A 72,089-nucleotide genomic window follows, 5' to 3' on the forward strand; every position below is an offset into this window, starting at 1 on the left:
AACCCTTATTAAGATCTAGGTCAAAAGATGAGCCTTGATGCTTATAGAAGTGAAGTACATGGTGGAAGTATCATCATAATTCATTCATCATTGTCCTATGTAATCTCTCTCCCTCTCTCTCTAATTCATTCATGGTTGTCTTATGTAATCTCTCTCCCTCTCTCTCTAATTCATTCATCGTTGTCTTATGTAATCTCTCTCCCTCTCTCTCTCTAATTCATTCATGGTGGAAGTATCTCAAGGGAGAGAAGATTTATCTGGATGAGGATCTAACACCAACACAAGTAGCACATAGAAAAGAGCATATGCCTCGGGTATATGAAGCACGGAAGGAAGGGAAGTGGGCAGTGTACAGGGACGGTAGGGTGATTATTATAGAGCATTGATCCATGTGACGATGCACAGCCTATGGGACCCTAAAGATGACAGTATGGAATTGTAATGGATCTCTACATCTAGATGCAGGATACTTTGAAGACACATTCAGAGATAGAGACATTGTCCTCTATACAGAGACCCATCAGTGTGCAGGGAGTCACCTCCCGAAATTGCACGGATATACATGGGAGTCGGTTTATCACCCCCCACCTACGTACACCAGGTTGTACTAGGGGATCAGGCGGAGTAGCTATGTTATTTAGAGAGGAGCTTTGGGATACAGTTCATGTAGTACATATAGACGTAGATGCATGATATATGTGGATTAGAGTTCGCACAGAGGCTACATGACATATACATTGCCGTATGCTATTTTCCTCTTGCCTACTTGAGATATGCACAGCATGGTGAGTCACCTTATTTGCCATTGTATGAAGACATCATACGCTTTGCTAACTTGGGAGACATTCTTTTGGTGGGGGACTTCAATGCTCGTACGAGCAATGAGCAATCAACACTTTATGACACAGAGGAGCCTTTATATAGAGAGCTTGAAGCGGATGAAGTGGGCATACAGAGGATATCACAGGATATGGGTGAGATCACAGAATAAGGGACATACCTCTTGGCTTTGGGGAGTGCTCATGGGTTGCTTATTTACAATGGTTTGTCACGATGACCTGGTTCGGGTGCTTTTACATGCTGGAATAACAAGAAGGGCGCTAGTACAGTGGACTACTTAATGGGATCCCCTACTTTGATGCAAGATATCCAAAGTTTCTATATTTCTGATAGGCCGATTGGGATGGCGGTAGATCATGCATACTTATGCTTCATAGTGGTAGCAAGAACCAAAGACATCACCATTACCTCTCTCTCACCACCCTAGATACCATTTTACACAAGAGACTGTTGGAGTTTATTGCAGTGCAGTCTACAATGGCCTTTTCACTCTTGACCCCCAGATAGCCCTTTAGAGGAGCTTACGAAAGGCTTTACAGAGGTACTACATACCTCGGCAGCATATGCTTTCCCATATACTATAGCTGCCTCTAAGCCCTTGAGCAGTATTATTCCGCAAAATAGATGGTATGATGACGAATGCTAAGAGACCCGAGCTCAACTACAGAGAGATGTCGCCCTTGGGGCATGTACACACAGACATGCCAAGACGCTCTTTTGACACTTTGTGCGAAAGAAGAAGCGGGATTACCTGGCAAAGCTTGAGGCAGAGTTGTACCAATTATTCTTGACTCGGGATAGTAAGAGGGCTTGGAAAATGTTCCAGAAGAGGTAGCCACCTACCTGATCACGGCACCTAAGACTTGGCATGAGTATGCGATGTCCCTATATGATGTACCTGGACAACCTCCCATTCCACACCTACCGTCACCTCGACCGGATCATTGCGTTTTCTTCACTTTGTGGATGGTGCTAGATGCAATTGATAGACTACACATAGGGAGGGCGCAAAATCATGAAGGTCTAGCAGCTAAACATTTGGATGGTGCTAGATGCAATTGATAGACTACACATAGGGAGGGCGCAAGATCATGAAGGTCTAGCAACTAAACATTTCTCATATGCACGAGATACTTTGGCACCGATCCTTGTACACATGTTTAATAGAGCTACTTGTGAAGGTTTCCCAGCTAGTTGGATAGATAACACTATTGTGCTGTTGCTTAAGAGCGGGGATCCCATGATGCCCAGTAACTATCGTATGATCATGATTGGCCATTATTTGGCTAGGATATATGGATCCATCTTGGAGCATGAGATGAGCCAGTGGGCAGAGAGGCAAGGACATAGAGCAACTGGACAGGCTAGTTTTAGGAGGGGATACACCACACTAGATCATATACTCACCCTCAAAGCTCTTATTGAGGAGGGACGAGCACGAGGACGGAGGATAATTGTTGTTTTGTGGACTTCCGCAAAGCATTTGATACGGTACCATGTGCCAAGCTTATGAGAGGAGACTACAGGATATTGGTGTCCCTGAGGAGATGCAATGGGGAGTATACACTTTGTATGACTCAATGATAGGTAGAGTACGTGACCCAGGGGGGCTTGTCGGATGATGCAATGAACAATACTATTACAGTGAAGCAGGGCTGCCTGCTTTCACCCACACTCTTTGGGCTATACATTGATGAGGTCTCAGACTATGTGGATAGATTGGGCGACGAGCCTAGCTGGGGTGTTGATACCCATCCTACTATATGCAGATGACATTGTGCTTATCTCAAACACTCTTGAGGGACTACAGAGACACTTGGATGCATTGCAGTATTTTTGTGTGGACAAAGATCTGACAATGAACCTTGGTAAAACCAAGGTTATGATATTTAATACCACACAAGCATGGGTGACTAGAACACAGACGCAGTTTACATTTAGAAGAGAGCCAGTTGAGTATGTCAGATCCTATGTGTACCTGGGGGTGACCTTCAGAGGGCCGCGGTTTTCTATGAGAGGGAGGCAGCAGAGGCCAAACTAGCATGAGGATTTGCAGCTTTGGGGGCACTTGAGAGACAGTGCGCAGACATACAGTTTTAGGAGCCACGTTCGAAACTGTCTATTTGACACTCTGGTTACATCGACACTTCTCTATGGAGCGGAGATATGGGGGCCTAGTCTTTTCCATAATAGGAGGGAGCCATTGGCAGCACAGGACGGACCAGAGAGAGACTATTACGATGGATGGCAACATATGGAGAGGACATTAGTGATGATGATTGCACGCATGATTCAAAGCAAGTCATCTGTACCACATGAGATCATTAGGGCAGAGATAGGGGCTGCCCTAGTGGTGGTTACTGAGGCTTTGTTCCATGCAGTTACTTTTCTCCATAGAATATGGGAGCTCCCTCAGCAGAAATACCCTCGCCTAGCACTCACTTCCTCCAAACAGCTTGCAGATGAGGGAGACACCCAGTGTTGGTATGCCCAGTTGCGCACATGGCTGGTGGCCTTGCATGGCATGAGTAGTGATGCACTCCCGCCTTTTGCTTACAGCCTCGACTGCCCATTCTTAGATCTCAGCCATTCAAAGTTGAATCGGGTGATCAGGATGGACATTGTGAGACTAGATACAGAGAGGACATGGGTCAGGCCCCCGCAACTGTTGGGCACGAAATGGCACACTTAGCATAGTCATTTTCTACACCTCTCTTCGGACGGGTTTATTATACACCATGCTTACATGGACACACACCTCTCACATGGTATTCGGAGTGCTATTGGACAGATTCACACCTCTTCACACACCGGATAAGGCTAGAGACAGGTCGATATGAGGATATATCACTAGAGGACCGCATATGTCTACTTTGCCATCAGGAGGTGGAGTCAGAGGAACACTATATATGTCATTGTACTGTCTACTATGAGATCTGAGGGAGGTACCACTGCCTGTTCCGTGAAGGCTTTGGACCTTTGCATCAGATCATGGACTTTGAGGACCAAAGGTGCTTAGGGCTCTTCATACTTGAGCTTAGATGCCACAGAGAGAGCCTATTGAGGGACAGGAGGGCAGTGGGACCAGAGTCGCCTAGACAGAGAGCCCTCACAGATTTTTTTAGAGCCAGCACTATAACCCCACCAGCCTCTACTCCCCCATTGAGGGACAGGAGGGCAGTGGGACCAGAGCCGCCTAAACAGAGAGCCCTCACAGATTTTTTCAGAGCCAACACTATAACCCCACCAACCTCTACTCCCCCATCTACAGGCCTACCTGGTAGACCACCCTCCAGAGGAGTCACCCTAGACAAAGCATTGCCATCTGTAGAACGAGACGCCCATAACCACGAGGATCGCGTCCACGACTCCCTCACCATCGGCAGATTCGAGCCATCATGCCCGCCCCACCGAAGGAGTTTACCCCGCGATACATTTCAGCACTTAGCTCTCTTAGGATGTTACTATTTTCATTCTTTCTTTCAGATTTGTTATGATGAGACATCATCATCATCAGTTGTACCTTGTTTTGGTCTCATGGGCCATTTTGGCCTTAAGGAGATGTTAATATATCTATCTTTCTTTCTCTCTCTTTCCCTCTCTCACTCTCCTCTCCATTCCTCCCACTGTTTGAAGCACCATGTAATCTCAACATGGTATCAAAGCCACCCCATCCACCTCTCATCTGTGTTTTCTATCCCACCATACTCATACTTGGTTAACCCTTTTCTCCATGCCATCATTCTTATCTAATTTTTTTATATTTTTAGGGTTTTGCATTTCTAGGGCTTCTGTAAAATTTTTTAGAATTTTTAGGGTTTTTGCATTTTTTATGCCCCTACTCTATAGCACTAGTAGCCTTACTATGTGTTTTTTATGCCTCTTTTACCTACCATGTAGCACCATGCTTGGCTGCATTTTCACATGTCCATCTACCCACCACTACTACTATTGCCTTTAGCCGCCATACATTTTTGATGCCCCTAGTCTATAGCACCAATAGCCCTACTGTGTGTTTTTTATGCCTCTTTTGCCCACCATGTAGCACCACACTTGGCTACACTTTCACATGTCCATCTGCCCACCAAAATTGTTGCTGCCTCTACTTGCCATACATAGCTACGTTTTTTGCTACATAAGTTGCATATTCTGTTGTGCTGCCTCCATGCATAAGCCACCACAAGATCATATATAAGCTACACTTTTTCTTTGATACATGAGCAGTGATTTTCCATTCATCTTGTTGGAAATATGGTGCCGACTATGTTTGGGCACATGTATGTATGGGCATGTGGAGTAGGTGAGAAACGTAGGGTGTGTGGATGATGAGTTAAGTTTATCCCATATGTGATGTTATGGCAAATGTAATGCAATCAACTCAAGCTTTGTGTAGGCATGTAGGCATTTCTCTCTTGTGCTCTCCTTGCTTTAAGTGCATCTAATCTAAACTAATCAGCGCTGCACTGACTATACCATGGGCCCCTCGCACTTTGAACCACCATAGCATTCACCTTTTTCACCATAGCCACGGTGAGCTTGATCCATGAATGTTAACATGGTATCAGAGCTTGGGGTTAGCTCTCCATTGCTCTCATTGCAGGCCTAGTTCATTATCTTTACTCTCTAATCATCGTCATGAAGCCTGTTAATTACATCTTATCTTCTTTTACAATTTGTGGCTCTCATTTACAGCGCTCAGTTCTCCTTGTAGTCTTCAACATTGCTCTTCAAACCTTGGGAGATTCTTTGGTACACCAAGGCGGACTCCTTCACCATAGCATTCTTCTAGAATAGCTCTGTATAGCCTGAATCGTGTGCATTTTCCTCGACTGCAAAGAACGTTGGTTCTCCCATTGTACTTCAAATTAGCTAAATTCCTCTCAGAGGAGCATTCTATACCTCATGAGAAGCTTGCTCCCCGATTCTTAACTCATTTGAAGCTTCAGGCAAGCTACTGCAGACCAGTTCATGATTTTTTTTTGCTCAAATCTGCAATTGTTGGTCACGATAAGGTACGCTTTTGGAGTTTGGGCCATGCTATTTACGAAGGAAAACTTCCTTCAGGTAAAACCCCCCATCAATTCGCTCCTCTTCAAGCTCAATCTAGGCCACTGAAGTTTCTGCCTGCTAATCGTTGATTAAGCCATCATTAAGCAATAAATTAGCTCGTCATAGCCAATCTAAAGCTTGGGGTTTCCTTGTTTGGGATTTAAACAATAGGAATTTGTTAGCTATCGATCGGGTCTATTGTTTGAGTCTCCCGCATGAGTGGTTGGGCACATAAGCATTTATGGTCTGCTATACAAAAGTATCTATACATTGCTTTCTTAAAGTTCAATTATGGATTCTTTGGCTATGATGTATGTGCCAATGCACTCGATGTTTTTGATACACTCTGCTATGATGCTATGAAGTATGCAATAATGCTAGTGTCCATGCAATGATGAAGTTACGTGAAATGCCATGTTATGATGATGCTAGTGTCCATGCAATAATGCTAGTGTCCATGCAATGATGAAGTTACGTGAAATGCCATGTTATGATGATGCTATGGTAATGTTGTGTACGCAATATGCCATGATGTATGCTCTGCTCAGCTTTACTATGTTTGTCGTGATGTATGTGACAATGATGCCGTATGAACCCATGAATGTTATGATACATGTATGCCATCTAAAGCCATGCCCAAATGATGCCTCTACATGCAATAATGATGCAATGCAATGCTATGTCGGTGCCTATGTCTACACCATGGAAGTCAAAGTCATGAGGATGTTAAGGAGCTATGTGATGGTGATGTTATGCTACATGTCAATGATAATAATGTTGCTATTTGATGATGCATGGTCATGACTAAAAATGTCAAGCCTCATGATAAAGAAGGTGTTATAATGTATGATGTTTCTGTGGAAATGTATGCCCCAATGATGATGTGATGGTGGCACCCTTTTATCCTACTCCCATGCTATGATGTTGTCCATGTCTATGCCCATGTTAATGCTATGTGCCATATGTTATATCATGTAATGGGACCATGTATTCTCATGTATGTCTATGTCTATATGTTGACCATTGCCACCGATGATGTAGGCCAGGCAACAAGGTCTATGTTTATGTCCATGTCTATGTAAGTCATCCCTAGCCACCGATGATGTAGGCTACGTGACCATGTAACCATGTCTATGTACTCTTACCCTTAGGATAAAACCCATGTGGGCAATAAGGGGGGTTAACCATGTATGTCTCTATGTTATGTGCACTACTCACTTGGGATGAGACCCGATTTGGGCACCAAGGGGGGTGTTGGAAATATGGTGCCAACCATGTTTGGGCACATGTATGTATGGGCATGTGGAGTAGATGAGAAACCTAGGGTGTGTGGATGATGAGTCAAGTTTATCCCATATGTGATGTTATGGCAAATAGGTGTATGGTTATGTGTATAAAAAGGACATTCCCTAATGTAATGCAATCAACTAAAGCTTTGTGCAAAAATTTCTCTCTTATGCTCTCCTTGCTTTAAGTTCATATAATCTATCCTAATGAGCTCAAACTTTGTGTAGGTATTTCTCTCTTACAAGCATGAGAAGTCTATTAATGCGCAAGCAAGCAGCAGGCAAGAGGAGTTGTAGAATCAACAAAATGCAAGTATTTGCATCTACATAGGCCGATCAACAAGCACAACCATCTACATTATCATCATGTGTGATGATTCTTTGTTTGGTAAGAACTTCAATGGATCAAAAGCTCTTTTAGCATTTTGCTTCCTTCAAAGAGGAGGCACGAGCAACACAAACAGGTGCTTTAAAATATGTTGCTAGGACAACCTCATGGGCTATATCTTATGCTTCTTCTAGGAAGTAATACACATGGTCTTCATTGAACACCTTCACGAGGATGGTCACCGAGGGAGCTCGGTGGAGGGAGCTTTTCTTGGCTATCCTCTCTCTCTACATGAACATGATCTCTCTAACTATTCCCACCACCATCTCCACCTACCACCTCCTAGCCCACCAGCCTAGCCCCCTCCACCACCAACCTTGCTCCTCCCTGTCTTCCCTTTCTCTCCTCTCCTCTCTCCAACCATCTCACATCTTTTTATTGCTCTTCTCTCTCTCTCTTGTCTCACTCTCTCCTCTCTCTCTCTCTCTCTTTTTGTCTCTCTATATCTGTCTCTTTGCTCACTCTCTCTATCCTCCCTCTCTCTCTCTCTCTCTCTATCCTTCTCTTTTCTCTTATCCTCTTTCTCTCTCTATATATATCCTCTCTCTCTCTCTCTCTCTCTCTCTCTCTCTCTCTCTCTCTCTCTCTCTCTCTCTCTCTCTCTCTATATATATATATATATATACTTATTTATTTATTTATTTATTTATTTATTTACTCTCTATTTCCTCTCTCTCTCTCTCTCTATTCTTCTCTTTGCTTACTCTCTCTATCCTCCCTCTCTCTCTCTTTATCCTTTTATTTGCTCTCACTTTCTCTCTCTCTCTATCCATCTTTTCGCTCACTCTCTATATTCTCCTCTATCTCTTTCTGTCCTCCTCTTTGCTCACTCTCTTTCCTCCCCCCCTCTCTCTCTATCCTGCTCTTTGCTCACTCTCTTTATCCTCACTCTCTCTCTCTATCCACCTCTTCGCTCACTCTCCTTATCCTCCCTCTCTTTCTATTCATCTCTTTGCTCACTCTCTATAGCTTCCTCTTTCTCTTTCTGTCCTTCTCTTTGCTCACTCTCTCTCTCTCTCTCTCTCTCTCTCTCTCTCTCTCTCTCTATTTGTCTCTTCGCTCACTCTCTATAGCTGCCTCTCTCTCTATACTTCTCTTTGATCACTCTCTCTATCCTCCCTTTGTCTCTCTATTTCCTTCTCATTTATCAACACAGTACACTTAACTCATGTTTTGCATATAAATCCTCAAGTCTACAAACTTAACACTACCTTATTCATCCATACAATACACAAAATGTCAATTCTTTATTACTTTATATGACATGTTACGCATAAACATCGTTGAAACTATCGATGATATTTTATTACAAAACCCCAACATACATTGCTCTTACCCTCTTTATCTCTTTTTTCATATGAAAATTAAGATCATGACATAATCATAAACAATTGCTAAATCCAGTCACTTGAATTTTCACAAACAAATATGTTTATTGCACTACAATGGAATCTTCATCAAGACACCCTCCACAACGTGCTCTTCGGGATAAATACAAACAATGTTCATACCTAATTTGACCATAGCACAATCTCCACATCCTACATAAAGCTCTACTATCACTTGCCCTTCTTTTGCATGACACTTCAATAGGCTATGCCAATAGTCATATCCACGCTGACATCCACCTACAAAGAAAACATCTCTCTGAATTCCACAAAAAATATAACACCCTTAATTTGAAGCACTTATATGTTTGTGTACCATACCTCGCCATGCTATCCCATCTTAGCGTCTTCCCCAGTGTATCATGGTACAAGGATCGAGGATATAATCAGGCAATTAAGGCTATGGATGGTTTACTCCAACTATACTCGTGAAGGCAGTGACAAGGGTATATGTCTATACAAGAGTATGAGATGATTTATTGTAACAAAAAGTGATGTTCAATGGGCAACCTCTATGGTTAGTGTTACTTACCTCGTGTCCAAATGCCTTTCCAATCTCTGTTGTACACCGCACATCCACCAGGGTGTCTAAGGAGAAGCGAGATTACTTAGCCTCCTACGCTGTAATTGTTGCCACTTGATGCATGGTACCAATGACAATAATAGAGCCATTGTCGTCTAGGATGGTCTCGCAAATCTGGAACAATAAAAGCTCCTCTCCATCTATGTGGCATAAACATAAAATGTGAGAATTTGCACCCAACATATACACATCAACACTTAAGTTCTTAATGATGAAAAAGTCATCTCATCACTCACATGTATAGAGATTCCATGGTGGGACAATCTCATCGGGGTAGCCATGAACGGAACGTCCTGTGGTGGTGGGCAACCTCACTACAATACAATCACACGATGTCCTTGTATTGACACCTTTAACATTAAACCGGTTTTCCTCTTTCACCATCTGCAACATATCAAAAAGACGTACTAGCTCCTTTGAATACTCCTGGTTTCAAAATGCATGGCCTATCTTCAAAGGATCCCCAACAAATGCCCTCATCTTTGGAGAATCATGTCATGCTACACCATGTTAAGAAGAGTTATGTATTACTTGTCATTACATGATATAAAAGACACACCTTCACAATCCTTACAGATGTCCTGCTACACCATGTTGAGAAGAGTTACACATTAATTATCATTACAGGATATAAAAGACACACCTTCACAATCCTTACACATGTGTTCACAATTGATTATTACACCTGTCTAAACACTGAAGCTTCTATAACAGTAGAGGAACTACCACTTTGATATTCGCTCGATACATCGAGAACTACTGTCGAGGCATACCATGAGACACTCCTACAAAGGGTACATTTTGTAAGTGCATGCACCACACATATATACATTACATTATCATTACCAATCAGTAAAATCATACCTGGAAAATTCATTTGGATTGGGGTCATAACACCTAGGCTTGATAGATTCAATAGTACATTTAGCACTTCACCTCTTGCCAAGCTTATCTAGATCCATAACTTATTCATCTATGCTAGTATACAAAATATGTAACAATAAAACTAATGAATCATGAGTAAAAGAGTGCCCTGCCTGTGTTGCTGCATGCCCCACTTCTTCAACTTTTGGGGTTGCCTCGATCTTGCGTGTTATCCTCAGAATCGTTAGTCTCCACACCCATTTGGATTCATCATCAAGGGTGCATTTATGGGATTTTGGGAGCACGAGCCTCTTGTATTTGGGAATTTAAATGTGGGGTTCCCTTCATAGAGTCCTTGTGTTTCTACCAATTTTATCGGGTTCCAATGAAGCATCGAGTATTGGGCCGGGTACTAAGGCCACCATCACATGGATATTTTTGGCTTCAGGAGTTATGCAAACGGTGAGGTTTTTGGAACCCAAACAGAGGGGTTCCCTTCATAAAAGCCTTGGGCTTCTATAGCATATTGATGGGGATTGAACTAGGCTCGGGGTTTGGGTCCCTCTTGGCAAATCTCTGCTCATGGTTGGACTTTGGGCCAAAAGGTGACTGCCAAGTCTTTGCTTGGGCATTGAACTGCCTTGGCTAGTCATGGGATTCTTAGGTACCCACTCCTTCTTAGTGACCTCCCCTAGAATCTGTTGAAGTTGATGTTTGGGGGTTGGTCTTTGTCTCTATTCCACCTCGACTCATCACCCATTTTAGGGAAGTTGAAGGAGTCCATGGATGCCAAGCAACAAGAGACAGTACGTTGCCCATGTGCATTGGCCTTGTCCATTCGTGTTCCCATCAAAGAAGAGCCACCCATGGTGCCAAATCCTAAAGATTGTCATGCATAAACTTCTGTGGCAAAGCCGAACAACCAAAAAGATCTCCACAACCCCACAACACCCATATGCGTGCCACCTCGCAACACCAACTTGCAAGCTAGAACTAGAAAGACAAAGCTCAATCAAGTACGAGAGCAAAGCTCATGGCAGCAGTGACATCAAGGCTTTCATCGTGGATGGACAAGTGACTCTCCACCTTTGCTCAATGAGGCCACACAGTAAGCCGAACCTTAAAACCCTATTGTACATATGTAACGTAGCACTTCCTATTAATTGTACATACGCATATATCCCAGAATGATTAAAAATCTAAAACCCAAAACAAAATTAAAAACAACAAAAATTAATAAACACATGCATACACCTATATGCACATAGCACATACACATGTGCATGTGCACGTGCACGTGCACATAGCACATAAACATCCATGCTTACACATGTACACTCTCTACACATGATAACATACGCACATATATTATGCATGTACGCACACATAGCTCTCCTCTAAAAACTACCCCCCTCTGAAAACTTATCCCCATAGATCCTTTGAATTTCCTCCCCCTAAGTTTTTGAAATACACTCTCCCTTGGAGGTAATTTCCACACATTTAAAACTTTTTTAAAAAAAATTAAGGTTGAATGTGCCATGTGGCATTGGTGCCATGTCCTTTCCCCAAAAAAAAGGGTTGTGTGTGCCACATGGCAATGAAAGCCCACAAATGTGGCACTGAGTGCCATATCATCACCAAAAAAGAACACTTCAAAAAAAATGTTAGTCTTGCATCTGCCACGTGTGTTAAAAAAAATTTCTGAGAGTTACGTGTGCCACATGATGGCAACGTAGGCCCATGGTACTATAGCATTGAATGTCACGTCATCAAAAAAGGGTTGTGTATGCCATGGAAACACAGGCCCACGTTGCCACCTAGCAGTAAGTGCCATGTCATTAAAAAAATTTATCAAAAAATTTAAAAAAAAGGGTTGTGTGTGCTATATGATGGCAACTTAGGCATCAGGTGTGCCACATCATCAAAAAAATTTATAAGAGATAAGGGAGGGGGGAGAGAGAGAGAGAGAGAGAGAGAAAGAGAGAGAGAGAGAGAGAGAGCAGTGAAAATCTCTCCTCGAGAAGAGAACTAGAAAGAGAACCTAATCGGGAAGAAGAGCCAGAAATGCAAATGAAGCGGACAAAAGCCAAAAATCAATCGGGCTCCGCATCTCTCTTCAGGGCGTAAACCATTCCTACAACCATGCTAAAATCAAGCAAGGTATAAACGCCCCCCACAGGTCAATGTAAAGCCACGTGCCGCCACGATCGACATTGTTCGTGTGGTGCAAGATCTATAATGCTTTCACTTCTTTTCGCCGTGCCCATTGCCATGCTTCAAGCAAGCGGACTGCCACAAACTTTTCAAAAAGAGGCCCAAGTACTACCCGATTCCATTCTGCTATCTCCAAAAAGCCCGCCATAGCTTGCAACTTATCAACATATATGGCATAGTGGGTTTTCCTCAATTCTTCCATTCTCATGGATACTTGCCTTATCGAGCAACCTCATTACACATCAACACTCAATTCTCTATCTCAAACCATGTGTAAGAGTCGAAGAAGTGGATAAGTGTCAAAGAAAGCAGTGTGTTGAAGTTTTCACTGTAAGGAACTTCTACACCTTTCGCCCCATGCCGATGCACGACACCTACAATATCCACACACGCTTTATATTTTAATAGACACATAGGCTCCACTCTTTCAAGAACATGCATTAAGCCTCGTCACCTAAAATAATCCAGGTATATTTCTTGATTGAGGGACTATGCTAACCCATGTCGACCCTTGCCTACACCTTTCTCAAAGTAGCAAGAACCTTCTGTAGCCTCTTCTTCGACCCCGCCACTGATTGATCAACACTGTCTACATCCCTAGTGCTCAATAATGCCAAATCCCTTAAGCCACAAGGACCGCCCAACTCCATGGTAGCTATGGGCAAAGCTCGCTACCATGCCTCAAACAATGTAATAATCTTGACTCCCCAAGAAAAGGAATGTCGAGTAATTGTCAAATAAACTAGCAAAGAGAGTCAAAGAAAGCACTTGTGTTGGAGAAATCTTTGAGTTTATAGGAGTACACAAACAAGACACACCTTCCTCCCATTGCCCATGCACGTCACCTATATATATCACTATGGGCATCACAATTTTTTTTCACATCTCATACCTCATGGTATACATGCACATGCATCTGCAACTAACCTCGTCAACCCTCCATGTATATCTATGGGGAGAGACCATGGCGGACCCATGGTACAACCCATCACCCTAAAAAACCCTAGACCTTGCAGGTACCTCCAAAGAGCTTCAATGCATGCAACCTCTACTTCAACTCTAATTCAACACCACCACAACCTCGCCGTAAGTGATGCATTCACACGAACAAGCCTAATCTAAGCATCATGTTGTTAGATCCAAGCATGATATCCATAATATTCTATCACATCAAGACGTCTCGGATGGCAATCTACCTATGCAAAGCATTCCAAGGTGATCCTAGCGTTCATTCTGTCACTCACAAGGTGTGGATCACTTTTGCCAACTACCTAATTTTGAAGGATTCCTCCATTTCCACTACAAAAGGTGACCTCACATAAAAAACTTCTACATCGCCTATGCCTTACATGTAACCTCGACAAGCTGTCCAACACCAAGGCTATCCAACGCTTATCTCCTTACATCCGCAACTGCATCCATTTCAATTACCCTTGCATGCTAACTTCATGGAATGTCCACACCTTTCCATCCAAAAAGTAACTTCAACACCAACTTAGATAACATGAGGACGCCATCACCATTAGAAAGGAGAGTATGTCTAACCACTCCGTAGGTTAACATGGTTTCACTGGTCTGACCTACCGTAGGGAGCGTTGCCATCTTACCTACACGAACAGACACTTGTCTTTTGTAAGACGATGCTCAAATATATAAAGCATCATTGTCTTGTGCTTAATGTCAAATAGGAAAGTCTAAGGGCTTCATGTATATACTTGCTTTAGGCTAGTAATAGAGGCTAGCCTATTTTTACATTTGATTGACCTAGTGTGAAAACTAATCACTTATACAATAAGCAATACACAATCATTCCCTTGCAATCGAATACTTGTGAACTTCCATTCTTCTCTACTCTTGCTTGTGTGTGCTCTATTAAATCTTGCATGCTTGACAGATGCTTGCCTAGAAGCTCACAATCATTTGCTAACGCCACCGAACTTCCTATGTACTTGGAGCAATGGCCCATTCCTTCACAACATGGAAAAGGCATAATCTCCCTCCAAGAGCAACCAAACCACGAAGGGATTCTTTTTTTAGCATTTTATCATCTACAGAGGATTATAGTCCCCCCATGGGCAAATATTTTTATTAACTAAAGGAAGGACCTTTTTCTTTTTTGTGTTTAAGAGGGGGGGCGGGGGGGCCTTAATTGAAGCAATTGTTCTTAATCGGAACTTTACTAGAAGTGTGGTTCTGATTGGCCTTTGTTTTAAAAAATATTGTCATCATACTTAAAGGTCCATCATTGTTACTTGAAGACAGGAGGAGATATAATTTGACTAATATATGGAAGGCTGCGAGTCCTTAATACTCTAAACCCTCCATTAACTCTTCCTAGCATTCGAAGAGCTTCTACAACTTCAATAACCATCCAATTATTGTTTAAGGTGGCAAGTTGCCATGACCATCCAATCCTTATTTAAAGTTGCAGAAATAGTTTGTACAAATATAAAGAAAAGAAAAAGGTCACGCGTGGTAACCTTGTAGATCAGATGACTGAATACAATAAAATACAAACACTGGTCCTATGTTGTTACTAAGAGGGCTTGCCAATTTGTTTGTATGAGATCAGTGAAGGGTCGGCCCAAATGTTAGTAGAGGGTAGAGAGATGGAACCCATAGAGATACTCAAGGCATGTTTTAAAGAAACGTAGATTTGTAAAATAACACTTAACAGCCTATGGTATGCTGGTTGTCTCAGCAAGTATTTAACAGGCTTGGGACCAAATACTTCAACACTTCTCATCAATGACAGAAATCCGATGTGGAAATCTTAGCTTATGTTTGGCAGAACGCAGCAAGAGTCTCGTCGAGTGCTTTGGGATCAAAGTCTGCTGTGAAGAGACAGTTTCCAAGAGGCCCTTTCAATAGAATCATCTTCAGCTTACCGTCTGCTACCTTTTTGTCCAGCTGCAAAATCAAGGAGAACCTACAACTTTGAAAAGACTGTAGGAGACAACATAAATTGTACAGATCAAAGGCATTGCAAGGAAGATTTCAGCTGGTTCCACATAATTCCTTGCATGGGCACAGGTCTTAGTGAAGCCTCTGGTGCAAGCCTATGGGGCATGTCCTTTGTTAAGAGAAAAAGACTTACAGACATAGTTGACTTGAACATGGCCACAGTAAGATGCTTGGGTGGAGCAGTGGGCAGCTTTGCTTTTTCCAGCAAGCTCAATATGCGACTCTGAAGAGTCTTGTCTATCCATCCCAGCCTGACAGACATATCAGCTGCCATTGCCTGCATGAGAAAGATAAATAGAACCAAGACCTTGTGAGTCAAGCCAGCAAGATTTTCCTGGAAACTAAATCTGGACAATTTCAATGCCATACCATCCCAGCAGCGACTGCTTCTCCATGCAGCCATTCTCCATAGCCAAGGCCCGTCTCTATAGCCTACATTAGAATTCAGAAACCAACATTAACGTCAAAACCAGAATAATTAACAATCAAAAGAGCAGTGTTTTTACTGCATCTATCACAGATATGAAGATTCTTCTGTGAACAAAAGTGTAGCATATAAGAGGAGTAATGGAACACGGTACTGGAGGCTGCCATAAATAGAATGTTAGAAAGCAAGCGGATTGATGCTACATGCTTTTGAATCGAAAACAAACTGCAGGGTGCACTTACAGAGGGCCAAACTCATGATACAATTGCTGAGTATTGAACTGTCGGTTGCATGAGGGCTGACACAGTTGCTGGTTGGGTGGCCAAAAGGCATGGGGAGAGCTTTCAGCATTTTTTTGAAATAATCTGTGGAGAGCATTTGGCAGGCCTTTGGCTTTGGTGGAAACATTTCTAAGAAGCTACACAAATATTCCCTCTAGGTAGATTACCCAAAAGTGGGCATTTGGCGGGGGGGGGGGGGGGGGGGAGTGGGTCTAGGAAGAAGCACGTTGCCAAGAAAGGGTGGTTTAAGGGGGGTTGTAGTGAAATATAAATGTTTGGGAGGGGGGGGGGGAGGGAGGGAGGGAGGGGGTGTTGTTGAGGAGAGGAAAGTCAAACACAGCCATTACTAAAAAGAAAAAGAATCACTCCAGAGAGCCAATTAATGATTTTCTGGCTAAAATCTGCCGCTTTTTAATATTGTTGCATAAGCATATAGGCCTGTCTGCTTGATCAGACGAACTGATCTTCGTTCTGATCATGTGCAATGTCTAAACAGGTAGGAGTCCAATGCATCCCACTCCACAAAAATGTGAAAGCAGGAAGAAATTAGAAAGTGTCAAGGGCTAGGTGCCTCATTCTTTACATTAGAAGCCTCAATCCTGACAAATCCGGCCCCTATGAAATCTTACCTGAGTGGTAGTTGGGGAAAAAAATGCATTATGCTGATGAAAGACTTTGCAGCCTCTCCTATCTTGGGTCCAGATTGTAACTTCAGTTTGGTTGCCTCAAAATGGACTTAAACAAAAGATATCCCCGGGCACGTCCAAGAAGTTACTATGTGCCTCACCTCTTAAATCAACAAAATAAATGGAGCATCATGCCAACAACATTACTCGGCTAAAATAGCACTTACGTGTCCAAATGTGTGACCAAGGTTCAAAGTGGCTCTTAAACCTCCTTCCTTCTCATCTAGTGACACAACCTCTGCCTTATTCTCGCATGACCTCTTTACTGCATAGGCTACAGCGTCTGGATCTCTGCAAAGAACCAACACATCCATAAGGTAAGAAAAACAATCTCTTCATCAGCTACAGAAAGAACCTAAATGCTAACTTTTTTGGCCAAGGTCCCTACTCTAAAGCATAAATATGTTGACTGCACAAAACCCTGGTAGCATCCAAGCATCTAAAAACCGCAAGGAGCTGTTGTGTTAATATTGACGCTTGAATAAACCAAGGAGTGGATCTCAATCATATCAAGCATATGACACTGGCCAGAGGTATATGGCAGCATTTGGCTTCTCTCTATAACAGGGTATCGCCCATGAAGAGGATTTCCTTGGAAGTACAGATGCGGGTTATGAATCCTGCAAAGTCATCGACCATGCGGGAGCACATCAACAAGCTGCAAGCTCTTCAGCAAGAAATTCTCCAGGCTGGGAAAGAGATAACGTCGAAGGATATGGCCATAACGTTGCTGTCACATTTGCCCTCTCAATACTCAGCTTTCTACTCTTCTTTGATTACCAGTGGCAGGCTCAGCATCATCACATGGGAGGAGCTTGTGCCCATGGTCTTGGACCAAGAGGAAAGATTCTCGAACCCTCCACAAGGTGGAGGTTCGAAGGCCTTAACTGGCCAACGGTTGAAAGGCCGTAATAAGGGCAAAGGGAAGCCTTCATCGGAGAAGTCTTCTGAGAAGATGTCCGACTCAAACCGCGAGAAACTAAAGACAGAGAGGACCTGTAATGATTGTGACGAGAAAGGCCACTATTGGCGGCAGTGTCCCAAGCGGAGCCCCGAGAAGGGTGCAGAATCCTCAGCAATAACCGTAAAGACTCCAGCTTTTGTGCACCTGGAGGTGGTGGACACCGATGTTTCATTTTCTTCAGGCAAGGAGAAGGTTGGAGGACTCTCCGCTCTACGGATACTCGGGAGTGGATTCTAGATAGTGGTGCTTCCAGGCACATGACTCCTTCGCGTTCGGCTTTACAAGATCTCTGCAGGTATTCTGGTCACATTCTTATTGGGGATACATCCACTATCCCAGTTCACAGTGAGGGCAAATTGGAGATAGTTCTTGAGGGCAGGTTGGAGATAGTTCGTGATGGCATTCCTCCCAGGTGTTGTATGTTCCATCACTTGGTGTTGTATGTTCCATCACTTGGTTTTCATCTGTTGTCAATGCATCAAGTTTGCAAGACTGGCGTACGGGTGGAGTTTGATGAGCATTTTGTTGCTCTCCGGGACAAGGCAATAAGCCATGTAGTTTGGGAAGACGGAGTGGAGAATGGAGTTTATAAACTTTCAGCACTCTCTCTCCCAGGTCCTCAGTTTTGTGATGAGTGGCAGTCTAGTATTGGCCACGTAAGTGTGGATACGCTGCAGGTGCAGGCTTTCCCGGACCAGATGGTGGATAGCTTGCTAGTTGATGGCAGCAGTTGACAGGAACTTTGCAATACAGATGTTGGTAGTTCTTATGTTCATCAATCAGAGGAAACTTTATAGGTAACCTATGCTCTGATGTCTCGTAGTATTCGGGACAAAGAAACTCCTGTAGATGAGGAAGTTCTTTCCACAAGAACCTCTTGGAAAGTCAGGCAAGTGGCAGTTGATTACTTGGCAGAAGGAGGTGGATGTTGCACATTCTCCAGGCTTTGTGGTTCCGGACTCAAAGGGGGTGGTTTACAGGTTTCCGAAGGCCTTGAGTGGTCTTTAGCAGGTTTCCAAGACTTGGCATCCCACCATAACAGTTGTTGATCCTTGTGAGTAGTATGATGCCTCCTTGACTCGGATGCAGAATGGTTCATTGATTTGGTTGCTGATTACCAGATTAGACAGGAGCTTCTTGATGAGGCTGTTGAGCTCATGTTTGCAGAGGACTCTTTGGGAGGCAGGACTGCGTATCTTGTGGTTTCTGCAGCATGCGAAGGATCTTGGACTCTTTTACACAGGAGGGGGATTGATGGATGGAGTCCGACTCCAAGGTTGGAGTGGCTCAGATTGGGGAGGATATCCAGACACAAGGAGATCTACTTCAGGTTACAGTTTTACCCTCAGCTCAGGAGCGGTTTTATGGAGCAATAAGAGGCAGCCATCTATTGCCTTCTCGTCGACAAAGGCAGTGTACCGGGCTGCTTGTGGTGCTACTTGCGAGGTGGTGAGGTTGCAGAGGTTACTTGGCAAGATTGGGTTTCCACTGATGGAACCCACGGTCATCCAGAGGCATTTTGTTCGTGAAAAGATCGTTGATGATGATATCTTGCTAGAGTTCTGTTCAACGGAGGACAGTGCGGTGGACCTCTTCACGAAGTCTCTATCTCAGGCTATGCTGCGGCGGCACTCCAGCTCCCTGGGGTTGGTTTCACATCCAGGAGCTGAGAGGGGGTGTTAGAAGTCATCTTATACACTAGGGCCTCTATTGTGGGTGTGCCTGCCCGGATTAGGTGTTTTCTCATTTTTCCCCACTCTCCATATTTTTCCCTAATTTTCTGCTGTGGGAGGCTGCCCTCTGCATGTCAGCTACCTCTGTATGCTGGCCGACTGTGCTCAGACACTGGCCAACTGCTCTTTGGGTCTCTCGAGTCTCTACTGCTGGCCAACTTCATTGATGCTAGCCGACTAGAGATCTTTCAGTCGGGTGTCTACACAGGCTGTCGGCTGCCCCTTCTACAGGCCGACTCCACATATGGGGCCATATAAAATGGCCCCATGGGCGCCCATTCATTGTATCATAGATTTGGGATTTTCTTGTGTATATAGAGCAGAGTTACACGCCTCTCTCTCTCTCCTTCTCCATTGCTGTATTTTTCTGCAGTGCACTTGCTCTCGTGTTCTCAGATTTTGTCATCATCTCCGCTGCATATTCTGACAGATCCTAGCTGCCGAAGTCACCTCCCAGAAGGTGAAGATGTTATCCAAGGTGCTCCTATCGTGGATGAAACCTGTCTGTGTCCAATGGATGAGATCTGGGAGGTAATTCTGGAGGCGTCCCGCTGATGGCTTTGGTGAGGATTTTGTAGGCCTAGTAGAGTGATGGGCTTCCACTGACGCACCTGTGCACCTCTAGTCTACCCCCCCCTCCTTTTTGAGATGAGGTGGATCAGCCCCTTTGAGTGCCGCTCAAGCATGTCTCCAAACACTCCGCAAGCCAGCTTTCATGAGATCCCAATGGTACAGCAAGAGGGAAACCGTTAGGCCATCCTCACGCAGACACTTCCCGCGGGAAACAGCCTGCAATGCTTCCTGTCAGAATACGCAGCACAGATGATGACCAAATCTGGGAACACGAGCAAAAACGCAGGCAGAAAAACAGCACAAGAGAGAGAGAGATGTAGGCGTGTAACTCTGCTCTATATACACAAGAAGATCCCGAGAAATGATACAAATAGTGGTATGGGGCTGGGGGCCTATATATATGCCCCCACATCAGCAGTCGGCCTGCTGTAGGGCAGCCGACTGGACACAGGAACCTCACGACTGGATAAAACACAGTCGGCCAGCATCAAGATAAGTCGGCCAGCAGCAGGAGAGTCCCACGACTCATGAGGTGCAGTCGGCTATCACACAGATGCAGTCGGCCAGGCTCAGTGTCCACCTGCCACTACAGGGCTGCCTCCCAAGCCACAGAAAAATGGGAAAAAATAGGGGAAAAATGCGGGGAGTGAGGGAACACCTGATAAGGCGGGCACACCCACAATAAAGGCCCTGGTGTATAAATCTAGACAGGAGATGACTTCTAACACCCCCTCTCAGCTCCTGGCTGTGAAACCAACCACTGGGAGCTGGGGTGCCGCCTGAGCAAATCCTGAGAGAGCGACTTCGTGAAGAGGTTCACCGTATTGTCCTCCCTCGAACAGAACTCCAGCAAGATGTCATCAGCAACGATCTGTTCACAAACAAAGTGCCTCTGGATGACCATGGGTTCCTCCAGTGGAAGCCCAAACCTGCCATGCAACCTCTGCATCTTCACCACCTCACAAACAGCATCACAAACAGCCCAGTACTCTGCCTCTGTTCTCGACAAGGCAAAAGATGACTGTCTCCAACTGCTCCGGAAAACTGCTCCTGGGCCTGAAGTAGATCCCCTCGTGTCCGGATCTCCTCCCCAAACCGAGTCACTCCAACTGTGGAGTCGGCCTCCATCCAACAATCCCCCTCCTGTGTACAAGAGTCCATGATCCTTCGCATGCCGCAGAAACCACAGGAAACGCAATCCTGCCTCCCAAAGAGTCATCTGCAACCATGAGCTCAACTGCCTCATCAGGAAGCTCCCGTCCAATCTGGTGTCCATCAACCAGACCAATGAACCATACAGCTTCTGAGTCACAGAGACATCACACTGCTCACAAGGATCAACACCTGTTACGGTGCACAAACAAGTCCTGGAAACCTGATGAAACCTGTCAACCACCCCCTCTGAATCCGGAACCACAAAGCCTGGAGAAACCACCTCCTTCTGCAAGTAAGCACCTGCTACCTGCCTGGCTTTCCGAAAGGTCCCTGTGGAAAGAACATCCTCATCTACTGGAGGTTCTATGTCCCGAACACTACGAGACATCAGAGCATAAGTGACCTGTTCAGCGTCCTCCGACTCACGAACACAAGAACTACCAACATCAGTACTGGAAAGTTCCTGCCAACTGCTGCCATCTACTGGCAAGCTATCCACCACCTGGTCTCGGAAAGCCCGCACCTACAACGTATCCACACTTAAGTGGCCATTACCAGACTGCCACTCATCACAAACCTGAGGACCTGGGAGAGAGAGTGCTGAAAGCCTGTAAACTCCATTCTCCACTCCACCTTCCCAAACCACTTGGCCTGTTGCTTTGTCCCGGAGAGCAACAAAATGCTCATCAAACTCCACCCGTACGCCAGTCTTGCAAACCTGATGCACTGACAACAGATGAAAACCAAGTGCAGGAACATACAACACCTGGGAGGAATGCTTCCCCCCTCTGCCATCAGGAACTATCTCCATCCTGCCCTCACTGTGAACTGGGATAGTGGATGTATCACCAGTAAGAATATGACCAGAAAGCCTGCAGAGATCCTGTAAACCGGAACGGGAAGGAGTCATGTGCCTAGAAGCACCACTATCGAGAATCCACTCCCGAGCATCCGTTGCGGAGAGTCCTCCAATCTCCTCCCTGCCTGAAGAAAATGAAACATCGGTGTCCACCACCTCCAGGTGCACAAAAGCCGGAGTCTTCATGATTGCTGCTGAGGAGTCTTCACCCTTCTCGGTCTTCCGCTTGGGACACTGCCTCCAGTAGTGGCCTTTCTCGCGACAATCATTACAGGTCCTCTCTGCCTTCAATTTCTCTCGCGTCAGCGTCGGACTTCTTCTCAGAAGACTTCTCCGATGAAGCCTTCCCTTTGCCCGAGTTACGGCCTTTCGACCTTGGCCAGTTAAGGCCTCCGAACCTCCACCCTGAGGAGGGTTCGTGAATCGTTCCTCCTGGTCCAGGACCATGGGCACAAGCTCCTCCCACTAGTAATCAAAGACGAGTAAAATGCTAAGTACGAAGAGGGCAAATGTGACAGCAACGTGATGGCCATGTCCTCTGACGATATCTCCTTCCCAGCCTGAAGAACCTCCTGCTGACGAGCCTGTAGCTTGTTAATATGTTCCCGCATCGTCGACGACTTTGCAGGGCTCATAACCCGCATCTGTACTTCCAAGGAAATCCTCTTCATGGGCGATACCCTGTTGTAAAGTGAGGCCAAATGCTCATATACCTCTGGCCAGCGTCATATGCTTTACATGATTGATTACCTGCGGTGTGCAGTTGAGGAAAATAAACGAACGGACCCTAGCGTTGACACGATCCCACATCTTTGTCTGGGCCTCCCGGTCCTTTCGGGTTGACGGTAACTCCCCTTCCTCTACTTCCGGCCGTGGAACACCAACAACGACGAAATCGGCGAGGTCGTAAGACTCCAGAACAGATTCCATCATCACCTTCCATATGCCGTAGTTACTCCCGTCCAACTGACGGTCCACCGGGAACGTGGGGAGTGTCGGGATCTTCACATGTCTCTCGGCCATCTCAAACAGATCTGCCATAGCGGGGATGTACTCTGAAAAGGGTGGGTGGGTGGGAACAAAGAAGAACTAAAACCTGCAAGTGGCTGTCCAGCAAACCAGCCCGCCTTCCTCTTGCTTCTCCTCTTCCCGAATATCCAAACAGTCACCAATCAGCCACAAAACAGTCCCCCTCTTGCTCACACAAATCCCAAGACCTATCTAGAGCTTTAGGCTTTGATACCATGTCAGAATACGCAGCGGAGATGATGACCAAATCTGGGAACACAAGAGCAAAAACGCAGGCAGAAAACAGCACAAGAGAGAGAGAGATGTAGGCATGTAACTCTGCTCTATATACACAAGAAGATCCCGAGAAATGATACAAATAGTGGTATGGGGCTGGGGGCCTATATATATGCCCCCACATCAGCAGTCGGCCTGCTGTAGGGCAGCCGACTGGACACAGGAACCTCACGACTGGATAAAACACAGTCGGCCAGCATCAAGATAAGTTGGCCAGCAGACAGCAGGAGAGTCCCACGACTCATGAGGTGCAGTCGGCTATCACACAGATGCAGTCGGCCAGGCTCAGTGTCCACCTGCCACTACAGGGCTGCCTCCCAAGCCACAGAAAAATGGGAAAAAAATAGGGGGAAAAATGCGGGGAGTGAGGAAACACCTGATAAGGGCGGGCACACCCACAACAAAGGCCCTGGTGTATAAATCTAGACAGAGATGACTTCTAACACTTCCCCCAACTCATCAATGGAGAAGGCCACTGGAACGACCGCCCTCGTGTGCCGCCATACGCTCTAGCATGGTGGCGAGTAAAGGTTTGCAGTAAATGGCAATGGCCCGCAACCGGGGTGGGACAGTGCAAGTCCGACTGCACTGTCCCGTGAGGGCCCTGACGCTCGCTAGGCACACCATCCTACTAATAGTGTGCTCCAACGGTCGAAAAGAAATCACATGTGACTCTGTCCCCTACCTGGGTCCAAAAGGAGGCTCTAGCATGAAACCTGTACTCCAAAACTCCTATCCTCCAGGGCACTAAGCAACATGCGGTCAGCCACCATCTGTGTGCCAATCTAGGGGCCATCTAGGGTCTGATCCTCCATACGTTGAAGAGAGGCAAGGCTGCAGCGAAGTCCTCTCCTGCTCACAGAAAGCCCTGAAGTTTATCCTGGGTGGCTGATTGCAGAATCTGATTCCTGAAGAGCCCTGTCCAAGTCAAGGGCAGCAGCGCCTGGGTGAAAAGCACAAGCCTCCCATGCCTCCTCAAACCTCTGGGTCCTGGATGAGGCAATCTGGGATACGAGCGGTCTGCCAGCAATCCTGACTCCAAGATCGCCCAGGTAGAGGATGACGGGGTCCAACCTGTCCAGGTTGGGCCAAGGGTGCGTGGGGCGGTTGGATCTACACAGAAGTGCACATAGCTTTACACGAGTGTATGAAATTTAAAGCAACTGGAACTCTTGCCCAAAAAGACTAAGAGCATACGTGATGTACTGGTATGCATGTGCTGGCTTACATCACATACAAAAGCCACCTACCATTTCAGAAAAAATCTGAAGGGCATGTCTATTTCTTTTCTTGTAGGGGGGTACTAATCATAGTGGTGAGCATAACATATCAAAAAATGACTTAGATGTAAAAAGCAGACCACATTAACCATGTGAAGGACCAAAGCTGCACAACTGTGTGAAGCACCAAATCAAAAGCGGCTAGAACAAGCTGCGACTGATTTGGCCTCCCATCCAAAGATGAATGGTTCTGCATTAAACATTGCACCTTGCTAGTAATGCATCCATGTTCTTTTCCTGCCACTTCAAAAAATGGAGCATCTCTAATAAGTCCATATTTGATAACTTCAGCAATGCCCGAAGCAAGTTCCCTGTCAGGTAAAGTGTGAGGGTATCGGTATCCACAAGCACACATCGAGGTTGGTAGAAGGCACCAATCAGGTTCTTGCCAAGGGGATGATTCACCCAGTTTTGCCTCCAACTGACGAGTCAACCTGCACACTGACCCCAGTTAGCTGCTATAACTGCACATGAAAAGGAGCTTTCACTACTCTTGACCAAGAAACCAGTATTCCACAACCTGTGCCATCACCGTTGTAGGAATTTGGATGAAGTTCACACCACGCAGGAAGGATGCTGCAGCATAACCACACATGTCACCTATCACACCTCCTCCAAGAGCAACAAAGGTACACTTGCGGTCCATCCTTGTCTCTATGGCCTTATCATACACCTTCATCAAGGTGTCCTGGCATGATTTGAAGACATGCATAGTTAGCATATTCATTGTCCGTAACTACAGCAGAATTAAATCAAGATTCATAGAGGTATATTCAGCTAAGTCATACCATATCCTTGTATTTCTCTCCGTCGGGTAAAATGACGCTTTCGACAGTCACATTAGGATCTCCGTGCTTGATAGCTGCAATAACTTTGTCCACATACAGGGGTGCCACTGTTGTATTTGTAACCACCAAAACTTTTTTTCCTTTGATGTGCCTGCACAAAACAGAGTGTAAGACCAAGTCAATGGTTGCATTCAGGCATCATATCCAAATCACTTTTTTACTTATAGCAAGTTCAAAAAATAAAAAAACGTAAAGCAGAAATCAATGATAATACTGCACACCTCAGTTACTCAGCAACAAGTTTACAAGATGTCTCTATAGAGAAATCCTCTCTTCCCCACCCACCTCATTTCTTTGCTCTGCATGCTCATGAGTGCGTCCTGCCAGCCTTTTCTAGCTGCCCCTAACTCATGTGCCTGTTTCCTCTGGCAACCACTCATGAAAGGTGCTTCTGGCAGCTCCCACACTCTCAAGCACTGTTGCTCCCCCGTATTATTCAACTGTGTGCTTCACCCCTATTCTCCTTCTCATCTTCCTTTGATTCTTCTCTTGGTGCTGATTTCACATTATCCTTCTGTAGTCATATTCTATTGGCACCACCGTTCATCATTGCTTTCTCTTTGTATGCCAATTTTGTGTACTGCCACTTCACCCATGTAGGCCCCATCAATAGCTTCCATTATTACAGGCCCCGGCATAGATAGGACAAGTGACTTCTATGATTGCATGACAGCTGAAAAACATAGTTTTTGATGCTATTTATGCTCTAAGCTAGATAGACTATATTTTGCGGATTCATTTTCCTTTCAAAGTTATTAATTGAATAGACATTGAGTGCACTTTCAACGAAAAAATCTTAAAAATTTTGACCTTGTGAGAACCCAAACATGTCAGTTCTTGTAATAGATTGGCCCCAAGGTGATGCCACATACGCCGTCCCTAACATGGATGCATGTGTCGTATTACTGGGGAAGTATGAGATATTAGATGAGTGTTGGTCATTGGCGACCCCTATTTGATAAAGATATGGAGGGCAAAGTGATTGTGACGATAAGGGATGCACACATGTACATTAGGTTCATGACTATGAAGGGTTTCAAGTCCCAGCGGCAATTGGCACTAGCCAAAGACATAGAGTGTCTACATGGAGAATTCATCAGATAGGTACATGTAGAGGTCAACCCTTGCATTAGGCATTGCAATGTTGCATTAGCAAGCATTATAGGGGCAAATGCACATGGGCCAGCCTATGTGCCAGCCCATAAGGCACCCCATCATGGGGGCTGCTTTGCATGTGGGTCTAAGGACTCTATGCCACCTCTCCTAGGCATGTCGGCCAGCATAGCTAGCCTACTCAGCAATGTTGGCCACCTTCTAGGCATCATGGTTAACGCAGATCTAAGGAGCAGAGAGGGCTGCTGTCCTGATGTCGTCAGGGTGATGATGAGCAGAGAGGGCTGCTGTCCCAATGTAGATAAGATCTTCTGTTGCAAGTATCAAGGGCTGAGTGTTGCAGATATCAGATCATGGAGTGCTGCTGCTGTAGAGGGTAGAGCCAACAGCACACAGATATGGACACAAAAGCAGGCGGTTGCTGTGAGCTGGGGATGGAGCACGGATGTGCAGACAATAAATGATGTTGCTGCTGTTGCAGAGATAGCGCCGGCAGCAAACAGGTTGATGATATGATATGTTGTTCTTGTGCTGAATATGAAACCATGCATATATATGGGGTTGGGCTGCTGGTCGGCCCAGAGCAGGGGCTGTCAGCCAGCAGCACAAGACCAAAATCCCAAATAAAATTCCCTTTTAGGGCTGGGAAAAATACCATTTTCACACGTCCCAGTCGTGAACCATTTTGGTCTCTCATAAAGGATCTACCTAGGATGCAGTCATAAGAATTGGGCTGCTGAGAAAAGATCATTACTATGAGAGAGTGACAAACTTAGGCCAAAGGTCTTGATTCTCAGATCGCACAAAAGCCCCATGGGTTTTGTTGTGGCCCCATTAACAAGCTTAACTATTAGGCCAGTAGTGTCAAGTGAAGCTTGTCCCCACTTCTCCCAGCACTGCTTGATAATAATGTTGACTCCAGCCCCTCCATCTAGGACGGCTGTGACTTGACTGACCTTATATTTTACTAGAAGGACAGCATTTGTGTCATCACTCTCGAAGTAGTGGCCTAATTTATTCACCGATACTTTTGGAAAAGCTTGGTGAACTGCCTCTTCCCTAGCAGGTTCGTCATCATCAGCTGAGGAGTCTTGAGATGGTTGTTCTTCCATGCCCCCTGTTAGTCCTTTGTCCATCCAATCCTTTAGGTCCTTCCACAAACTTGGGCTTCCTTGCAACAAGGACCCAAAGCAAATCTAGAATTGGGAGGAGAGGAAGGCGGTGAGTCCTATATCTCACTGGGTATGTCCATTATCACTTACATAGCTATCATGACCGATAATGGTATATGGAATAAGTACAGGCCCTTTCAAGTGCAAAACTCTTCTATCATCTCCCAATGTGAAACTAGCATAGATGCATTGGCCTCCGCTTCGATAGTGGGAACTAATGGAGGTTCACCATCCAATTGCACCTGGCATGCTCTTACCATTTCTTGAGCTACTTCTAGCCTACTTTTCCCCCCTTAGGTTAGGATATTCTGCCAACTTTTTGGGCAAGTTGTTGGGATCTATGGCCAGTTCTTCTTGGTCCTTGGAAGAGGATGAAGAGACGTTGGAAGTTGTATCCTTGCCTGATACCGAGGATTTGAGTCAGGGAACTCTAAGCCTCTAGGGATTCTAGGTAGGTAGTACCCTCTTCCTCCCCTTCAGGTATTTCTGTCAAGGTCTGGTTCATCGGGGTCACCCAGGGAATGGGTGGTTGTTGTGGCAACATTGGAGGCGGTAGGGGTAACTTTGGAATTCTTAGTACTCCCCTTTGAAGCACGTACTACCCTGGATGAGATGCATTGGCAACCATGGGCCCTGTCGATGGTGTAGGCAAAGCCAGGTAATGAATGGATGGAGTTGATGGAACCCAATCGACCAACTCTACCATGTCAAGCAGCTAGAGAAAGAATCAATCAGAGACTACATCAACAGAGTGTGATACCTCCACTCTCGATGTGCTGACATTGACAAATTATCTTATAAATAGCTTATCAACTCTTACCATGTCAGGTAGCTAGAGAAAGAATCAATCAGAGACTATGCTAATACTGACAAATTCTCTAATAAACAACTAACTGGAAGATTCCTAGAAGGAATCCTTGACTCAACCTTGCACAACGCCTTGTACTTTGGAAAAACATAAAAATCTTGAGCCATATTGTAGGAGTGCCATAGATTTCAATGATAACTTCATGTGAACTACTTCAAGGAATCTACCTGAAGAAGGAACCCCATCTGAAGCATCATTTGACACTGCCTTCAAAGGTCGGCAACAAAGGGAAAGAACCACACGCCACACCGACAGTAGAAGTCATGCAGCAATTGATTGAGCAATGGAGAGTTAGGCTAAGAAAAGATAACATGGAACAACCACATCTATACCCTAGTCGGGAGTTGGTCTGGTGTTCAATATGCCATGTTAACCACACATGCATGAAATGCCCAATCTAAGACCCAGGTTAGGAGGAAGTTGGTGCGCATATGCCTCTTGCTCTCTAATGTTAGGTTCCTACTAGAGTGTAACCAACAGCTTGGGTTGTTTCTTCGGCCCTAGTGGCCTAGGTTGTTGTTGCAGCCCCAATGGCAAAATTGAACCTGAAACCCCCCGCACTGCTTGTACCGGAGTCCAATGTTGCAGAGCCCGAAGATGCAGTAAGCCTCCAAGCGGTTTCAAACAATTCTAGGTTCGTATTTTCAAAGCTAGCTAGGCCAAAAGCTGCTGATGTAACCGCTGTCACTGTACACGCGTTAATTGTGGTTCTAGAAAGCTAGGTTGCAGGAAACGTTTCTGTTTAGGAAACGGCAAGCCTAAGTAAACGCAAGGAAACGCGAAACCCATTTACTAGGAAACGTCGAGGGTAGGCTAAGATTTGAAAAGAACACAGACATTTAGAAAAAATATAGCACATGTTTACATATAGTTTTTGAAGGGAGGAAACATGTAAAAGCATGTAACAAAGTAGATGAAAAGAAGACCATAAGGGCTGAAATTCATTAATCAATGATTGTGCAAGATACAACTTGTTTACATGGGAAGTAGGAGTCCATAAGGGCTGAATTTCAGCCATCAATGACAGTGCAAGATACAAATTTATTACATGGGAAGTACACCCTCATCCTCAACTAGATCCTCAAGGCACTCATTCAGGTTGCATGGACCCATGGAGGATGAAGGCGAGTAGAGAGAACACTGGGAACACAGACTTTGAGAAATCGTTTTTCTTAAAAAAAGGCTGGCGAGTCTTTTTTTTTTAATGGACCTTAGAAAAAAAGCCATATATATATATATATATACACGGGCCCTGTTGGCCCATTTTTTTTTAATGCTTTTAATAAACTGCAACAAAAACGGACCACTTTATAAGTGGCCCCCGTTTTTCTTTTAATGGGCTGCAACAAAACGGGTCACTTTATAAGTGGCCCCCGTTTTTCTTTTAATGTGTTGCACCAAAACGGGCCACACCCAAGGTCAAAATTCGTTTTTTTTTTTTTTGGGTAAAAACTCGCCGTTTCCTAAGTGTTTCCCATGGTGAGAAACGTGGCCCTTCTACAGAAACGCCGAAACGGCGTTTCCTACTCTTCCACACACGTTTCCTGCAAGCTAGCTAGAAAGGATTACTCCCTCCCCTATAGGGTTGGCACTTCCAAGTTCCAGTTCCTGAACTAGGCTAGTTAGGGTACACATCGGAAATAGATGGCTCCAAGGTTGGTCTTTCTAGCCAGCGGTCTCTTATTTGCTCGGTGGTTTGGTGATTCTCTAACTCCCACTCGTCAGTTGGACCTCCCATGATAATGTCTCTAATCACATCTACAAAACTCCTTTGAGTTGTTGTAGGGGAGTCAAGTACTCCAACTTCTTGGTCCATACAAGGCCCTGCAGTGATAGGCTACCAATAATAGGCCTCACTCAAGCTAGCGTCTTCGCTATCACTTGAATACTCTGTTACTAGTGTTGTTTGGCTCATGTGAGGCCCAAGGACTCTAAAGCGTGCAGTGATTCCTCTCAAGATGGTGCTCTCAATTCTGCATCATTTGAGGTACTCTCCTCTAGTGGAGGATTGAGTCCAAAAATCCTTCCTAAACTTGTGTATATGTAAGATTCTAGTGGATTTTTAAAAGTTTTAGTCCATGTGTGACTCGCGAACGTGCATTCACAAGATGAGAACATGCGTTCCCACTTGGGTCCGTGCGTGGCCAGGTGAGATGGGAATGTGCATGGTTAGGTCTCTGTTTGACTTGCGAAAGTGCATTCACAAGTCAGGGAACATGCATGGCGATGTGCAAACATGCGTGCGCCATGGCCAGATCCCCGTTTGGCTCACCAACGTACATGGCTAGATAGATCTCTATTTGGCTTGCCAATGTGCGTTCACAAGTCAGCGAACGTGCGGAGCGATGTGCAAGCGTGCGTGGCTATCTTTTGCTAAGTACGTACATACGTCATCTCTCAGCTCTACCAACTACTAGTGTGGTGGGATTTTGGGCCACGTGATGGTTCAAATTTTAGCCATTTTTACATTATGGCCATTTATGGAAATAATATTTTCTAACCTTTCCTTAATGAGAATATTTTACAGATTTCTCCTCCCAAACATAGGAACGTGCGTTCCTACTTGTGAATGTGTATTCGCGGGCTCTATCAAGCACGTACGTAGGCAAACCAAAGAGCCAAAAAAAATCCAAGTTTAGCCCCTCTAATCCTTGCTTAATGATGCATTTTTTGGGTTTTTGATTTGATAGGATATTAATGCACTCTTAATCTTGTCAGAATATACAGCAGAGATGAAGACAAAATCTGAAAACTCAAGAGCAAGCGCACTGCAAGAAAAAAAACAGCAATAGAGAAGGAGAGAGAGAGAGGCGTGTAACTCTGCTATATACACAAGGAAACCCGGAATACCCAATACAACATGTGTTGGGGGAAGGGGCCATTTTATATGGCCCCTGTGATCCAGTCGGCCAATAGCAAGGACAGCCGACAGCCACATAATGACACCGGACCTGCTGAACTCCCAGTCTGCCAGCACACGTGTGAAGTCGGCCAGCAGCAAAGAGAAGCAGGGAGCAGCAAGACCAGTCGGCTGAAACCGGCCTCTGATAGAAAACCAGAGTGCGGTAGATTAGCAATCACCCGTCCACTTGTAGTCTAGAAGTGAAAACAAAGCAGATTGGAGCTAGAGTGCCCAAATCTGAAAACACAGCGACACCTGTTGGCCCCAAAGCTTGGCGCCCCTTGCGGTATTTCTTTATTCAATTATAATAAAATGAATGGCTGAGTACAACACAAAGATCAGCCAAGAGTTTACACCTGTATATCCAATCTGACGGCCCACAAATCCTTCTCAGCACAGAGGATCTATGCACACAGATCTGTGTCTCCAAATAACACACTGTGCCTCCCTCTGATCAGCCAAGATCACTAAGCAGGCCAGCCATGGGCATACATCTGGCATAACTCAAGTGCGTGATACATCATCTCAGCTCAAACATACATGTGCTGTCCAAACTCTGTCTCAACCCTTGTCAATCTGCCATACCCCTCCTCTCACAAGGGGCCAGATAACTGTATCTGCAACAGACATCAAGCAATAGAAAGAGAGATAGATGAACAGAAACGGAGCTTACCAAATTCAGCTCGTGAAACAGCACTGGAGGAAGCAACAGCACCAATCTGTACTTGCAGGCACTTGTATCCACAACCCTGCTTCACACATGTGCTTGTACTTGCCTGTACCCTCCTCCTAATGTTCACTCTTATGCTGTCCTTGAAAGTACAGATCTGAAAAACAGCACTGTACTTGACTGTACTTGACTGTACTTGACGGTACGGTCTTTCTGCAGAGAATCAGAAGTAGCCGCCTGCTGGATTTTGCTACTGGTTGCCTGCGCCGTCTGCTACAGTACTGTCCAGCACCTGTACTTGCCCTAGAACTGGCCGTACAGTGTACCTGCAGAAAGTACAGAGCTGTACTTGCAGTCGTACAGCACTGTACAGCCTGTATTCAGCAGTTGCAGGCGCCTGTATCAGTCCCACAGCCCTGCGCTTCTCTGTCCACAGCAATACCTGCAGTCGTACAATACTGTACGGCTGTTGTACAGCCTTCTTCAACACACAGTTCACAGAAAAACAGCAGCTAAACCAGTCTTCAGCAGCCGCCTAGAGCTTCCTCTGCTTTTCCACGCATGTGTGTCCCTTTTGCTCCACGACTCCCCAAAAGGGAAGAGAGAGAGAGAGAGAAGAGAGAGAAAACACTCCAAAAGTGGCCCTCTTCCCCAAAATAATCCCTAGGGCCCCAAACTTTAATAAGTTCCCTAGGGCCACTAAGGCCTAGGGGCAAACTTTAATAAACATTAAAGTTTAATGTTTCTAGTTCCCCCCTTCACACCTAGGGATGTCCACACATCTTAAACTCTGTCCGGGCACCCCCCATGTGAATCATAAAATATTCTGACTCTGTAACCACCATGCCCACACTTGTACTGTTCCATTTTCACAGGGCCATGACATACCCCCCTCTTGAAAAATGGCAAGCGTCCTCGATTGCATTCTGGTGATGCGTCAAAATATTCAAAGTGAAATATACAATATGGCAAGATCAGCGTCCCAATCTCTCTAAGCCATACACATGTATCAACATTCACTGCAAACCAATGGCATAGTAATAGTCCAAGTTGTATACCACTGTGAACTATACATATCCACAAAAATCTCCATGTGACTAGTACACATATATCATAGAAGTCCCATAAACAGATGTACTGTCAGCCTCAGTACCTTCGGGTGAGATAAAATCTGCACCAAGCGACCTCTAGATGTCATCTGAGCCTGTCTGTATCAAGGGAGTGGAGGTGCTACCCCCCTCTTGAGCATCAGGTAATGCTCCAGACCCATGCTCTGCTGAACCTGAATGAGCCACAATAAGAGTCGGCTCTAACTCAAAGGCATCGAGATAAAGCTGCAAAACCTGAGGTGAATCTGTTAAGTCACCTTCCTCCATCCACTTCGCATCCATCGGTGAATAGTTCTTGAACTTCACAAGATAGCGACGGGAAACTTTACCTCGTACCTTCCTTTCTTTATGTGCCAGTATCTGCTCTGGAATCAGAACCTCATCAAGTTCCTCAACTTCCGGCTGAGCCTCATCTGATACATCTTCAGGCACATCCCCACGGAAAGGTCTAAGAAGACTCACGTGAAAAGCATTGTGAATCCTCCAGTGATCTGGTAACTTCAAACGATAGGTTACCTCACCAATCTTTTCCAAAACCTGAAAAGGCCCATAATATCGCATGCTCAACTTAGGGAATAAGCGCTCTTTACCCTTCATCTTCTTGAGTCTAGCCTTTTCAAAACGCAAAAGAACCCAATCACCCAATGCAAACTGTAAATCACATCTGTGACGGTCTGCGGCTTTCTTTTGCTTCTGCTGAGTTTTCTGGAGGGCCAACTTAACTCTCCGATAAGCTTCATCCAAGCTCTCCACATACTGATCAGCCTCAAAGATCTTATCCTTTGTATGCAAAATGGGTGGTACCTTCTTCCCTCCTTCTACAATCTCAAAAGGCGCCTTGCCTGTCGAGCTATGTACAGTGTTGACAATCCTAGAAAGCTGCGTACATCATGCACGGTCCTCAAAGCTGGCCAATTAAGTATTGCTTCCACCTTTGCTGGATCCATACGGACTCCATGACCAGACACAATATGCCCCAAGAAATGTATCTCCTGCAAAAAGAACTCACTCTTCTTACCATTAACCACCAACCTATGGTTTCTGAGTTCTGCAAACACAATGGCCAAATGCCTTCTATGCTCTTCTTCAGTTCGTGAATGCACAATCATATCATCAAAGAATGTGCCCACAAACTCTCTATGAGGCCTGAAAATCCTGTCCATCATTCTGTTAAATGTGGCAGGCGCATTTGTCAAACCAAAGGGCATAACCAAGAACTCATACAACCCAAACGTGGTTCGGAATGCTGTCTTATGCACATCCTCGGGTCTAATGCGTATCTGATGATACCCGGTTTTCAAGTCAATACGACTAAAAACTGTGGAGCCCTGTAAGCGGTCCAAGATGTCATCGATCCTCGGTATGGGGAATCGATTCTTGATGGTATTCTTATTCAGCGCCCTGTGATCAATACACATGCGCCAAGAACCATCCTTCTTCTGCACTAAGAGCACAGGTGAGCAAAAGGGTGATGAGCTAGGCTGTATCAACCCTTTATTTAGAAGCTCCTGCACCTGACTCATAATCTCTTCCTGTTGGGCTGCACTAACACGATACGGCGGTCTATTCGGTGGAGTACTACCAGGAATCAGATCTATGGCATGATCTTCTGGCCTCTCAGGAGATAATTCTCCTGGCAATGACTCGGAAAAACAGTCTTGAAACCCACTTAAGAAATCAGCCCTGTCCTTATCTAACATTGACAAATTAGACTTAGACTCATCATCTTGTGCATCCTTTACATAAATCAAGTACGCGGAAAGATGCTTTTTCATTACTGATGAAATTGCCGAAGCGGATACAATAGGAACAGATTCCCCTTTGAGTTTTACATCCAATACATGCTCTTTCCCTCTATGAGTCAGAGTAATTTTCCTATTGTAAGTATCCACCACCGCATGTACCCTGTGGCACCATGGCATCCCCAACAAAACATCACAGCCATCCAAAGGCATGATGAAGAACTCCTCGCTGTCCACATAACCCTGCAAATGAAGCCGAAGCTTCCCAATAATAGGAGTAACGGGTTCTGCATACCCTGGACAAGCCATATTAGCCTCATGTAACGGCCCCATCTCCTCTGCGCGAATCCCCAATCGGCCAGCCAAATCTGGTGAAATGAAGTTGGCTCTAGCACCTGTGTCAAAGAAGATCAAAGCATTCTGATCTCTCACTTTGCCCCATGCCCTGCACAACTCTGTAGCTTCACCACCTAGCTGCTCCCCCACAAGATCAGGAACTAAGCCTGCAGAAGGCTTTGGTTTCTTTGGCTTGGGCTCTCCTTTATTGTCAGGGTCCTTTTTGGAAGTTCTTTTGGGACAATTGAATGACATATGCCCCTCTTCAGTACAGTAAAAACACTTTTGAGCATCTCTCAAAGCCTGTCTTTCCTCAGAAGTCCTTTTGGGCATTGGCAACTTCTTATACTTTGTCTCTGTAGACCCTTTAGCATCACGAGAAGCATGCCCAAATTTTTCAGCTTTCTTGCCCAATTTCTTACTGCCTTTAAACCCAGATGAACCACCTGTGAGTAACGCATTAGCTGTCATAGCATTTTCAATCATCTGTGACATGTTCGTTACTCTTGTCTTTATACAATAATCTCGTACCTCCTTGGGCAGCCCACAACAATATTTCTCAACCTGCTCAGATAATGACACGGCACGATAAGAAGTCACTGGGAGTAGAGCTTCCCAAAACTTCTTGTTATAATCCTCCAAACTATCACACTTTGAAGCATCCAGCTTGTGCCATGCGGTCATAACATCCACCTCAAATGTAGATGTGAGCCATACGGAAGAGAAAACCTGTTTGAATTGAACCCATGTGGTGGGTGCTATGCCCTGCAAAAGAAGAGTAGACCACCACTGCAAAGCATTGCCCTTGAGAAAAGTGGCAGCTTTCCTCACCTTAGAGGACTCTGTGTAATTCCCACCAGAAAAAGCAGCATCAAACTGCTGTAAAAAGGTAAGTGCCTTCAATTTATCCTTGGCCCTACTGAAAGTGTCAAACTTCACTGCAGCTCCCCCTTCCTTGTAATCCTTCGCCTTTCCCATAGGCGTTAGATTGTCATATGGAAGTGGCTTCGCAAGATTGCTGCCCCCAACATTCATACCCATCATTGGGTCAACATTTCCCATTCCCATGCCAGGCATACCATACATTCCAGCCATGTTTCCATACATTCCATTATGCATACCTGGCTGCATGCCACCAAACATATTGCCTTGCATCCCAGGTTGCATGCCTGCAAACATATTTCCAGCCATACCGGACTGCATACCACCATACATATTCCCTTGCATGCCAGGCTGAAAATTGGCTCCAAAAGGCCCATACATACCCATGCCTCCTTGAGGATAACCCCCAGTCATGGATTGGAACACCGAGCCACCACCAAAATAACCTGGATGCATATTCTGCTGTGGAATAGGTGGCTGTCCATAGAAGGAACTCTGAGAGTTTGCTCCATAAGCATGGAGCATATTCGGAAACTGGCCAAAAGATGGTTCCTGTGGGATGGCACCACTATGACCCTGAGGAAGATTCTTCGAACGAACCTTCTTCTTCTTTTTCTGGGGCTCTGCGCGGGGCTCTGTGCGAGATCTCAAAAATTCAGCAAATCTCTCGCTCTGTGTGAGCTGCATAAAAGTATCCATAAGCCAAGCGATCTTTGAACCGAGCATCATCATCCTCTTTACCATGCACATCTTTTGGCTGTGTTACATCCTCATAAGGCTCAACATCTGCAGCCTGTTCTCCTGCAAAAATATCCTCAGATACATCTCTTTCAGGAGAAGTCTCTTGCTCTTCTTCTTCATGATAGTAGTACTCATCCTCTGTATCAGACATGATTGCTGAATTTTCAGCGATGGCTTTCTTCAAAGCAACCACGAGCTCACCCCCTTCAGAAAGTTGATGATTGGTCCCGGCAACGGAACCTTGAAACCGGCCTCTGATAGAAAACCAGAGTGCGGTAGATTAGCAATCACCCGTCCACTTGTAGTCTAGAAGTGAAAACAAAGCAGATTGGAGCTAGAGTGCCCAAATCTGAAAACACAGCGACACCTGTTGGCCCCAAAGCTTGGCGCCCCTTGCGGTATTTCTTTATTCAATTATAATAAAATGAATGGCTGAGTACAACACAAAGATCAGCCAAGAGTTTACACCTGTATATCCAATCTGACGGCCCACAAATCCTTCTCAGCACAGAGGATCTATGCACACAGATCTGTGTCTCCAAATAACACACTGTGCCTCCCTCTGATCAGCCAAGATCACTAAGCAGGCCAGCCATGGGCATACATCTGGCATAACTCAAGTGCGTGATACATCATCTCAGCTCAAACATACATGTGCTGTCCAAACTCTGTCTCAACCCTTGTCAATCTGCCATACCCCTCCTCTCACAAGGGGCCAGATAACTGTATCTGCAACAGACATCAAGCAGTAGAAAGAGAGATAGATGAACAGAAACGGAGCTTACCAAATTCAGCTCGTGAAACAGCACTGGAGGAAGCAACAGCACCAATCTGTACTTGCAGGCACTTGTATCCACAACCCTGCTTCACACATGTGCTTGTACTTGCCTGTACCCTCCTCCTGATGTTCACTCTTATGCTGTCCTTGAAAGTACAGATCTGAAAAACAGCACTGTACTTGACTGTACTTGACTGTACTTGACGGTACGGTCTTTCTGCAGAGAATCAGAAGTAGCCGCCTGCTGGATTTTGCTACTGGTTGCCTGCGCCGTCTGCTACAGTATTGTCCAGCACCTGTACTTGCCCTAGAACTGGCCGTACAGTGTACCTGCAGAAAGTACAGAGCTGTACTTGCAGTCGTACAGCACTGTACAGCCTGTATTCAGCAGTTGCAGGCGCCTGTATCAGTCCCACAGCCCTGCGCTTCTCTGTCCACAGCAATACCTGCAGTCGTACAGTACTGTACGGCTGTTGTACAGCCTTCTTCAACACACAGTTCACAGAAAAACAGCAGCTAAACCAGTCTTCAGCAGCCGCCTAGAGCTTCCTCTGCTTTTCCACGCATGTGTGTCCCTTTTGCTCCACGACTCCCCAAAAGGGAAGAGAGAGAGAAGAGGAGAGAGAAAACACTCCAAAAGTGGCCCTCTTCCCCAAAATAATCCCTAGGGCCCCAAACTTTAATAAGTTCCCTAGGGCCACTAAGGCCTAGGGGCAAACTTTAATAAACATTAAAGTTTAATGTTTCTAGTTCCCCCCTTCACACCTAGGGATGTCCACACATCTTAAACTCTGTCCGGGCACCCCCCATGTGAATCATAAAATATTCTGACTCTGTAACCACCATGCCCACACTTGTACTGTTCCATTTTCACAGGGCCATGACATCGGCCATCACTTGGATCACTCCAAGAACCAAAGGACAGCCTCCCACACCTGGTAAAAATAGGAAAAATGAGAAAACACCTAAATCGGGCAAGCACACCCACAACAAAGGCCCTAGTGTAAATATACAAACAGGAGATGATTGCTAACACCCCCTCTCAGCTCCTGGATGTGGAACCAACCCCAGGGAGCTGGAGTGCCGCCGGAGCAAAGCCTGAGATAGAGACTTCGTGAAGAGGTACACCGCACTGTTCTCCGTCGAACGGAACTCTAGCAAGATGTCATCAACAACGATCTTTTCACGAACAAAATACCTCTGGATGACCATGGGTTCCACTTGTGGAAACCCAATCTTGCCAAGTAACCTCACCATTTCGCAAGACGGTCCACTTGGGGAGGGTCGGGATCTTCACGTGCTTCTCAACCATCTGGAAAAAATGAAGAACTAAACTTGCAAGTGGCTGTCCAGCAAATCAGCCCGCCTGCTTCTCCTCTTCCCGTACGGCCCAAAACAGTCCTCCAATCAGCAACACAAATAGCCCCCCTCTTGCTCACACAGTTCCCAAGATCTTCCAAGGGCCTAGAGCTCTGATACCATGTCAGAATATGCAGCAGAGATGAAGACAAAATCTGAAAACTCAAGAGCAAGTGCACTGCAAAAAAACACAGCAATAGAGAAGGAGAGAGAGAGGCGTATAACTCTACTATATACACAAGAAAACCCGGAATACCCAGTACACCATGTGTGGGGGCAAGGGGCCATGTTATATGGCCCCTGTGATCCTGCAAGGACAGCCGACAGCCACATAATGACACCCGACCTGCTGAACTCCCAGTCGGCCAGCTTCAATCAGTCGGCCAGCACACGTGTGAAGTCGGCCAACCACACGTGTGAAGTCGGCCAACAGAGCAGAGAGAAGCAAGGAGCAGCAGGACCAGTCGGCCATCAACTGGATCACTCCAAGAACCACAGAACAGCCTCCCACACCTGGTAAAAATAGGAAAAAATATGAAGAGTGGGGAAAAATGAGAAAACACCTAAATCAGGCGGGCACACCCACAACAGAGGCCCTGGTGTAAATATACAGACAGGAGATGACTGCTAACAAATCTACCTAATGATATACTCAATGCAACCTAATGGTGTTTCTACAAGATTTAATGGTGAGATTAATGCCTACAATGAACCAAAACTCAAAAACTTTGAATCAAAGGAGAATACTTATTTGCACACAAGCCACTTGAGCTTGAAGGGTTGCTCCATGCTCCATTGCACCAAGGTAATCAATTAAATAACAAAACATAAGTGTTGAGTATTTTGGAGCTTAACGTGTGTAAACCGTCATGTGAACCATCCTACGTGTGACCACTGTTCATTTCCCCGTTTATGTGTGTATCCATGTATGTACTACCACCAAAGAGTTATGTGTTCATATGTATGTGTGTAGCCTTATTCATATATGTGTGTGTGAACTACATACTACCGGCATTACACAAGCCGTAAGCTCGGAGATTTCGTGTAATCATTTACATGAAGCGCTTTGCGCAGTACAAAAAGTATGGCTCAAAAAGTGTTGCCGCGCATTCAAAGTGATGTTAGCCAATGTGGTTAACAAAGCAAGTCATACAACGGCCAACTTAGTTAAGGTTTGAAACCTTTTTTAAAATATTAAGAAGAAGCCCATAAAGAAAATAGCCAAGCAAAGCAAAAGAAAGGGAGAAATTCAGGTGTATGGTGCCTAGGTTCAAAAATCAAAGAAAAAACAAAGAATTGGACATTAGGTTCACCAATTTTACATACCTACTCAATAGTGGCCTTTATGCACAGATATGCAGCCCACAAACCCTTCTCTCAGCCTCTTCAATTCATCTCCCAACCTTGGCTTGATCTTACAAGCATGTATTTAACAACCTCAAGCCCCCTTTTTGGTATTTCCTCATTTGGGGCTTCACATACTGGACCAAGTCCACCCTTGCCTAGCACTTGCCATGTGGACAATAAATCGTCTAAGGTCTAATCCCTTTTTGGGCCTTTCACCTTAACACTTCAATTAATGCATTTGGGCGGCCCCTAGGCCTTTCCACTTTACAATGGCCACCTCAATTAGACTGCCTATTTGAACACTTTTTGTCTCTAGCAGAATCCCATTAAAGAAGCGAAATGCTTCTGTCATGGTACCTTACATTGTCATGAAAGGAAGGTTTAAACAACAAATTTCAAACTATAGTTTTTTCTTCAACATGAAGAAGTTTTGTTGTCACTCTTTAGACATTGTATGGTCCTCCTTCCCTTGAGTCACAATACACACATAGCCTCCAATAATCAAGATACTTGGACTTCTCACACTGAGGAGAAACAGCTTCACACTGAGGAGGAAAAGGAACAAAAGCTTTGCAGTGCACTGACAAAAGCACGGTTCATTCAACTACTTTAGAAGCACAAAACTGAGGTGCACTTACTCAAGACCGAGAAGCCAAGTGTGGGGGGAGATTCTTGGGCAAGGCCAAAAGTACCCGAATAAAGGGGAGCCTCAACTTTGGCAGATCTATAGAGGGGGAGTCCAACACAATGCCCAAAGAGGGAGAAGCACGTGGTACTCTTTCGGAAGACCAAGAAAGTAAACCGTCACTGGGAAGCCAGCTGCCTCCGCCAAGGGGTCTGACTCCGGGGAGAAACCATGTTTCCACGGTGCAAAGTATACGTGATACCCCCAGGCTCTCCCAAGCAAGCGACCTGAAGGAGATCCCAGACTTGGCTATAAGCCAGATGGCTACAAATGATCTTGCCCATGAGAGTGTGCGCTTGTAGTGATCCCTCTGAAGTTCTAAGACTGGTTAAATGGCAGCCTATCAATTGCCATCAACAGCCTTCCTACAATGCCACCCTTTGGCTGGATGGGATGACCCTCACCGGAAACCAGCTCCACGCTACAAAGGATGCCTGATGTGGAATGCATATCGAGACCCTTACACTTTTCAGATACTTACTTTTGAGGCATCATCTTTCACATAGATACTAAAGGAAACCCATTTTTCGGTTCAAAAAACAACAACACAGAGCTTACCGTTGAAGGAGCTCTGGTTTGTCAAGCAATGAGAACCCGATGTAGATAGGGTAGCTCCTGTCCCCGAGGTCAACATTCACCACGGTCATGTCCTGGGAGGTTCGGGGCATGCCTTCGAGCACTACAGAGCTGGCATTGATCTGCAGGCTCCGAGTTACCTTTTTGATTGTTCGAGGCTCCAAGACGTCCTTAGCCGTGACTAGCTTGCATCCACTGAAAGAGGTCCCAGCAAGGCCGATATTCTTTGCAGAGAAAAACCTGGGCTCAGAGTAAGTTGTGCTGAGATGGGCCTTGGAAGTGTTAACAGAGAACAGTTGGGTCGCTGAAGCAGCAGCTACAGCCATGGCGCTTTGCTTTTTTCAGATATAAAGGCCGTACGGTATCTTGGCCAACTGAAGATATCCTGGCCGACTGCCGGATATTGGAGGAGCAATCGCCTGGTAAACAAATCAGAGTGCACGGAAATGTTAATGGAATCGAAGGATCGCACCACTAAGCGATTCAAATCAAGCTAGATATGACGTACCCGCACAATGACCTCTGATCAGATCTTCGACAGAAATGTAGGCTTCTATGGTGCGGGTGCTTGTTGCTGCCTTGAACGGTTGAACCAGTCGAACTTCTAAGCCCCCTTGGTGCTACGATCACATCACGAGCTTTGCGGGCTATGGAGCACCCACTCGTAGTGTTTATTTTTGAAGGTTGCATTTTGATTGCTCTTGAAGTGCTATAAAAAAATTTACCTTTCATACAAAAACTTAACTATGTATATGAAGAGTGAAAAAAAATTAACCATGCATATGAAGGGCATGTACGTATTATTTTGTAACTTCTTTGCATACATTGATTGAAATAGATACTAATTTAAAACTTTACAATTTAGAAACTTTTATATTTGAACATAAATAAGTACCAACAATAAAGATTAATCAAACTTAATGTTTAAGCTTAGCACACAGTAATAAAGATTAATCAAACTTGATATTTAAGCTTAGCACACAGTAATAAAGATTAATCAAATTTGATATTTAAGTTGAGCATAGTAATAAAGATTAATCAAACTTGTTTAATTAAGGTTACTTGAAATCTTATCAAAATGGAGTTAGAATAGAGTTCTCATACTATTAGTCTATTTTTTAAGACATTCATTTGATAGCTCATTGACAAAGCCAATGTAGCTTTACATTAGAACCATGGTGACTAAGAAAAACAATTTTCATATGCAATGAGCTAATCTGATAATGGGTCAATGGATTACAATTCATTTCATGACATACTGTTGCCTTAATGGATCAATGACTTAACAGTTTCATTTCATTTGTAAATGCTTTAAGGAGAAACTGAAAGGTAACCTTTATGTTAGCCCTCTCTTAAAGGGCAAAGAAAAAATTATCCCCTTCACAGTGAAGGACAAATTTGAAAGAGACCTTCTTAAGAAAAAGGATACCCTACTTGCAAAAATAAACATTGGGGCAGACCCATGCTTCGCACATCTTTTGAGACCTTCAAATTCAAATTTTACCCAAATCTCCCCAAACCTCCAAGTTCTTGCCACATGGACGCTTTGTGAAACTCTTCCTTTATATAATATAATATAGAGAAGAGATATAGAGATGATGTAGGCTATTTACACTAAGTAGAATAATATGATTCATCCGCGTTCTCACAACCAAGTTAACTTACACCATGGGAGCATTAAACATAAGCATGCAAATTGCTCAAAACCATGCCTTCACATCACCATGACATCAACAACTTAATGTGGGAATGGAAAGCACACATGGGTATTTATTGCAAAGCATGAAAATTTAGCATTTTCGGCCAAGTCAACTAGTGCATGAGAATGCTCTATTAGCTTTCATGGCCTACACTTTCATAGATTGTTGCCTAAATGTAAACAGCTAAGATATAACCCCCAAGCGATCGAAAGGGAAATCATGGACCCCCATCTAGCCCCCACCTGTTTTACCAGCGAAGGCCCCTTGATTCCTGATGCTTTTGCTATTTCTACACGATCAATCATAGCATCGTGCTTTTGTTGCCCATTGACCCTTGCTGGCCCTTGAGTATTGTGTCCTTAAGGATATTCTGCCTCTCCAACCTAAAGAAATTGTAAGGATACCATCCACAACAACATTGTTATAAACGATTATTATATGCAATATACTATTGGTACAATTCTATCTTTATCAAACACAAATTATATTGAACTTTGATTTTCTCACCAAAAGTTTATAAAATTTGATCAATACTATTAAATCATGAATACAACTTTGAAGAAAACCACAATGGAAAAAGCTCAACATAGAGTAACCCATCCCTTGGTGGATAGTAGTGCGGTGGGGTCGTATGGATGTGGATAGAATCTAGGGTGGTGCTTTGGGGAGGTCACTTTATACATATATAACATAGCGCATTAATGCACAGAGGGGGCACGATTAATTTGGTAAATTTACATTGAGAACTTTCTAATTCAAAATCTAAACATGTATACTTACAAAAGGAGGGTTAACAATTATAGAAAAAAATAGAGGTATTTTAAATGCATGGTTACATGCATTTAAAATACATGCACATTGTTCAATTTAAGAGCTTACCTTTGTCGAAGCATGGTTACATGCACATTGTTCAATTTAAGAGCTTACCTTTGTCGAAGCATGTGTCATTGGGTCTTGTCTTCGAGTCACAAATGCAACTTTGCATTGTGGGTGTGGAAGCTCACTTATCGTATCCTCACTCCGTTGTCCCACTGGAATGCTCCTTACCAAAGTGGTGAAGGGAGCGCTCTCAATATCTAGATAGAGGCAAGAAGCGATTGGTCTTCACAGTGGTTCTCTCACAAAAGGCAAGGGAAGAAGAAGAAGCTAATGCAAGAAGAAAACCTACAATTAAACCTATATAGTATGCATCCATCAAGAAAGAAAAATTCAATGACATACAAGCAAGCAAGAAGAAGGAAGAAAAAGAGCTCGCACTAGGAAAGAAGTAAACTATTGCAAGGGAATGATTGTGTTTGCTTATTATCAAAAATAACTTATATACAAATGACTAGTTTTTACACTAGGTCGAACAAAATCACTTAAAATTTATTCATCCTATGTTAGTAGTTTTAAGCAACTATATACACTATGTTCATTGACTTTCCTTATTTGACATTAAACGCATGGTAAGATTGCTTTATATGTTCCAGCGCCATCTTATAAAAGTTAAGTGTCCGTTCACCTATGCGGGTAAGATGGCAAAGCATCGTATGGTAGGTCGGGCAGGTGAAACCATGTGTAACCAGAAGAGTGGTTAACATACCCCCCTTCCAAACGGTGATCATGTCCTCACATCAACCAAGTCAGTGGTGGTGAAGTTTCTATCAAGAAGTGGATGGTCTAGGATACACCATGAAGGTGGCGGGTCAAGGTTAAGTTGAATCTAGGGCAAAGTGGTAGGAAGCTTTAGGTAGTCTTGATAGTAAGCAACTTGCCAAGGCAACATGGAAAGTGATTTGGCAGTGTAGAGGTTCTTCATGTGCCAATCACAGGTCATGAGCCTGGGAAGGACAATAGGGAGGAACCATTATGGGGAAACTATCCACACATAACTCATAAACCCTACTAACTCGGAAGAACATTGGCTGAAATATGTAGGGGGACGCGCATGCATACTTTAGCCAAGTTTGGCAAAAGGAGCTCACCAATGTCTCCATTCCAATCAATACGATCACCCCCGAACTAAAGGAACCCGTTGATTCCCAACCTGAACTTCAAAAGCTTTACTGCTCCATGCACAAGGCATGCAACAAAAAGTTAGCATTCGCAAAAAAAGAAGCCAAAAAACTGATAGAAGAAGAAAGCGCTAAAGCTGAGGAGACTAAACAAGTCCCCAAGCACTTCATGACCTTTAAGAGGCCAATTGTTTTTACAATATGACTTGGCCCAAAGAACCCATGATGGAGAGCCAGGGACCTCTTATGATGGTCCAGCCCAAAGTTAAAGAAGTTAACCTAGCAAGCCCAGGCGAGGATCCAAGGCCCATCTACATAGGGAAGACCTCTCAGAGCTGAAGAAGAAAAAGGCATGGTCGATCTTCTCATAGAATTTCAAGATTGCTTCGCACGGAAGTACACGGACATGAAGGGTATACCTCCAAATGTGGTCAAACATACCATCCCCATGGTAGAGGAAGTGAGACCAGTAAAGCAAAGGGCATACCCTATGAACCCTAAATACTCCAAGATGGTCCAGGAGGAAATAGAAAGACTTGTAGACAATGGATTCATCTACGAGATAGAGCACACAGAATGCATGTCACCCATAGTAATATTGCCGAAAAAGAACAAAAAAGTGCGAGTGTGCATAGACCTCAAAAAAGTCCATTCCGCTATAATACGGGATCACTATCTGTTACCCTTCATGTAGCATGTGCTCGAGAGAGAGTTGCAAGAAAGGAAGCCTACAACTTCCTTGACAGATTCTTTGGATACAACCAAGTGTTGATTAACCCAAAGGATCAACATAAAATAGCCTTTGCAACCAAATGGGGCACGTATGCATACCGTGTCATGCCATTTAGGCTGACCAATGCCCCAGGCATCTTTCAACGCCTAATTTGCACGGCCTATAAATCCTAAGGAATATCTTCAAAAATTCCTTGTAGTCTTTTTTGGATGATCTCTGTGTGAATTCTACTTGGAAAGCATATTTAGAGTGTTTACGGAAAGTGCTAGAGAGATGCCTACTCTACTTTGCATCTCTCTTTGAGTCGTCTCAATCCTCTTAAATGCCAATTTTGGGTTCGGCATGGAGTAATCTTGGGACACATTGTCTCAAACATGCCATAGTAAGGTGCGAATCATTCTCTAGCACCGTCGACCAATTTCAAAGGAGTCCAGTGCTTCATGGGACATTGCTCGTCCCCTCTATGGACTTTAATCATTTTTTAATGAACGAAGGAGTGCCAATAGGCGTATAATACCCTGAAGAAAGCCTTGGTGAGTGCTCCCATCTTGAGGTCCCCCAATTGCGACATCATATTTCACATTCACATCGATGCCTCCACCTTTGTAATTGTGTGTGTATTGGCTCAACCCAACAACCTTTGTAATTGGGTGTCTAATTGGGTGTGTACTGGCTCAACCCAGCGAACACAATAGGGATTTCCCTATTAGCTTTGCCAGCCAAACCAGGCAGAACGAAACTACACCACCACAGAAAGGGAGGGGTTAGCCATGGTCTACATGGTTAAAAAGTTTTGCCTATATCTTTTGGCAGCTAAGTTCATTTTCTTTATGGACTATTAAGCTCTCCTTTACCTTGTAAATAAACCCTGTACCACTGACATAATCACTAGATGGTTAATTATGCTCGAGTTTGACTTCACTGTCACGGTTTCTGAATGGGGAGAGGAAATTGCACACTTCCTTGTAATGGCCTACCCACTCACCCATGCTCGACAAAGACTACGTCTCATTAAAAATACTACCCCTTTACCAGTTGATTTGCTGGAAAACTCTACAGAGAAGGGAAAGACATAATCGTAAGATGTTGTGTCCACTAAGATGAATATGTCTTTCTTCTACAGCAAGCCCACTTTGCAAGTACTGGTGGACACTTTGCAATAGCAGACATTACTGCTCGCGCAAAATCCTCACATCAGGACTATGGTGTCCCACCGTAATGGTGGCATATGCTATAGAATATATCAAATGGTGTGATGAATACCAATGAGTGGCAATCCCATGATTTAAGAACAGAATGCCCCTGAATCTGGTCATGTCCTTACAACCATTTGAGAAGTGGGGTATTGATTTCATAGGACCCATTAGTCCCGTAGCTCGGTACACTCAAGCTTGATACATCATAACGGCCACAGACTACTGCACTAAATGGGTCAAAGCTAGGGCTACCCACAAGGCTGACGTGAGATCCATAGCTAAATTCCTTTATGAATCAGTGATCACTCACTTTGGGCACCCTCTTGAGCTAGTGACTGACAATGGCATACACTTCATCAATCAAGTGATACAACTCTTGTTACAAGAATTCCTAGTCACCCTCCCCCTACTATATCCCCAAGCTAATGGCCAAGCCAAAAGCACAAATAAAGTCCTTTGTACCATCCTGGCTAAAGCAGTTGAGGCTAGGCCAAATGATTGGGAATAAAAGTTACCCGCCGCTGCACTTTGGGCGTATGGCACAGCATACAGGATAGCCACAAATGCAACACCCTTGAGTTTAACACATGGTACTAAAGCGGTCATGCTTATGAAGTTATTAGTACCTAGCTTAAGTATTGTGGTACGGAAGAAACTCCAGGAAATCTCTTGAGATGTTGCCTTTTCAAACTTGAAAATATGGATGAAACACGCCTTCTAGCTATGTACAATATGATTGTGGAAAAGGTAAGGTGTAAACAGTGGTTTAATGACCAACTCAAAGACAAGGAAATGAGTGAGCACGATATGGTCCTTCTCTACAGCACGAAAAACCACAAAAAGAAACTTAAATTCAAAGACTTGGGAACTTTCCTAGTCACTGAAATAACCCTACAAGGCACAGTGTGCGATGGCGAGATATTTCAATGGTAGCAAACTAAAACGCTACTATGGCCCACTCATGAAACCACATCACGGGCCATTCATGCCAAAAAAAAATAGTAAAAGAAACAACACAAAGAAATGAAAGAAACAGCCCAACGTGAAACAAAGAGTAGTTGGAAAAACTTAGAGGCAAAAACATTGTGGTGGTAAACATGGCCCAAGTAGCGGACCTCAAAGAAGAGGTCTGGGAGGTGAAACCCGTGCGGTTGTGGGGTTAGGAATGACCACCCGAACGTGTTTCACACAAAATTTGGCTCTCGTTAATATAGGCGCTAATCAAAATCTGATGTCCTATGACACATGGCACTCCCTTGGAAGGCCTCCATTAATGAACACCCTGGCCATGGTCACCATTATTGCCTCCACAACAATCGGTCCAATGTTTAGGCATACTCACAACTCTGTTTTACATTGGAAATAACCCCTTGGAAGGGAAATTTTATATGATGCCTACAGAAACAATGAACAAAGAGATCCTTCTAGGGCATGGATGGATGGAACACAACCGGTGTCAAATTGATTGGGATGCAAGGATGGCAACTGGCCTCCAGTCAAGTTAGAGTCCTGAGATAGATGAAGAACCCTTGTCATCCAATCACACACCCTAGGTTAATCACTTGCTTTCACTAAACACCATCACTCTGCTCTCCGACCAACACAAAACCATGCCACCTAAAAAGAGGCCCCTCCAAATAGTGAATACCCAATTGCCTCACTAAACCTCATTAACACCAAGCTCGGAAGCCCAAGCCCTCATCAAAGAAGCCACTACCACTGCTAACCCCACTAACAAGACTAACCCACCCCCAGTACAACTTCGGCCAAGAAGGCACACGATGCAAGAATCCTCACACCTAGGTGCCCAAGAAGCTCCTTGTAGCCCAAGGCTATTATGCAGGTGCTATAATTCTGTGGATTCCTTGAAGATCCACTTCCCAAACTCATGCCTTGACAAAACCAACTGCTCGTACCTCGAGACTACCCCCAATTTGATAGCCACAAGCCCACAAGGTACAAGAGAACCTCAAGCGAAAACCTTTCACCACACGAGGCCGAACCATCATCACCAACTACCTCGGCCTCGCCCCGCAACTACTTACAGTTGGATACCTAAGCCTCTCCTACAAGCTCAACACTTCTATGAAGGCAATCGACAAATTTGGGTCTCGTGAACAATTGAGGTGAACAATTGAGGTACACTATCCCTACTCCTGTGATTTCGGAACCGTAAAAATTTCAATGGAAGCCCAAGATAGCCTCCATTGCTACCACCACTACTACCACATGAGAAAAAGGGAAAGCAAAACTTCAAGAGAACACCTTGACCATCCAACCCTACTCCCCACTATCCTCGCCCCCGATAATGATGTACCTTCAACTTCGACTACTCCACCACCCCTTATCATCCGACTCCCCCGGTGCTCCCCCCACTCAACCCCTTACTTCTCCAACCCTAGCTTCTCCCTCACATGAAGCCTACAAGCGCCCGACAAAGCTACCAACCTCACCAAAACCTAATTGGAGCCGCCTTCTCACTTTAGCAAATTGGGCAAGGAGTCAGTAGTACAAAAACCGCAATGGGGTGCTAGCTACATAGCTTTAGGGTACAAAACCTATTTACAAGGTGCCCAAAACAAAAGAATGAAGCCACGGCCGTTCACTCATGAAGACACGGCCATACCCTCATGAAGCCACAGTCGTTCCTTCCTCATCTGCTAAGACACGACTATTCTCTTGTCAAAGGCTCAAACATGGTAAGCCATGACCGTTCCTTCCTCATTTGCTAAGACACAGCCATTCTCTTATCAAAGGCTCAGACACGTTCGTTTCCTCAAACCACAACCGTTGATATGCTAAGACATGGCCGTTGTCCTGTCAAAGGCTCAGACATGGCCGTTCCCTCATTAAGCCATGGCCGTTCCTTCCTTGTCTGCTAAGCCACGACCATTCACCCACAAAGCCATGGCCATTCCCTTATAAAATGACTAAGCCACGGCTGTACCCTCCTCACCTGCTTTAGCCCACAGCCATTGACTCTGCTTAGCCCCCACGGTCGTACACTCCTTAGGCATGCCCATACCTTCATGAAGCCACGACCATTCCTTTCCTAGAAATCTATAAAAAGGGCCCACCACTTTCATTTCACTCACTTTTCTCTCTCTCCCCTAGCCAAACTATTGGAATTTTTTATCTCGAGCTTTCACACTTCCCTACCAGCCTTCTACCCTCAGCAGCATGGCAGCCCCTACCCACTCTAACTCCTCCTATGAGGTTCTTCCTCATACACCCCAGAAGAAGAAGAAGCAACCTGCCACCACGGCGGTCGCTTCGAGGAGTACGCAAAGCACTCCACTAGCTCTCCCACCTGGGCAAGAACCTCATGCGCCAAGTTAGCGGCCACACAGTCCATAGCCTCATGAAGAACAATAAGGTCGAGCACAAGCTATTGTATTACTCAAAACCTTGGGCAATCACCGATCTAGCCATAGTGGCCCTCCTAGAGTAAATAGGGCTCGGTGGTTTTCCCACTCTTTAACCCTGGGGCCTAGACCTCCTAAGCTGCATGTACTTCACCGAAACCTATTATGCGAATCAGGCTATAGGGTAGATATTCGATAATGAGGGCCAGACAATCCACCTTAGGTGGACCTCGTTCGGGAGGTGCTACATCTCCCGTGCATGGAGCAGCCTTATGTCCAACTGGCCAATGTGATGTGCCATGTCCGAGGTACATACCAGGGGTCCACCACCAAGGATGGGGTTGAATGGCAAAACATTTCCCGCTAGGAGCTTATTATTCTAGCCCATGCCCTTTCGTTCCTCCTCACCACCCATCTGCTGGACTAACCCCTTCAACAAGTGCCACCTGTCCACCCTTGCTCATGTACATCAAGGGGTGCATGTTAATTGGGTAGAATTCATCCACAAAGAGCTCCACACAGTTTGTGCCAACCCCCAGAGCAAACTCGTGGCCTCCTCCCTCCTCACCAAAGTGCTATACCAGGCCGCACTGGCCAGAATTCCCCCGACTTGTTTAACTCTAGGGTGTCGCCCCCATTCCCACACCTCTACCAGCACCCCTACCCTCTCCAATCTCTCCACCCCCCAAAAGCCATCACATCGACACCCAAGAACAGGAGCCTGCCCGCCACCATGCTCTACTGGGGACAAGACCCCCAACTTAAGGAAGACCAAGAAGCCAAAGCCCACCGAAGAGCACAGGAAGAGGAGGCCCTGCGGTGCACCACCTAGTTCTTTGAGGCAAACCTTTATGAACCCCCCCTCCTCATGTCTCCTCTATGTCCCCTCCCTTTTCCGAAGCAAGTCCATCCTCCCCCACCTCCTCTTAACGGAATATGATGGACCCACTGCATTAGGCGCACGCAAGAAACTTCCATTCCCAAGAGGCCTACTTTGAGGGCATCCACTTGACTCATAGTGCAGTCCCCTGGATTTCACACGGCTTCTCAACTTGCTTATACTTCCTCCAAGATGGTTGGCTCTTGTACCCTCATTATCTTAGACATCAAGGACATATTCATAATGTGAGCCGAGGCCCTCTAATCTCTTAGATCTAAAAATAGATGTTGGCTCCTCTATGATAGCCAAAGGAGCTTTCCAATCTAATTGCTTCGCCCATTTAGGATATGGCCCCTTCTGTGGTGTTACATGATTCTCTTCTTCATCATCTGTTGTGAATCCACCTCTTGTAGAGTTGGTACTATCATTGGTGGTTTTGTCTGTTGGCTTCTTCACTCTTCATTGAAAGATAGTGTGGATAGAGCCTTCTCCTCCACTTGATAACCACCTGATGAGGCTATTCCGCAAACACTACATTATGGCTGATAATTGTCTTCTTTGTCTCTGGGTCAAGTAGTTGGTAACCTTTTAACTTCATCCTCTATACCCTAAGAAGAAACACTTCCTGCTCTTGGATGATTCTGGAGCATGCATAAAATAGTCACAACTGAATGTCCTGAAATATATAACTAAGGGTTTCTTACCTGAATAATCTTCTTGAGGTGCCATGCCCTTCACTATCTTTGTGTAACTCTTGTTAAAGTATATGCACATCATTATTAATTGTCTTAGCCTAAAAAGAACTATGTAATACTTTGGTTTTGAGCATACTCTATGCCATCTCCACAACTATGTGGATCTTGTGCTCCATAATACCATTTTGTTGTGGAGTATGAGAAACTATGAAATCTCTCTTGATCTTGTGCTCCTTGCAAGGCATTAAACTCACTTGATGTGAATTCCCCTCCTCGATCTATTTGAAACTTCTTCAGCCTCTTTCATGTCTCATTCTCTACCAAGCTATGTCATATTTTGAATTTTCCAAAAGCTTCAACCTTATCTCGAAGAAAATACACCTATATCTTCCTATTAAAGACATCGATTCATATAATAAGAAGTAGGAAGAACCACCCAATGCAGTGGGGTTGGCATTTTACCATCATAGAGATTTGCAGGTACAAGCCCTAAAGAAGCCTTTATATGATTTTTGCTTTCTTGTGGAAATGCACACCGATGTATATTGCTTGCCCATCATACAAGCTTCACATAGATCTCACATCTTTGAAAAATCTGGTATATGTGCCACAATCCCAAACCTTTGCATAAGCTCAGGTTCCCAAGTATCTCATGCCATAGCTTACTTGTCTTGACATTGGCCCGGGCTATAAAAGTTGATAGCTTATATAAGTTGTTGTGCCGGATTTATCTTTGATTTCTTCTTCTTCTTAGAAGCATCAGGGTTATCGATCCCCTTCCCCTTCTTTTTGTTTACAAAGAATGCAGCATCACTACCATCTCTCTAGCTTTGAAAGGTGTCTCCACCAACATTGCACCAAACTCCTCAAAAATAAGAGGCGGGTTGTGCAGCCAAGTGTTCAATGAGGTCACCAAACTATCATACTTTGGTAGAAACTCTTTGATGCACCTACATGCCAGTTCCTCATTGGTCTTAGTGATCCTCACTTGCCGCCGCCGCCACTTCATCTTGTAGATTCTTTATCCACGATATGAAGCGGTCTATTGCTTCTCCATCAAAATGCCTTTTTGCTGCAAGCTAATTCTCAAGGTTTTGAATCCTTATCTAATTCCTCGTCCCATACTAGTTCTTTAGAAGTTGCCATACTTTAGAAGTTGTGGTGGTATACTAAATCAGGGTCATCAACAAATTAGTGACATTGGTGACGATGGCACATAGCGTATCTATATTTCTTTCACCTCCACGCCATGTGAGAGCAGGATCTAATAGTATGATCTATAGTGGATCTACTAGATTCACAGTAAGATCTGGCTTTACATCAACCCTTGTTTGCGGTTTCCCACCACAACTCATATGAATCAAGAATGGACCTAGTCTTCAACTTCCAGAGAGTTTAATTTATCCCATCCAATTTCCCATCACCAAAAGGTGGAGGTGGGCATAAGCGACTGCGTTATTTATAGGCTGGGCCATCTCTCCGAATCTACCCTTTAAATAGAAAACTACCAAAACAAGCTTTGCCTAAAGACTATGCTCTCATACCATGTAAGATACATAATAGCGGAAGCAGATCAACACAATACAAAGCACTAAATTACAAAAATAAGTGGAGAGTAAACAATATTACTGCTTACAAACTTGATTACAAATTAATGGGATTCGCCCACCCATGTGCTTTAGGTAAGGAGTTTTGATGGGGATTTAGACAATCTCTAGATGGAGGATGTCTTCCTTCCAAGATTTCTCGAACACAATGAACTCGACGATTAAACTAAGGCTCCCGCATTAGTCTATACATAGAACCTAGGGTCGGCATAGACGTGGATCGACCGCGTAGCCAAAATCACCAATAGATGATATCACCCAATTTTAGGCTACAACATAGGGACTTACCATAGCTCACATAGCCATCTGGACCCTTAAATGGGCCTTATAATCTTGAGAATAATGTGTCCTCGGTTTGTTGTCTAGCACTCACTATGTTGTCACTTAGCTTGCACAAGTATGCATTCCACTTAGTAGAGTGCCAAGACAACATAAGCCATTGCTTTGGCCACACTTGACCACCATCTAGTGTCTAAACTAGAAAATGTTGGGTGCCTAGGTGCTCACCACAATAGCTAGTCCTCATAAATGGGGCCTTACATAATAGAGCACATCTATCACTTGAAAAAAAAACACGAGGGTGGAGCATTGAGCAAATGCTCCACCATCTAGTGTCTAAACTGGAAAATTTTGGGTGCCTAGGTGCTCACCACAATAGCTAATCCTCATAAATCAGGCCTTACATAATAGAGCACATCTATCACTCGGAAAAAAAACAGAAGGGTGGAGCATTGAGCAAATGCTTTTCCAACACATATGTCATCTACACGGTAATCCAATGTGTGGTATCTTTACACACTTTCACAAATTAATAACACATATGCATCACACATGAATATAGAGTTAAATAGTAAAACATGATTTCAACCACATATACACCATATATTCATATTCGAAGCAACGTAAACCATTGCAAGCTTGATGAGACATCACAACTCTCTAGTTCAAAATCCGAGTAAGTGGAATTCTTGTATCCTATGAGGTCTTCTCAAAACATTCTTTTCTAGCTTCTTGAGTCCTACCAGATTCCCTTGGGAGATTACAACTCCTTAACGATATGATTATTCATTACAACTTAGAGCTTTTTAGGTAGGGTCTTTCTAAGGTCAATCTACAATGTCTCTCTTATCTAAAATTCATCACATTAATGTTTAAGATCTCTAAGAATTTTATGGCCTTAATTTAGTACACCAATATGCACATTGGGCTAAGAGACTTCTTTTATCCCAAAATTTTTGGACGGTCTCTTTGCCTTCAAATAATTTGCCCTAGCTTCCATTCAAGCTTTCCCCCTTTTCTCTTATGTCTCCTACAACTTGACAACCATATTTTTTTACTGAACTTTACCATAGTCTACTAGGTTTTAATCCTATCTCTCCTTAAGGATTCTCTCTCTATAATTTTATTTGCATATGACAAAATTCATATCCCCATTTCTTCGGTTCCATTTTCCTATATTTCCATGTTCATTTAACCAAGTCTTGGTCACTTTTGGATAATTGCCTTAGTGAGAGAATGTAAGATTCTCGATGAAAAATTACTAAGTTTTTTCACTTTCATAAGGGTCAAAATTTATCCTCTTTTTACCTAATGAAAAGGATATTATACATTTCCTATGGCTACTTTTAAGAATTTATTCCAATCATTATTGTTTCCCCTATTTAGACTTTCTCTATGTCCAGGATCTTCTCTTTCTAAAATATAAGCATTTTCACCCTTTATCCTAAATTTTATATTTATTCTTTAATCTTTTAAAAATGATTGGGGATTTCTAGCTTAACCTTGGAAATAATGTACTCATGCACAATTAGCTTGTGTGAGGTATTCGTTCTTTCTCTTCTACAAATAAGCAATCTCTAAATCTTAATTCTATCTTAAAATTGATCTTAAAAACCATATAATCTTTAGTCAATTATCCTAATCTAGGATTAAGTGTATTCAATTTTATGCATATTAATGACATAGATCAAATTTTCTCTCTGGACTAATGTCTTCTAATTAATTAAAGTTTAAAAATTACCTGTGCATATTAATGCACATAGACCAATTTCTCTCTAGACTAATGTCTTTTTAATTAATTAAAGTTTAAAATTAACTTATTACTTATTCTCCCAGAGTTGATCCAATTCTCCTCTACTTAATGTTTATATCTACACATTATTCTCCTAGAGTAGATCTAATTATCCTCTACTCTAGGTTTTTATTTTAAGTCTAGCCATCAAATGTTTCATCTATATTAATGTGGATGAAAAAAGGATATGCATGCTTTTAAATAAAACTAAGGTTGTAAAGTCAATCAAGACCTTAATATACTCTATTCTTGTGGGAACTTTACAATAAATGAGAATCCTATATTTACATTTTCCCTAAGCTTTCATTCCCTTAAAAATGTCTAGCAATTTACAAGGAAATGAGAGAATTCACATAAATCAAGTTAAATTAAAAGGGTTGCAGTACCTTGATAGCCTAGCGTTGGGATTGCTGTAAATGCTAATTTAGATGATGGTAATTCTCCCTCCTCAAGCCTACTTTTGAGCTCCCAATTGTGTAGCCACAAACTCCAAGGCACAAAATTTAATATGATTTAAAGTACTATGTAGGTATCGTATGCAATGAGCTTGTACAAACCTAGGCACTGAAATTGATGCAAACAGAATGAGATGACTCCAATAAATTTGTGTGCACACTAGCTTTCCCCAATTATATAAAAAATTCCTAAATTATTCATCTAACTTTATTTTTCTCAAATTTTTAAGTTTATCTCGTTTGAATGTGCACTTTATCTTATTAAAATTATATTCTCACTACAATGTACACTTAGAGAGAACTATACCTCATGTTAATTTATTACATAGGAAGAGAAATCTTACAACGAGATGGTGCGATAAGGTGCATCTTGTTTGAGTATTATAACACACCTTTTTTATGTACCTTGGATATTGAGGATTGAGGATTGATTATTTAGTTAGAAGATATTTTTTTGCCAAAAGCTAAAAGTTGATGTCATGTAAATTATCAACAATGCCAAGTTAATAAAGATGAGTACTATATCCTTTGAAATTACCTTAAAAGAAATGACAAAAGCTAAAAGTTGATGTTATGTAAATAATCAACAATGCCAAGCAATGATTTTATATTCACGTGATCACAATTTTTTTTTTGTTAATAACATGTTCCCAAAAAAGCCGGTGGGAGGTTCCCTGATAACCGGCTAAAATCTCGCCGGGATTTTGCAATACCCGGTGGTCCTGCCGGGGAAATTAAAAACCCGGCGGGTCCCGCTGGGGTCGTCATCTAGCCCGGTGGGCTACAATTTTCTATATATATGGGCCCAGGGGGCCCTTTGGGAGTTCATTGCTGACAGTATACACAGGTAATGAGAGTTGTGGGTGTGTGTGTTTGTGTGGGTGTGTGTGGGTGTGTGTTCGTGGGGGCAGCCGCCCATTGTCGCAATGCGCGACAGGATGTGGGTGGTCCGCCACACGAGGGGTGTGTGTGTAAGGCCATTCTTCGGAATGGTGCTTACCCTGGGGCACTTAGTCGGTAACGCGGCTAGTCTGTGTCCTATGGTAAGTATGGCACGCCGTAGCGGTACTAGCCGGTAACGCGGCAAGCATAGTATCGTTATGGCGATATCACCTTCCCTTCCCTTCCCTGTTAAAACCCTAAGATCTCTCTAGATAATTGTTATGCATAAAACATGCATAAATCAGGCATAAACTCAACCACCCAACCACCCCCGAGCCCAAGGGATGCACACATGAATAATGAATGAAATACATCATACCTCTACCTTGATGTCCCATACCATCAAGAGGTATAACACAATCCAATAGCATATAGCTATAGTGTGAAATGGTAGGTGAATAGATATGAACCTCTACAAAGAGACCATAGCATAAGCCTCCAAGCCCTCAAGCCCCCAAGCTCCCTTGAGTGTGCCCCATGCCCCTATTATATAGGAGGGCCCTCAAGTGACTCTTGACTTTCCATTCCTCATGTGTGACCCTTGGATGCCTGACCCTAACCTTAAACCTTAAGGTTAGTCCTAACCCATGCTCCACTAGAGCTTGTTCCCATGCTCCCATGCTCACAAGCCTAATGTGGGTTAGCCTCCTAGTATATGCACACATAATGTGTATATAACATAGCACACATAATGTACATATAACATACTTCCCCTCTCTCAAAACATTGCACTCTTGCAATGAAAAGAAGAAGAACTGCGCTGAACAATCTCAACCGACTCCCAAGTCGAATTCTCAATTTCCCTATCTTTCCACCTAATTTTAACCTCAGGGATTAGTCAACTTCAAAGTTTCCTTTCCCTGAATTCAAGTACCTTATCAGGTTCATGTGGAACATAGGATAAATCTTCGACTTCAATGAGTTCTTGAGGAGTAACTCTGTTATCCTCACCTCCCAGTTTTCCTTTCAATCAATCGATATGAAAGACTGGATGAACCCTAACAATTGGAGGTAGTCTTAGTTCATACGCAACCGTGCCAATCCGATATATAACTCGAAATGGACCACAATATCTAGGAGATAAATTCGAGCATTTTCCCATTGACAAAGTCTGAAAATCTTTAAGAACATTAAAATAAACCAACGCTCCTGGTTCAAAAGACCGAGATAAGCGTCTCCTATCAGCATAAAACCGTGCCCTATCATGAGCACTCCTGATAGAATCCCGAGCTTCGGTCAGAATTTCCTACATATCTCGCAAGAAATCCCTCGATGCATCAAGCTCGATGTCCTTAAGACTGACATCAATAGGTGCCCTGAGTTGATACCCATACATAAGTATGCACGGACTAAAATAATAGCCGTAAATTTAGAACTGTTATAGGCAAATTCCATCATTGGAAGATATTTTCCAATATGATGATTTTCTAGAGACATATGCACAAAGCATATACACTATAATCTGATTCATACACTCTGTTTGCCCATCAGACTACTGCGGATGATCAGAATAATTCACATTCAAAGTAACTTCCTCGTTGTAAACCATTCGGAATAAAGTAGAAAAACATGGCATTATAACAGCAGAAACCAGGGATTCATCGGCGCCCCGACATATCCACATCTGCATATGGAATAATCAACGTCTCGAGTTATCCATATCAACATAGAGAATCATCGTCTCGATGAGTCACATATGTCCATCCGTAAACCTATCAGGTTGATTGTGTAAATCACCTAAAGTACGGAAGTAAAGAAAGAAATGCCAACAAAGGAAGAATCCAAATTTCCTTATCCGAACACAACAAGATAAACTTGTTTGAACTCTAAAGAAAGAGATTTCAACAAGTGAAAATGCCGATGAGATTGCCCTCATTATAACATGCAGGTTATAGATAAAAGAAGTTTATCTAGAGAATGCCCATACTATAACTTCTAGTGAATTTAGAAAATAAGATTGTCTTTGAATGTTGAGGTCAACATGCTAAATGATGTAAGCAAAGCAACAATCTTGAGCCCAAATTATCCCATAAGATAATATATGTGAGGGATCCCTAGCGTCCCATACCACCATGATACCACCCATACATACCTTAACAATTTGAAACTCCCTAGTATGCCGTCTAGGAAAATATGAATAAAATCCTGTATAAAAGGAATAAGATGGCCTTATCCAGACTTTCACATACTAAACCTGTCTCTGTATACTTGAGACTACATCAAGGAATGAATCCTTCTGAGTATATCATTAGAAAAGAAATTGAATTATTGGCGCCTTTCTAATGATAACTACCCAAAACACAATAAAGTTAGGGTAGAAAAATAACTCCACCTAGATATATAAGCAACTAGGTATCCGAGTTGGAATATATACAAGAGTATAAGAAATATACTCCAAAATTACGTGCAAAAAACGAAGGCAAATGCTACCTTCAAAGCACATGTAAATATTCAAAAGATCAAAAGATCCTTATAACACCATGGATAAAAGCATAGAAGCTCCTTAAATCCATAAAAACCATAGTTGATCATAAAAATCAATGCATACCATCTAATGGACATAAATCATGCCAAAAGAAGCATTTAAATTGGTGGGCCAACTCATCATCAATCCGGAGTATATGAACGTTATGTTGTTCAAATAAAACTCCAAAGTAAGAAAGTGAAACACATGTGTGTAGCACTCAATAAGAAAACCCCTAGACACAAGTGATCTATGCAAAACCTGATGAGTCCATATAAAACTTGGAAAACATCCAAAATCCACCAAAATAAACCGATCAACTAACCCATGATAGAGTTTGTCTTAGGCTTAATAAATTAAGCACAAACCACACTTAAAAAAGTGCAAAATAAATTATCATGGAAAAGTGTCAAAGGTGAAACACACTTTGAACGTAAATTATAGCCAAAGAAATTAAGGAACATGTCCAAAAAGAATGGCTAAACAATGGTCAAAAAATCATGAATACATCGTTTAGAATTAATCCAAACATAAATATCCATTAATACGAGGTATAATCGTATTAATAATGTGGGAATAACCCTCATCTATCTAATGTCAGCACGAGGAAACGTACTTCAACATTAAATAACCCTCGAAAATATTAAATTCTCGAGAAAAAGAATTATCATGATTTTTTTCTAATTTTCCCAAATTTATAGGGCTTCAAAATATAATAATTTTGAATTCCACCAAACCTATCCCATGGCATTCCAAACCTATATTTTTCCAGAAAATTTTTAGCAATTTAATTTACCAAAATACCATTGATATTTTAAAAATACCAATTTTTAGGATTTCTAAAAATAATTTCTAGAAATTTCCTAATTTTCCCTGAGAATCCCATCGTTCACGAAATTTCTAATTTCGCCCGACAATTCTCAAATCCAATGAAAATTTTTAATTTTAATGGATTTTTCTAATTTTCTGGTTCAAAAAATATATTTTTAAAGGAATTTGAATGGTCACGGGCGCCCGAATGGACACACCACGTGCCAAACACCAACCCCACATTTTTCCAAAATTTAAAATAACCTTTGTCTAATTTTTCACTAATTTTCAGGAATTTTTTGAAATTTTTAATCAACCCCGAACGCATTTAGAATACGAACGGTCAAAAAATTTCGGAATTCCAACGGTTTTCCCGGAATACGGAAAGCCAAAAGTTTTGGGAAAATGAAAAGACAAAAAAAATCGGAATGTGAAAGGTCAAAGGTTTCCGGAATACGGAAGGTCAAAAGTTTTTCCGGAATTCGGAAAGCCAAAAGGTTTCGGAAAAACGGAAAGCCAAAGGTTTTCCGGAAGATGAAAAGCCAAAATTTTTCAATAAAAAATTTCCAGGAATTTTCATGGATTTTTTTCCTCAAATCCCAAATTTTTCTGTAATTTTCAGGCTTTTTCCAAGCTTTTTTCTGAAATATATTCAAAAGCTTTTTTTTAAATAAAAAACTCATTTTTTTTAAAAAATGAAAAAAAAATATATAAAATAAGCATTAAGGCTTTATGCCTTTTGATTTTTTTAGGGGGGGGGGGGGCGATTTTTTTCGCCGGCTGCAGCGCAGCCCCCCCCCCTCCCGTCGCCTGCGCATGACAGAGAGAGAGATAGAGAGTATAATTTCTCTCTTCTCCCCTCTCTCCTCCCTTTCCTCCTCTCCTCCAATCTCTTCCATTCTCTTTCCTCTCCCTTCTCTGCTAATCAGAGATTAGCTTAATGATTAATTAAGCTTTTTAATTAAATCCTTAATCATAATTAACATTAATTATGATTAATGTTTAAAAAATTCATTTTTAATAGAATTTTCACCCGGAAAAGAGAAAGAAAAATCAGATTTGAGAGGCGGAGAGAGTCCCACGCACACGGGAGAGCATCTCATGCATCAACACGCTGTCCCCTACTGAATTTCAGTAGAAATTGACAGAAATTTGATCGCATTCCCGCGGAAAAAACTCGCAAAAAATGTATAAAAATACATTTTTAATCATAAAAATGCTCAAAAAAATCCTAAAAAATTAGAAAAAATTTCTAAAAATTCTAGAAATTCAGGGAATCCATCCTACAAAAATATCCACCATAAACCATATGGTATTTTTGTAAAAAATTCCATTAATGCTTGATTTTAACCATAAAAAATAGGGAAAAATAGCATTAACTCACGGTATTCCCCCGCAACGTCGATTCGTCCATTGAATTGTAGTTACACACGTTCCAATCACCATATCGATGATCCACGTGCAATTCATCAACACAAATCAACAAAAGATAACATTTTATTAGTAAATATTAAAATTTACTAAAAAAATCAACAATTAAATAGAGATTGCTCTGATACCACTGTTAAAACCCTAAGATCTCTCTAGATAATTGTTATGCATAAACATGCATAAATCAGGCATAAACTCAACCACCCAACCACCCCCGAGCCCAAGGGATGCACACATGAATAATGAATGAAATACATCATACCTCTACCTTGATGTCCCATACCATCAAGAGGTATAACACAATCCAATAGCATATAGCTATAGTGTGAAATGGTAGGTGAATAGATATGAACCTCTACAAAGAGACCATAGCATAAGCCTCCAAGCCCTCAAGCCCCCAAGCTCCCTTGAGTGTGCCCCATGCCCCTATTATATAGGAGGGCCCTCAAGTGACTCTTGACTTTCCATTCCTCATGTGTGACCCTTGGATGCCTGACCCTAACCTTAAACCTTAAGGTTAGTCCTAACCCATGCTCCACTAGAGCTTGTTCCCATGCTCCCATGCTCACAAGCCTAATGTGGGTTAGCCTCCTAGTATATGCACACATAATGTGTATATAACATAGCACACATAATGTACATATAACATTCCCTTTGTCAAATGCGAGCATATGGTCGGTAACGCGGCCAGTGTATGTCCGTATCCTATTCGTATTCCCATAGAATCAGGCGGCATTTTGTCGTTAACGCGGCAAGTTAGTGTCGTCCGCTAGTGCATATATTGTTTTTTGCATATTGCGGCATTTGATCGTTAACGCGGTCGGAAAAATGTTGTAAATTTGCTTGATTTGACTTGTATTGTTTTTATTGTGTGTGATCCATGCGATACTTGGTTGGTAACGCGGCATAAGTATTTCATGGATCAAAGTTTACATCATATTGTCTTTACGTTTAATTTCATAATATCGTAACTCGAAAAAATGAATATCTCTCTCTCTCTCTTCCTCCCCCCCTCTCTCTCTCTCTCATGATACACTTCACAACTCTCTCTCTCTCTCTCTCTCATGATACACTTCACAACACGATAGATGTGTAGATGAGGAGTTCTTTTTTTTTTCTCTTAAAATATACATAATCCCTAATAAATTCTTTTTTCTCCCTCTATTTACTTAAAAAATAAAACTGTACATTATTTTCCTCTCTTTAGGAACTCACAAAACTATTGAAAATGTCATCTAATGTTTCTTCTCTCTATCTGTCACAACTCTCTCTCTTCCTCCCCCCCCTCTCTCTCTCTCTCTCATGGTACACTTCACAATTCTCTCTCTCTCTCTCTCTCTCTCTCTCTCTCTCTCTCATGATACACTTCACAACTCTCTCTCTCTCTCTCGCTCTCTCTGTCTCTCTGTCTACAATAGGTGTGTAGATGAGGAGTGCTTTAGGAATACAAAACATTATTTTCCTCTCTTTAAGAACTCACAAAACTATTAAAAATGTCATCTAATGTCCCCTCTCTCTCTATCTGTCACACCTCTCTCTCTTCCTCCCCCCCTCTCTCTCTCTCTCATGATACACTTCACAACTCTCTCTCTCTCTCTCTCTCTCTCTCTCTCTCTGTCACGGTAGGTGTGTAGATGAGGAGTGCAACATGTATACACTTGATAAGTAATGATAAGTAATGATGCACTTGTTGCGGTTGTCTTACGTTCGATAATGTATTGCATGATGTTGAGTTCAGTAATATTGTTTGATATTCCATTTTTGTTTGATCATTGATAAGTAATGATACACTTGTTGCGGTTATCTCACGTTTGATGATGTATTGGATGATGTTGATTTTAGTAATATTATTTGATATTCTATTTTTGTTTGATCATTGATAAGTTATGATACACTTGTTGCTGTTCTCTCATGTTTGATGATGTATTGCTTGATGTTGATTTTAGTAATGTTGTTTAATATTCTGTTTTTGTTGTGTTTAGTGATATTTGCTAGATTTACGAAGACGACCAACATGCTTTCCCCTGAAGAGCGTAAAATCGTTCTACGAGCAATTCGCATTGAAGCAGTCATCACAGTGTCACAATGTGTAGATGACGTCGTCAAAAAGATCAATGAGTCTGAGATACTCATGCGAGATCTATTAGAGCAGATATGGGAAAATGCACAGCGTCGACTTCGAAGCGGAGGCAACACTGAGTTGCTTGATAGACAAAAGATAGCAGACTTCAACCATCAACATATAACACGAACTATTTTGGGGAGCATGCGTGTAGCATGCAATGATCTTAGAGATGCTGCCCCGCCTGAAGCTAATATGCATTGTTTATAGTTATGGGACGGTGTATGGAGTGAGCAAAGAGCCAAGAGCAAGCGCATGAAGGCGCTGGATGCAGAGTCACTCCCCAAAAGAGTGCGCATTGCCCAGGACGTCGCTGCAACGTCCAGCCAGGCAGATGCGAGTGGGACAGCTGCCATTAATCGTACAATCTACAATTCTATGTGCACACACCTCATTGGCGTCCCGCACGAGGCTCTGCTCGAAGGGCGAACAATATGCTCTGGTGTTTTTGGCACAGTAAAAGAGTATACAGTTAGAGGTATATCATTTTTGCCAGAGCACATTACTTTTTGCGGAAAGCACTACAAAGGAGAAGGCAGCGCCAAGTTCAAGAGCTTCCAGGCAGAGCAGGGCATGCAGGTTCTACACCCATCAATTGTCAGGTGTATTGCCTTCACAAAAGAATCTCCTTGGATCACTATTTTCCCATACTATAATGGCGGCTCGCTTGGTGATGCTCTTCTGAAGGTCTCCTTCAGATTCAGTGAGTTCACCAGAGCAATTTTCCGTTTGGATCGAGGATGGAGAAAACCCCCGTCCGCCGATAATATTCCTTTAAGTCATCTAGAACTTTCTAAAATAAAACAAATAGTAATAACCATGCCACATATTATGCATGCCCTGGTGGAAGGCCTAGCGGCAGCACATTTGGCAGGAATTGTACATACCGACCTACATCCATTCAATGTAGTGTTGGATTTTGCAAAAGAGTTGAAGCCACGCGTAGGTATTATCGATTGGGGATTACTGCTGAGAGTGCCCAAAAAACGGGTCTCTCAATTTTGTATTTGAAGCAGACAAGAACCCTGAGAAGGTGGCATAGGCGGTCTCCTACGCAGACAGAGAGCGAAATAAACGACCGTGGATAGCCCCGGAAATTTATGATCCGTTTTTGGCAGATGCATACACTCCTGCATCTGATGTTTTTGCTTTAGGGTATTTATTACAAATTTTATATGACTTTTGGCAGAAAGTACATGTGTCTGCCTAATCGCGAGACGAGCGATAATCTGTTTTGCAAGTAGTGGAATTTTTTAGATCACTAAATACTGACCCAACGAGGGCACAACGTCCTCTTGTAGAGCTATCGGTGTCATTCACCCCAATTTTGTAATGATACAGTATCAGGAGATTAAGTTTCAAGAATGGTTCTTTGTTTGTCTCTCTTCAAAATTTGATATGTGCCCATTGTTTGAAATATTATCTCATTGAGTCTGCAATATCTCTCTCCTCTTGTGGTGTTTAAGTTTATGTTTTCTCTTCAAAATTTGATGTGTGCCCATTGTTTGAAATATTATCTCATTGAGTCTTTGCAATATCTCTCTCCTCTTGTGGTGTTTAAGTTTATGTTTTCTCTTCAAAATTTGATGTGCGCGCATTGTTTGAAGTATTTTTTGAGTCAAGTGGATATTTCTCATTGAGTCTTTGCAATACATATCTCATCTCGTGGTGTTAAACTTTAAGTTTTTGAGGGTAATGGTCAATTTATCTTACGTTGATCTTTACAGTTCATTAAAATCCTAAAGTCATTTATGTTCATGCAGATATGGCAGAAGCGCAAGCAAACGAGTAGCAAGAGTTAGCCAAGAAGGCATATGAGTGAATGAAGGCCCTTGCACATGGACTGACAGCCCGCGAAGCTACGAGAACAGCATGCAGGTTGTCGAAATGGACAAATCCTACTTATGCCCAATGGAAAGACATAAATAAATGCGTAACCACAGAGATGATAAAGGAAATATGGCCATGTCCAGATGGCGAGATTAAGAAGGGAAGATGGAAGGTTTCGCGTTGCACTCATAATGATATCAAAATTAATGCCGAGCGCATTTTCTTGGAGGTGTATGGTCGTCCTCTCCATAACGTCGACGCTCCACTCTATTTTGCTAAGATGCTATATGCACAATTTATCCTAGAAACTCCAGTGGACTTCGCCTCCAGATAGGCCACTGTCAACACCCACACGACATACGTGAAGAGACAGTGACATTCACATTATTTGATATTTATGGTACACTCATTTGCCGTACAGTTGTGACTGGCTACATGCGAGAGCGTGGAGCAGTGGTTGCATCGTGATGGGCGGATAAGCGAGATTTAATGTGTCTTGTGTTTTTGGTGAGAAGATCAGTGCACGGAGTAGTGTGGGTGCAATGGATTTTGGCTTGTGCACAGCTGCGTCAGGTTTTGGTGTGCGTCGATGGTCACCCGCCCATAGTTTCATTTAATTAAATTGCTACAATTTGAATGTAAATAGCCAAGCTTGGGGACCAAGTTACTTTTTAATATTGGTGGCCCAAAGTGGAATGTATAAAGCTATTTTTGAGCACTCACTTTTTGTTAATAAATAAATACATGCATGAGGAAGCGTGCTCACTCGTGCATGGGGGGAGATTGAACCTACTCTTAGTCGTGCATAGTTTTCTTTTTATGTCTTCTTGTTTATTTATCAAGCTTATGGTGGTTTATTAATAGCATTGGCATTTGAGTCTTACCAAACACCGAGCAATCTTTTTAGAGTTATTTGGAAATTAGAGCAAAACTTGGCAACAAACCCCAAAAAATTGGAAGTTGCTCGATGAAATTTCACAACAGAAAACAATGCACAGTGAGCATAAGACACAAGCAGCATACTAGAAGATCACATCAATCACCATACAAAATTGAAACACCACTCCAACTATAATTTTTTGATTGCACGGAACAATACCCAACAATATCTGCATTAATCAAGACTGACCAAAACAAAATCGCCAATAATGGCTCGCAAAAGCAAACACAAAAACCATATGCTGCATTGTCCATTACATACACCAAAACAAATCAAGTCGAGTCACACTCATTATCTATAAAAACATGATGAGCGTGACATCGATTTGCATCTCCTTCTCAAAACGTGCGTCTCTAGCCATGGTTCTTGTCATTGCTTCGGCATACTCTGGCAGAACACTTTGGATAGAAAATAAAGAATAAAAATTGTTTAGTTTTTGCAAATTCACATGTTTAAGTATATCGGTGTATTGCAAATTCACATGTTTAAGTATATCGGTGTATTGCAAATCAAACTTGAATGTCCTTGTCTTTAAACATATGCATGAAGGCAACCGAAATAACAAAATAGAGAGACAAAATAGAGTGACAGTAGTCCCAAGCACATCAAAAAATAAAGCCAAATAAATAGTAATCAATGTAGCACTGAATAAGGTATAGATGCTCACTAATTATATGGATTCTATTCCACACGCTCATCAATATCATCATCCCAATCATGTGAACTACTAGCCTCCCCTTGGCCTCCTTGCCTCTCCTAGCTAGAAGCAATGGCTGTACATATGAAGACACAAAGACCCTTGTTAGAGTCCATCAAAGTGCATAAACGACCAGACCTCAAACATGCCTTAAGTAGAGGAGCCGTGCCACAGCCCAACAACTCAAGGCAAACACCCCCACCAGGACGACATAACAACTCCAAATACCCTGCAATGAAAGTAGCGTTGCGCTCTAAAACACCATGGATCTCCACACCCCTGAGATCCCCAGCACGAGACACATCTGACAAATAATGGTATGCCATCGAATCCATCTTCCCTTAAACCCTTAACACAGGCATAAGGAATAAGTTTGCACAAAGGTATCATAGGACATTGAAAACAACTAAACAATCTAGTATTTTGCATGATATCCTCACCTTTGTCAATGTAAATCTTATTCTCATATTTGTTATCCTCCAATGGAGGCACCCGATCTCATAACATAAGGCACAATCTGTAAGAAAACTTCTTTGCCACTACCCTCATCCATAAGAGAGCCACCTAGCATAGAGTCAGTCATCACTGTCTGACTGTCCACCTCCTCCCCAGCATCCTGAACACCCTCAATACTAGTCTCCACAACACCCTCAATATTAGCCTAAGACTCCCCTTCCTTTTCAACTACTTGTGCCTTTTCTCTCTTGGTATGCTTTCCCTTGCCAGCAGAGTGGTGGATCGCTTGCACATCGAAACACAACCATTAATCATTCCAAACACAACCATTTATCCTTCAAAACAAAACCATTCACCTATGCATCACCAAAAAACTTGACCATTCAACTATGCATCACCTTGAACTTTGTCTATGTCTCAAATATCACCTCCATAACGCTTCAACTTCATCTCAAACCTCCCATGCATCCTTAATGCTCACTTAATGTTTTTGAGTATTACTATATAGCAAGTTTGTAAGTTTTTTAAAGTAGATTTGATTTTATTTCTCAATGCTAATTTTTTATCTATTGCACTTTACTCATAAAGCTAAAGTGAATTCATATTCACGTCATATTCCATTTCCGATCCATTTCCCTAATGATAAGCTATTCACAAAAAAGAAAAAATTCACTCAACACCTCATGGCAAATCAAATGTGCAATAAAGTATATGTCAAGGCAAGAGGGATGCTTACATAATAAAGGTGCAAACCCAAGTGTGTAAAGATATTTTACATTTGTAAACAAAAATTTATGTTGAAACAAAAGCATTAAAGATCTTTACAAAGTTTTCTAGAGCATAACAATTGTTCTCAATGCTATCATATTAAGAATAAAAACATGAGCTGAGCCCTTAAAATCCAAGGTTGCATATTAAGAACAAAAACATGAGCCGAGCCCTTAAAATCCAAGATTGAAAGTGTCCTCCCATCACCAAAAACCAAATCATGAATGTGGCATTCCATCCTCGTTCACTACATAAATAAGTGCACACATCATGAGTATACAAAATCTATATGAATGCATTATCATTTATTCCAAGGTATCTTTTGATGGGCCCACACATCTTCACAACCTCCCAAATACAAGCTTGCTTTTCTACATAAGAAGGAAAAATGGTAAAAAAGAAACCACAACAATGTCAATAAAGTTAAAATTCAGTATGAACTACATCTTTATAGCCCAAGAAAGCTCCATATCACCACATAAATACATTGCTAAAGACCTACCATCCATGTGGCCCCAAAAGTGCCCCATCTCTCTGACTTCATCCACACTTTTTGGATTCTTTTGGATTGCCCTTTTTAAAATGACTGTATATATCCACCTTTAAATTATGTAGCAACCAAATAATAATCATCAAGAGCATGCTCTAGGATTATGCTTGAAGAAGCTCTAGCTTGAACAAACATAAAAAAAAACCCTAGAAATAGGCCGTGCCGGTGCGGCCTGTTTCTGGGGTTTTTTTATTTCTCTTAGGCAGGTCCTCCTCACTACACTATAAGAGATAGTCCTAATAGAAACAAAGGTAGTAGTGATGTCATGTTGAAAAAAAACGAAACGGTTATGATATTTTCACTACTATATATGCTAATATGCTCACTATTGCAACGAAATCGCAACACAAATAGAAGCATAAATAGTAGCAATTTTGTTACTTCTTAAATCTGCCCCAATTTTTAAAATTATACTAGAGATGTGAGAGAGGCCATTGTTTCAAATTAAATAATAGAGAATAAATAAATAATAGAGAGGCCATTGTTTCAAATTAAATAATAGAGAATAAATAAATAGTTATATTACTTGAACATAAACAAGAAGTTATATTAGGTAGCCCCAAGAAGATAACTAAGAAATATTTTCTAATACAGAAAAACCCCAGAAATAGGCTGCATCGACACGGCTTGTTTTTGGGGTTTTTTTAAATCTAAAAAAAAGTCTAAGGCAGCCCTAAGAAGATAACTAAGAAATATTTTCTAACACAAAAAAACCCCCTAGAAACAAGCCGCACCAATGCAGCCTGTTTCTAGGGGTTCTTTTTGTGTTAGAAAATCCCAATGGGCTCCATAAGTCCCCCTTTGGCCAAGCATAACCTGGTCCTTTGAAGCACTAAACCATTAAAAAAAAAGCCAGCTTGGTAGATAGAAAAATGACCTCAAAAATTACTAAGGCTGCCAATCCCAAGAAAATAACTAGGGCATATTTTCAAACAAAAAAAACCCCTAGAAACAGGCCGCACCAACGCGGCCTGTTTCTGGGTTTTTTTTTCCCTTTTGGAATATCCCAATGGGCTTCATAAGTCCTCCTTTGGACAAGTATTTGAAGCAATAAAACATGAAAAAAAAGCGCAGCTTGTAGCACTATCAAGAGCTTGAAGGAAAGCTTAAATGAGACATTGATGGAAGGTTAAAAACAATTAAAAAAATCCCAGAAATAGGTTGCGATGTGGCTTGTTTTTGGGGGTTTATTTTCCCTCTTCAAAGATGAGCAAGAAGACAATATTGAAGAAGAAAAGTAATAAATAGAACTCACCTAGACGTTGGTGGCTTTCGGAGGTGCATGCCTTGGGTCCATCCTCCCTTCCTCCCACGACTTCCTTCAAAGGTCAAAGGCCACGAGCAGAGCACTCCCCTACCCTTCTTTTTTTCAATATAATTACCCTTCTTTCTTTATCCCTCTACCCTTCTTTCTTTATCTCCCTACCCTTCTTTTTCTATATACCTACCCTTGTTTCTTTATCTCCCTACCCTTCTTTTTTTCCATATACCTACCCTTCTTTCTTTGGACCTTGGACATCCATGATTTTTTATACATCTATATCCATAATGTAAAACTAGATATGTGCCCTTCTTTCTTTAGACCTTGGACATCCATAATTTTTAATTGGTCTTTAGACCTACCCTTTGGTTGTTTACAATGTCCCAAATCTTTAGTTGGGTTTGTGCCTTTCTTTACTTAGACCTTGATTGATTGCAATATTTATAATCATCCTTTAGTAAAAAACATGCCCTTCCTTAAGTAGTTTAATAGGTAAATTCATGTACTCTTTCTTCTTGGGAAAAAAATAACCTTCCTTTGAAAGGAAAGCATCATGCATACGATTGGTGGCTTCAATTACAAAGACTTTAAGATCTCAAAGACATCACCACTCCAATACGTATTAAAGCTAAAAAAGGATACATGTTTTTCAATACTCTCTGTATCTTCCTCTCAAAACACATATACAAACTAAGATATTTTAGAATCTAGATGACATCAACACATTAATACTTAAAGAACTCCTTTTACAGCCAACATCATAAAGACCTAATCCTTCACCATGTGCATTACTTAACTGGTGACCCCCGAGATCCCAATCATATTCTCCACTCTAGACATTTTTAAAGTTATAGGTTTAAAAATGTGTAAGGTTAAAAAATCAATTCATGGGAAGGTTAAAAATGTGCTAGGTGGCCAACTAATGGCTACTGACTCTACTTCCTTTAGTGTTTAATGAGAAATAAACGGTCCTAGTAAACAAATATAAAGTATCTTCAGAGCCCTTATGATCATTACTGGTAACTGCTTTGATGGCACCACTATGTGTTCATAAATTAAAGAATATTTAGAGATTTTCTGTAATCAATTGTTTGTAAATAGAATGGATATTTTAATAAAAACCATTAATTGCTATTAGTGGTACTACAAGGA

The 72,089-nt window shown here is 42.9% G+C and overlaps 1 pseudogene across 1 annotated transcript; it reads right to left on the bottom strand.

Annotated features, from left to right (window-relative positions):
* Positions 1-14,815: 14,815 nt before the first annotated feature.
* On the bottom strand, positions 14,816-42,656 carry LOC147635067 (3-dehydroquinate synthase, chloroplastic-like; annotated as a pseudogene). The gene is made up of 9 exons (XR_015266829.1): positions 42,476-42,656; positions 41,950-42,386; positions 25,628-25,778; positions 25,360-25,527; positions 25,048-25,273; positions 17,138-17,261; positions 15,946-16,008; positions 15,710-15,853; positions 14,816-15,522 (listed from the first exon to the last, which is right to left on the bottom strand). The product of XR_015266829.1 is annotated as a 3-dehydroquinate synthase, chloroplastic-like (transcript).
* Positions 42,657-72,089: the final 29,433 nt, after the last annotated feature.

The sequence above is a fragment of the Cibotium barometz genome, chromosome 10 (assembly GCF_041138505.1).
Source record: "Cibotium barometz isolate CiBa-2024 chromosome 10, ASM4113850v1, whole genome shotgun sequence".
In the NCBI taxonomy this organism is placed as follows: domain Eukaryota; kingdom Viridiplantae; phylum Streptophyta; class Polypodiopsida; order Cyatheales; family Cibotiaceae; genus Cibotium; species Cibotium barometz.